Source organism: Nicotiana attenuata, chromosome 4 (genome assembly GCF_001879085.1).
Source record: "Nicotiana attenuata strain UT chromosome 4, NIATTr2, whole genome shotgun sequence".
NCBI classification, from domain to species: domain Eukaryota; kingdom Viridiplantae; phylum Streptophyta; class Magnoliopsida; order Solanales; family Solanaceae; genus Nicotiana; species Nicotiana attenuata.
Genome location: NC_031992.1, coordinates 10,115,736 through 10,187,824, shown reverse-complemented (window position 1 = coordinate 10,187,824; position 72,089 = coordinate 10,115,736). Strand labels below are relative to the sequence as shown.

Below are 72,089 nucleotides of genomic sequence, written 5' to 3'. Positions count from 1 at the left end.
AATATTATTGTGTTTGGGGCTAAATGTCGTGTTTGGGCCTTGTGCCGATTGTTTGGACCCTTAGGGGCTTTTACTACTATTTTTCCTCACTGTTTTGGTTTAATGTTTACACTCAGTCATGATATGTTCTTATTATTTTCATAACTCAGTTTTATTCACTCCTTTTGATTTCATAAATGATTTTGAGCCGAATACTTGTTTTGCTGTCAGCCCGAGGGGCTTGAGTGAGATCTGACTGAGTGAGGCAGAGGGCCTGTGTTGTGAGCATATCATGGGATCGGGCTGCGCGCCGCAGCATATGGTACTGATTTGTGATATATGAGAGGTCGAGGGCCCGATTTATTATGCCACGAGGTGGCTTGTGATTGATATGAGGCCGAGAGCCTGTTTGATTATGCCACAAGATGGCTTGTTATTGCATTTGGGCCGTAAGGGGCCCCTACTGGAGTCTGTACACCCCCAGTGAGCGCGGGTACCCAGTGTGAGTGATGTGTTGTAGCCCGAGGGGCTGTTGTTGTTTCATATTGAAGCCCGAGGGGCTGTTCTTGATCTATGTTGCCCGAGGGGCGGTTCTTGATCCATGTTATGCCCGAGGGGCTGATTAAGAGTGATTGTGAGGTAGCCCGAGGGGCTGGTTCTGTTGATATTATGCCCGAGGGGCAGTTTATGGTACATGTTTTGCTCGAGGGGCTATTTACGTTTTCAATCATTTTCACTCACTGTTTTTATCACTCATTTGAAACTATTGGAAGATGTTTTAAGAAGGAAAGGGTTTTTACTGAAACTGAGTTTGATTTACGAAATAAATGATTTCTGTACTGTTTCAGAAATGTACTGTATTTGTTGTAGCGTTATGACGTGACTTACGTGTTTTCTTACTGCTCAGCTTTCATTTACTTTTCTTACTTACTGAGTTGGCGTACTCACATTACTCCCTGCACCTTATGTGCAGATTCAGGTATTTCTGAACCCGATAGTGGGTGTTGATTGCTCAGTGGCAGAGTCATTGAAGTTAGCAAGGTAGCTGCCCGACGTTCGCAGCACTGCTTTTCTCCCTCTTGTCTTCCTTAGACTATATTTAGTAGATTTTTAGACTCTTAGTTGCATTCAGACCTTAGTAGATGCTCGTGACTTGTGACACCCCGATGTCGGGCTTGTGTATTTATTCCGCACTGTTCATTTAGACTTACATTATGAGATATCTGATTAATTAAAGGCTTAAAATAATTGTTAGTAGTTAATTGGTTAATTCGAGAGTTGTGTCGGCTGGCCTAGTTTCACGATAGGCGCCATCACGACCGGGTCGATTTTAGGGTCGTGACAAACTACCTCCAGCTAAAACTTCTTTGTCAATTGTTGTTATGCATAAAGGATACATCCCGAATTCTCTGTTCACTTTTTTCAACTTTACATACACCTTGTAACCCATGTCGTTGTGTATTTCCATTGGCGTGCAATTTCCTTCTACTTTGTATTCATTTTTAATGGACTTTGATCTCAAATCTATGTCGAGTTGATTTGAAATTGAAGCAACCAAATCATTGTATGACGCATACTCCTTTATGAGTATCCCCTCAATCGATTAATCGACATAGTTACTCTCACTGTTCCACTTGTCATAATGACGCAATAGCACGGTCAAACTTGCCATATATGTAAAACCGAATTATATCGAATTTTTATATACAATTGTATGAATCTCGAATTTTATTAGTTGAAAATAGAACTTCCACGAACGACAAAAACAGAAAAATCGAAGGATTGAAAATCTAGAGATTGCTCTGTTTTGTGGTATTTTTCGGATGGAAAATCCTTTCTACAACGTGAAATACAGATTATGCGTGATATAATTGAGTTTGTTGAGTTATATTAGGAGTCTATTTCGTTAATTGATTCACTTACCATTTTAAAACAGCTTAAAAGACCATTTTTACGCAATTTTACGTTACTGTATTCACGAATACACGTCGCGAATACAGTCGAATACAATAATTGCTTAGCTGGACTTCCCATGTTTCACGCCGAGTTTTGCTACTGTATTAATGAATATAGTAGCTTAAATACATCGAATACACTCTATAACAACTGAAAACATAGCTATAGGAAGTAATATAGTAAATGGTAGCTACAAATAGCTAATAACCACTAAACAATAGTGGTTTGTGAAATTTTCTCTTTTTTATTCGGCACATAGTCATCATTTGTTTTTAGCCCGATTCCAAGTCCATTAATATTGTAGAATTGACACCACGTAGCTATTCTAGAAGGCTGCTATTTAGAAATTAGCTAGTGTGTCGTGAATTTTAGTTTTCTAGTTCAATTTTAAACTTTTCAGGACACAAATTTCTCAAGTTAAGCTTTTCAGGACAAAAGAAATACTGACTAATACCTAAATAACACCCCTAAAAATGGCTATTTGTGTACTTCCGCCATTAACATTGGAGAAGATTATTCAGTTCTCTTTCTTAATTAATTCTTTTAGATTTTAGTTCCTCAAGCAACTTTTACATTTTCACTATTTCTCTTTTGATTAATATTATAATCCCTTCACTTAAAGGCAAAATTGTAGTTACAAATGATTTAGTATATCATAGGATGCTAAAGTTATAACTTCGTCCAATAGTTTAATGTATTATCTTTCGTCAAGCATACAAAATATCCACTGAAAATTTCCCTCCGAAAATAATATTTACTATAGTTTAAAGGGCAAATTAGTCTCATGCCATTTTCTAGGCTTAAGTAGAAATTAAGGGATCGTTTGATTGGGAAACAAGTTATCCTATGATTAATTATTCCGTGATTAGTTATCTCACCATTCTATAAAGATAAAAAATACTATAATCACGGGATAACTAATCCCGATATTAGTTATGCCACGATTTTCCCAACCAAATATGAAATAAACTCATCTCAAATTTAATTCCAGAATTAATTATCTTTATCCCTCGTACCAAGCGAGCCTCGAGTGTAATGAATGGGTGTTGCTTTAGTAGTAGAACTTCTCACTTTCAAGGTATAATAATAATGTTCCAATCAATTTATGTGCACCTCGATTGTTTTGTTGAATATCTACTACCTTTCTCGACGAGAGAATGTTGAGAATATCAAAACATAATAAATAAAAAATAAGCCTGTGCACATTATTTTATCGAATACCTGCTATTTTGCTCGACTAAAAAAATATTGAAAATGTCAAATCACACAACACACACACAAAAATAAAAAAAAATAAAAAAAAATAAAGAGCATGTGTGAGTGTCGGCCTAATAAGTTTGGAATCCTAGATTTGGACAAATAGATTATGAGTATCTTTCATGTGGATCTAAAAAGCAAGTCTAGTTGTGGACTCGTGGCCTTATAGGTATGATTATATATATAGTCATCATCATATTCTCATAATGTATTCTAGTATAAATATATTACTCCTTCCGGTCCAAAATAAGTGGTTTTTTGGCCTTTTTCTTGTGGTCCAAAATAAGTGATTTTTCCAGATTTCAAGAATGAATTAATTATTTTTTTCCTATATTGTCCTTGGAGTAAATAGTGTTGGAATATGTGTTAGGAGTGTTTATGTGAGATAGTAAAGGTTAATATGGTCAATTCCATTGCTAATTAATGCTAAAAGGTGAATTTCTTAATTTGTGTGAAAACATCCAAAAAATCACTTATTTTGAACCGGAGGGAGTAATTGTTTGTGACATTTTTCTATATCTTACTATTGTACTAGCATTATTCCTGTTGATATTTTTTCAATAACTGCCGTCCCACCATTGAACACTAGACTCCCATGCATCATTGTCTTCTACTTTTCCTCATCATGCCATTGACTTTTGTGGGTAAAACTCATATCTAATTGCTTTCCCTTTAATTAATTAATTAATTAAGGAAAAGGAATTTTATCTTTGATTCACCAATTAATGTGTGCATTGATTCTTTTGACATCTCGAAGAAAGCATCTTCTTTTCGACAAGATAATGTGTTCGTTTTGCATAATTTAGGTCAAACATTTTCAAATTTTTGGGGCTTAAAGCGATAGTAATTACTAATAGATTAGTATATTCAAGAGATAAGCTTTTGGCTAATTTTCTTTCAACCAATCAATAGCGTTTAGAGGCGTCTAATTTTGTGGTATTATCAATTTTAGCCTGCCCCAAAAATTATTTATATTCGGTTGCCGAAAAAGTGTATAGCTTTTTATATAATATGCATAATGTATATATATATATATATACAAAACATATACATAATATATAATTTTTTCGACTATTACTTTGATAGCGGCTTATATAGTGTAATTTTCCCTCTGAATTTTCCAATGTAGTTAATCATTCAGTAATAACCCGTCCTTTGAGACTTACAAGTGGTGGTATCCCTTTTCTTTTATCATTTCATACGGATATTAGATCAAGTATACTTCGTACTACATAATTAAATCGATATTATATTGTAACATCAATTCTAAAATTAAATTAAAAAACAGATAATTTTAAAATTAGTGCGTACTTATCAACTTTGGAAGCTTTAATTTTGTTTTATACCTTTACTCATCGTTTATGCAATTATTGGATAATATCATATAATAGCACTTACCAAAAAAGTAATTATACTTTATTAATTATGCTAACTATAATGAAGTTAGGAACTATAAATCCGTACTCTTTTTTTATGATCGTTGACCAAATATAATGATTCAGCTTGCACTCAATTCTTTTCCAGTTATGCCTTAACATAGCTGCGATTGGAGAAGATAAATTTGAAAAACAATAAAAGAAACGCAACTTGTATAAGTGGTGCATCTTAATTCTTTTCCATTTAATTCCCTCCACTTTATTATCAATAATAATGAATATGATATTAATCTCTCTCTCGAAAAGTCACGCTAATGATAAGTCTCACACAAAATGTTCTCTTCGTTATCCACTCAAATTAGAATGAATAATAGGTACTCACATTCGGTGTTTACGTCAAAGTAAAGTAATTTATTATAGTTAGGTGATAAAATAAGATGAGAATATGGAATTTAAATTAATTATGATTAAGTGATAAAAGTTAATACGAAAATGTTATGCTGGTTTCTATAAAAACATCACATGCATATAATTTCTTATGTACACACTGTTATTGAAAAATCAGATTAAAATTTACCGAAATGATCATACAAATTATATGTCCTGGATTGGTTAAATTGATCGATTGTCATACAATAATGTGATGCAACTAAGGGTGTGTTTGGTATAAGAGAAAATGTTTTTCAAGAAAATATTTTTTTGGAAAACAAATAGTAATCTTATTTATTTTCCGGTGTCTGGTATGCAAATTAAAGAAAATAACATTTCAAGAGTATTCATAAATGTTAGATACAATAAACATGAAGCCATAAATTTTTGAACCAACAACCTTCCGAACCCACAAATTTCATGAACTTCCGAACCGCTAAACTTTCGAAGCCGCGAACTTTCAAACCTGCAAACTTTATAATTTCTAAACCAAACACATAAACCTCCGAACCCATAACTTTGGAACTTGTAAAATTTCGAACTTGTAAACCGAAAGGTAAAAAAACTAAAACTGAAAATATATAAAAAAATATTTTTTTTCGGGGTGGGGGGTGGGTGGTGGTGGGTGGGGTGGGGGCAAAAAAAACCTTTTTTTATGCGCGGGGGGAGGGGGGGTAGCAAGGTGGATGGCAAAAAAACTAAAATTTTTAAAAAAAAAAAAAAGAAAAAGCCTTTTTGGAGAGAGGGGGTGGGGTGGGTAGGTCGTGGGGTGGGGTTGGGTGGGTGGGTGCGGGGTGGGTTGATGAGGGTGGGGAATAGGGTCGGGAAGGTTGAGAAGGAATTTTGGAAAATCTTTTCCCTTCTCTTGATAAGGAAAATATTTTCCGGGAAATGTTCTCCTTCGTACCAAACACACCCTAAATTTCACGCTCTATAATCACTACATTATTTAGTTACTGTCTAGTTATTATAAGTTTATCATAATTTACTTGAGGTGGAACCAGTGGCGGATACACCTTTGAACATATGGGTGCTGAAGCACCCATTGGCTTGGCCAAATCATATAATATATTTATAAATAATACCTAAAAACTTCACTAATGGATCATGAGCACCCACTATGACTACACTTGGCCATCTAGAATTTAAATTAAAATCAGTGAAGCACCCACGACATATAAATTCTGGATCCGCCATTGGGTGGTGGAACTTAACTATTAGAATGTGAAACTAAAAACTTTGCATAAATTTTTTAACATGTACAAACTAACTAATTGTTGCAGACATATTTACGTATATATATGTAAACGAAGACTTTTAGCCTCCTAAAAGCTTGATTATACAGGCTATTAGTCTAACTCTATAGAGATTAATATTTGCAAGATTTTTTGTAATTGGACGTAGAATATCATTGCATTCACAATTTCTTTTAACAATTATACATTCACACTCTATACAAGAAATTGCAGCTGGTGACAAATTACTAGAGAACACATTCAAAAAAGGAAATAAAAAAGAAACTGAAGTTAATTTTCCTAAGGAAATTCAAGCAGAAATCATTTTAGGATTTTCGAATTGAAGATGCCCTTTGATGATATCTCCATTAACATCTTTTACGTCCCATAGTTCTGTCATGTAATATTCAAATTTCTTCACAACTCCTTCTGGTAAAGAAACCAATACTCGAACAGCATCAAATTCACCCACTGACGGTAAAAACAAGCAGTAAATATCACTGGTTAAAGGACCCATTTGAATTGGCTTCCCTTCTCCAAAATCTACTTCCTCCAAACTCAATCTTGACCACTGTGAAATAACCAAGCTCGCAGATAAATCAGTTTTTACTGTTTTATCTTCTAACAAGTCGACTACTGATTTTATTGAGCCGCTGGTTAATTCAGATTTAGCATTTTGCACCAATTTTACAGTGTCTTGGAAGTTACCATTTACCACATGCTTGACTGGTGCTTCAGCACAACCAAGCACAAATCCATTCCCATAATACCCTTCTGGTAATTCTGGTTTTACTGCCTTCCTAATATTCACAGAAAATAGGAGCTTCACGTTAATGGAGGATGGTAAATCTAAGGATTTAACCCAACAACGCCACGTGTGAGAAGCTAGAACCTCAAAGCTGGTGGATTTTACCGAGGGTGAACATTGTCTTTTTAGGTGAAGAATTTGGGACTGTGAAAATGTTATGGATGCAGGGGTGATTGGTTGGGATTGTAAATATTGGAAAAGGTTGAGGCTAAATTGGGATTTTTGGCTATCAAGGGGTATTTTCGTGAATGTTGGATGTATGGAGGTTATTTGTGGAGGATCACGGGGTTTTAACACGTGGCGTGAATGAAACGGGGTGATTGGTAAAATACCGGTGGGGTCCTTTGTAAAGTGGGCCCAGGCATGTAAGAATTGAGCAGTGCCAATGCCGTCGCAGAGACAATGGTTGATGGCGGTGCAGAGGATCATACCCCCGCAACGGAGATTTGTTACCTGTAATTGAAGCAAAGTGAGTGAGGAAGGGTATTTTCGTCTTTTACAAAAAAAAATGACGTTAAAAGAAAAAGCACCCAACCAAAACTAAGTGAAAGGAACAAAAGGGAGAAATTAGCCAATATGAAAGAGGCGTAGAGTGACTATCTTTTTTAAGTCGTTTTCTATGGTGGATCCAAAGATTTATCCATACAATTCCTTGCAATATTACTTTTGTAAGTATTTATTGGCTTCGTTTTCATGATACTACAGTTAGGAAAAAAATTAGAATTTTAAAGTTTTTAAAATTTGGTATATACACGTAAGATATGTCTCTTGTTACAGTTTATGTTGTGACTTACTATGATTTGTCCCCTTGGAACCCTAGCAATGCTACTTTCAAATATGAATGTATTGTTATACTGTATCTAATCACGTTCCATATGTGCCACATTTTGTTAAAAAACGAAAAAGGAAATTTGGTTTTAATTTCTTGACAGCGAAAGTAGTTAACTTCCCAATTCTAAACAATATGTACAATATTCTCGTTCAAATTATTAATTTAGAACACACATATCAACTTTTCATGCTAAACGCTCAGTGGTACGTATAAGAGGTACGTTTCACTATTCCTTGCAATTGGCAAGACAATATATAGAAGGAATTAATGTTAAAATTAAAATAAAGAAAACAATTAATTTTTGGTAAAAAACATTTATACTATCAAAGATAATAACTTGTTATAGCAACTAAGATGTCTCATTTTGTCTAAATTATTAATTTTATTTTTTATGAACGATTATTCATAGTCATCTTTAATAATAATCAGCCAACTTATAAAAGTTAAACTCAAAATTAGAAACTAACCTGCACAACTAGAGGGGGAATATCCAAGAAATTGGTAGCTTCAACCTTATACAATAATTTCCTCCAAGATTTATCAGGCTTATTAGAAACAACAAGAAGTTCATCAGCTGTTAAATCCAAGAATGCTTCAGCAAATATAGCACCTTCTCCATTACAATCCACTTGAAGTTTGTGATCTGGGCATGTTCTTACTCTCCCTGCTAAAGGATAATAATCCACTAAAACTCTTGAAAGAGAAGATTTAAGCCTGACCAAATTTATGGACTTAGTATAAAGATAAAGATATTTGATGGAAAATCTAAGGAACTTTTGATCATCAAGATTTGATAAATAAAGGGAGTGATTTGGTGTTGGGCTAATGGGAGTTATGAAAATAGGTTCTTTTGAATAAACACAATCTGGGAGCTCTATTGAGCCTAACATGGTTGTTTTTTTAGTAAAGGAGAGAAAATTAAAGAAGGTAATTTTAATGGAAGAATAAGGTTTTTGGAGAAGATCTAAGTAAAGGATGGTGCTTTATAAAATGGATTACAAGTTAAAGATCTATGGTTGGATATGGTTGCTGGGGGTGGGGGTGGGGGGAAAGTACTATAGGAGAGATTCCTCCCCAAAAGTAAGACTACAAAAAGTGAAGCTTTCATTATTCTTGCTATATGAGCTCACACTTTTGAATTTCTTCTACCATTATTTTACATGATTTTATGTGCAGCTACATGTGCTTCCCATATTCTCTCCCCCTTACCTTGTCTTTCTTCACATGTGGTAATTTTTTCTTAACTTCTTTACCTGAAAAGTATAATTTTTTAATGTTATTAATGTATTTTAATTAATTTGTTATAACAGTTAGGGGTCGTTTGCTAGGATATATAACAACAACAATAACATACCCAGTAGTATCACACACCGTGGGGTCTGGGGAGGGTAGCGTGTACGCAGACCTTACCCCTACCTTGTGAGGATAGAGAGGTTGTTTCCAATAGACCTTCGGCTGAGGAAAGCATAAGCACCCCATTAATGAAAATATAGACAAGAAGGGACAGTACCAAAAAGTCATATAAAAGCATAATAAAAACAACAAGATAGTAAGGTGATCAACAATGAAAGAAAACAACGGTTAGTCATAAAAATCTACTACCAACAGAAAGCGAGACTGCGTGTCAATACTACTGTTATGAACACTCTAGACTACCGACTCTACTACCCTAATCCTCAACCTCCATACCTTCTTATCAAGGGCCATGTCCCCAGTCAGCTGCGCCATGTCTTGCCTAATCACCTATCCCCACCTCTTCTTTGGCCTACCTCTACCTCTCCGTAGGCCCTCCAATGTCAACCTCACTCACTTGGGCGTATGTGCTCCTCCTCCTCACATGACTAAATCACCTAAGCCGCGCTTCCCGGATCTTGCTAGGATATATCAAGGAAAATAATACATATATTAGCTTTGATATTATTAATTCCTTGTTTGATAGTGTTTTTCAATCTATGTATAGCTAATACTTGTAACAGTTATACATGTGATTCAGTACAATTCTTATACGTAGCAAATCATAACATTATATGCTCTCTAAGGTGATCAAGAAACTTAATGGATGGCAAGCCAATATGATGTCCTCTGGAGGGAGAATGATTTTGATTAAATATGTCTTACAATCCTTCCCCACTTACATCTTATCTGCTATGAACCCTCCTAAAGGAATCACTAAGCTCATGGAGAAACACTTTGCAAACTTCTTGTGGGGTACAAATGAAGGTAAAAACAAATATCATTGGTCTTCATGGAACAACCTTTGTCTACCCAAAGATGAGGGAGGAGCTGGTGTCGGAAAAATGGAGGATATCATAGATACACTTAGCATTAAAAGATGGTGGATATTCAGAACTCATCCTTCCCTTTGGGCCAACTTTCTCAAGAATAAATATTGCAAAAGAGCACATCCAGTAAACAAAAAGCCAAATCCCACTGATTCTCATAATTGGAGAAACATGCTCAAAATCAGAGACAAAGTTGAGGAAAACTTTAGATGGGAAATACAGAAAGGAAATTGTAGCTTTTGGTGGGATAACTGGACAGGTAAAGGTGCATTAGCCAACATCCTACAAGGTAGAGGGAGATCTTCTAAAGTCCAGGTTAAAGACTTTATGGATAATGGAGAATGGAATATTGACAAACTCAACGACGTTCTCCCTGCGCATATTATGGATAATATTGTTCAACTGAAAATAGGAGACCCAAATGAGAATGAATTTTCTGTTTGGACTACTTCCAATGATGGGAGATATTCTTCTAACTCAGCATGGCATTCTATTAGATTCAAGAAACAGAAGAATGTCTTTATAAACAAAATCTGGCATAATTCTCTCCCCTTTAAAATGTCCTTTATATCTTGGAGAATTCTCAAAAATAGATTGCCATTTGATGATGTTATTTGTAGATTTGGTACTAACATTATTTCCAGATGTTCTTGTTGTTCCTCTGTGCTGGTAGAAACAGTTCATCATGTCTTTAATAGTAGTGAAGCTGCCATCTTCATATGGAACAACATAGGAAATGCATTTGGAATCAAACATCAACAGGAGCCTATTATTGCTACCTTCAAAAGATGGTGGAAGACAACGGCCAACAATAAAGTGCACAATCAAATGCTTCAAATAGCTCTAACAATCATATGCTGGGAACTTTGGAAACAAAGAAATGCATGCAGATACGGAAAACAAAAGAAGTTTCAACTGAACACTATGAGACACCAAATCACATGGACATTAAAAGTGGCTATCTCCAACATGGTACCTGGTGACTACACTCAGATGGAATGACCCTTATTATGTGATAAGATCGAGAGACTCAGACCATCTCAGAAATGGATACAAGTCACATTGGAGTTTCCTCTACCTGGCACTGTCAAAGTTAATACAGATGGAAGCTTCTACAAAAAAAGTGGTAAGGCAGACATTGGAGGGGTGATTAGGAATAGTCCAGGGGACCTTATTACGGCATTCTCTATTCCTATCAGCTGCGATGATAATACCATGGCAGAGGCCAAAACAACAGAGTTTGGAGGGAAATGGTGTAGTCAGAATGGGTACACTAATTTCTCTATCGAACTGGACTCAAAGATCATAGTGGATATGCTCACGGATGGAAACTCTAACAACATGAAGACTAAAAAGTTGATAGACAGAACTTCCCTCATCATTAAACAAAATCAAGCAACGGTTAGGCATTGTTTCAGAGAAGGGAATCAGGTAGCAGATTGTCTTGCTAAATTGGCTACCACCACAAATAAGAGAAGGGTGTATCGTTCATTTCAAGAATTGCCTAGCAATGCAAAAGGACCATTTCTCCTTGATAAATGACAACTTCCTAGTATAAGGGCAAAGTATGAAAAATTTAATTTCTTTGTCAGTTAATTTTGTTCATAGGTCTTAGGAAGGAGGGTGTACATATATGAACCTCCTGCCCTTTTGCATTACCGTTGTTGTATTTTGTGAGGTCAGGTCTAGCCCCCCTCTTGCGCTTTTTTGAATACAACACAACCTAGACGGCTGTCTGGGCAACTTTATATAAAAAAAAAAAAAATTATATCATTATTTTTAATACAAGGATAAGCATGTATAAAGACAGAACTGTCATTTCAAAACCTTTAATATACCAAAACAAATTGTCAATAAGAAATAATGCTAGCATAACTAATCACAACATTAATTACTAACACACCGTATTCAATACTATTCTTATACACCCGACCAAATGATCCATTAGGTTATTAATTTCACTTTATGGGAAAGATTGTCCGTGGTTTATCTTTTATGACTTGATAATGCAGAATCACTATGTAATGTCTAGTATAGAAGTTAAACGCAAGGTAAAAAAAGTATATAACTTTGATAGAATAATTGGTACTCCATAATTTTATCATAGGTACTTGTAAGTAATTCATTTTACCAACTTAGCTAGAATTTGCACGTTGTAGTTTTTATCTATAGAAATTTGTTCCTGTGTCCTTTAGTTAATATGTATATGTATTCTTGATTAATGAGCAGCCTATCCATAGTTGACTCGAGGTAATGAGTAAGCAATCTAGGATCTATATATATGATGGCTAGTGACTTTAATTTGCTGATGGAGTGCAAATCTAATGTGTAAACCACAAGTATATGTCACTCTTTAATTAGATAAAATAAATATATGTATATTCTCTAGCTTGTCATTAGTCTCTAGCCCCACATTTGTGAGCTCATGCGTGTGCATTTATTTATTTGACCTGCCCCTTTCGGTCCTTTCCTCGTTATTTTTTGCCAAGGAATTCAAAGAGAGTTTCTTTTTTCCATTCATTACATGATGTGGCAAAATAAATTCTATTATATATTCTAGTTTTAATTTTGTAGCACATATAATTAGTTTACATATGTCAGCTGCGGAGAGACATTTGGAGTATATATATTAAGTGTTCTAACACTAATTATATCATCCAAATATATATCGTATATCAACAAATTGTGATTTTGAGAATCGTAATAAAAGAGCTTCTTAATGAGTAGATACATGAAAATGTGAAACAAGATTAGATTATATTCCAATGTGTGAAGCTATTCTTCAAGCAGAGTAGCTGATCCATAAGTCATTAGAGTGTTTGTGTGAATAATGAAATTATTAACATAATTTGTTTAAATTACTGTATGGTGATATAATAATTTTTCAAGAAAATGATACGAGAACAGGCGGCGGTGAAGAAGTAAAGGTGATCCAAAAAAGTATAACAGGACTCAAGAAGCATCAAGAATGATGAGTAGACTACATGTTTTTATTCCTATTACATGTCCACTGCGAAAAATACAAACGTGAAAGTATTTCCACATAAGAACAAAGAAGAAAATATCCTGGCGCAAACGTAGGCGCAAATCTTTAATGATGTTGACCTTACAGTAGTCTCTACTTGATATATGTTATTTTTTTTAGTTTTTCATCGGCCGGTATCGTATTGGGGTCCGACTAAATTTGGATTCACATTAGAAAGTTCCATATTAGGGGAGTTAAAACACTCCATAATAAAGATGACTCCATATTCCGGACTCGAACTCAAGACATTTGATTAATGATGAATGAGTGCTTACTACTCCACCACGATTGTTGGTTGTTATTTTTGTTTCCTACAGAAATAATTTGATATGATTAGTGTTGTAAGATGCAAGAAGTAACTAGAAACCATATCGAAGTGATAAGTAATGAGCAAAAATTTAATAGGTTTGATTACGTTAGGGTAATACCAAAGTAGCTAAGTGCGTTGATAAAATAAGAAGGAATAGAATGGAAGGAGCACTCTAACTAAACTCCTTCTAAAGACATTCCACCAATTTATTTTTTATAATTCATGATATAATATAAACGCATCTTTAACGTTGTCAACGCATACTCATTCGATATTCGGTAAAAAAGAGTAAGAAAATAATTTCCTATTTCATATTAATTAATTTCGAGTGTTGACTCAACAAGTTTGTCTTGATGTCGAACTAGAAAAGGAATTATTATTGTATTGTACGCACTCTGTGTTTTTCACAAATTGATGTAACCAATTAGATTACTCTACCTTTTTCCTCATTCAGTTCCTATTAGTATTATTTAGAAAATATATATTACATGAATTATAATTGTTTCTTACGTAGAAAACAATAATAGAGAAAATCAAAGGATAAAATAAAAAAGTCATGAACTGCACTCTTATTTTTATCTTTAATCATAAGGTATTATTCTCGACAAGACAGTCTATCCATTAAGATGCGCAATTTTAATAACGGTGCACTAACTAATATGGAGCTAATGGCCTCCTTTTGACGCTAACCCACCTATTTCCCTATTCACTCTTTTAAAAAAAAAAATCAACTTACATATATTGATAGCGCAATTTTTTTACATCATTAATGAAATTTTAATTGTTATAATAACATACACCTTATTTTTTTAGATTGCTAATTTCACAACTCATGAATGATTACTTGTAATTATCTCCATATAAAAATTAAACTTAAAGAAGTATTCGCCACGAAGGAAAGCCTTGGAGCAACGGTAAAGTTGTCCATATGATCTATAAGTCACAAGTTCGAGCCGTGGAATCAACCTCTGATGCTTGTATTAGAGTAGGCTACCCATATCACACCCCGTTGGAATGTGACCCTTTCCTAAATTCTGCGTGAACGCGAGATGTTTCGTGTACCAAACTACGCTTCTAAAAAAAGTACTGGCCACGAGGACCAAGTCCACCGAAAAGAAAATGATGACAAGGAAGACTGCACAATATGCCAGTATATGAGCTCAAAATAATGGTCCTATAGTAAAAAAAAAAAAAAAACTACTTTTTGATAATAAATTATTAGCCAAAAAAAGGACAATAAATTAACCCTTCCAAAAGCAATGTTTTACTTTCAATGAAATTAAAGGAGGAAAGGAAGTTAAAAGAATAAACCTCTTTTCTAAGAGGGTGTTTGGCTAAGCTTATAAGCTGGTCAAACTGGCTTATAAGCACTTTTTGGCTTATCTACGCGTTTGGTAAAATTAAAAGTGCTTATAAGTTAAGTGCTTATAAGCCAAAAATAAGCCAAAAGCCATAAGTTGGTCTTCCCCAACTTATCAAATTTTAGCTTATAAGCTCTTTAAGTTTGACCAAAATATTTACTATTCTATCACTAAAATACTTCTTTTTAAAACAAAACTCTTCGTATACCCGGTTCTTCAGCTGCATATTATTAATTTCAGCACTTTTATCCAAACACGTAACTGCTTATTTTTTAAATCAATTTCAGCACTTAAAAGTACTTTTCAGCACCTAATACTTATCAACTACTCTAAATCAGCTAAGTCAAACGGGCTCTAAGTCCAGAGCTTGCGAATATCGCAGTAAGATATGATTTTGACTAAACTTTTATTAGGAATTAGATATTTTTTGAATGGGTTCACTCTTCTTTCTCCACAATATTCTAACTATAAAGAGAGGATCAATATGTCTAGTCAACTATTTCAAAATTCTAACTGTAGTTAGAAAAGTATCCAGCACCAAATCAATTAATATCCCATTCTGATATCCCCGCAATAGAGTTTTCTTAGCGAAATGTATTTTTTATAGTCTCTCTCACAAATAATAGCGAACAAAATATATATATATATATATATATATATATATATATATATATATATATATATAATATACATATTTTATAATTTTTGGCTAGCGAATGTAATCAATTTCCCCCGACTGGCCGATTTTATATTTTGCTCAATTTTATAGGGAAAATGACACTATATAGCCGCTCTGAAAATATACATTTGGTATGTTATACAAAAATAATATAAATTTTATTTACTTTTTTGGCTACTCAATGTAAATTAGGGGTGGGCATAGTTTGGGCAAACCCGAAATCCAAACCGAAACCCGAATTTTTTAGATTTTTGGTTTGGATTTTCGGATTACGGATTGGATTTGGGATTTAATTTTTAAATTTTTTGGATTTCGGATTGGATGTTGGATTTGGTACTTTGGATTTTGGATATCCGAAAATCCGAAAATCCGAAAATTTTATACTTTATATTTAGTCCATTATCTATATGTCAATAATAATAAGCTAAATACCCTATCCATTAGATATTATTTCGTATATGCAGTATTAATTATTAAGTTACTGTCAGAATACTTTCTATTTGGACATGGTTTTACTATTACTACTTCTCATCGGCCGTATTAATGTCTGTGTTGTATTTTCTTGATAGTAATTTCATTACTTGAATACTTTATTTGGATGATTGCGGTGAGAGTGAGTAACTTTTCATGCAATTTAATATGAGTATTTCATTTGGATATTCATTTTTGTAAAAAAAAGAAACATGTCAACTTATAAGCTCAAAACCGAAAATCCAAAATATCCAACCCGATTAATCCGAAACCGAACTTAAAAAATCCGATCCAATCCGAGCTTATTTGGATTGGATTTGGATTGTCATTTCTTCAATCCGAAAATCAAAAATTCAAATCAAAATTCTATATTTAATCCGAATTACCCGAACGCCCACCCCTAATGTAAATAGTTTTTCGAGTTAGGCTAAAAATGATAATACCCTATGCTAATTCCTCGTGCTAACTGCCACCAGACTTCAAATAACCAAAATATTGATTAGCCCGAGATTTGAATAGGCCTAGATAATTGGGCTTTGGCTGAGGGATCTACTATAGTTAAGACCAGGCCCATATTTCCTAATTGACGTGTCATCTTTCTGTGTTAGTGTGATAATCTGCATAGATGTTATACAAACATAAATATTATCCCTATCATGTGAACTCTTTGCAATCAAGTAATGTTTCGTTCAGAAGGGAAAAAGGAATAATTACACTACACTATTCATCTCTTTTTAGAATTAGGAAAAAGGCCATTAAAAACTCACGAGTTTGTTTTTACTTCCTAAGTACTCTCTTGTAATTTTCAGCTCTAAACCAAAAAACTAATAATTTCATTATATCAAGTAATTTTCTTTATGACAGTAAATAAATACGATACATGCTAATGGCACTTGAGAAAATCCAACTGATAAGAATTTGGCACTTTGTGGGTAAAGCCCATTATCAGTTTGACTAGTGGGCTTGGAGTAAGGGCACTCAGAGAGCTTAAGATATTGATAATGTTGAAAGATTAGTGTTGGTTCCCAAATACACGCAAGTATACGTGGCCGTCAAATAATAAAGTGATTCGAAAGTCGGATATCGAACCAATAGAGACTTAGATCAATCGTTACTAAGCAAACTAAAATCAATTAATGTCCAAGATAATCAAAAGTTTGGTTTTTATATTACAACTACTATTGCGAAATTTAAACACGTAACCAAGCGAGATATAGATTTCATGGTTGTGATCGGTTTATCAATCCTATTGAGTTCGTAATTACACCTGTTAATCCGAATTATCTATGGTTGCTAGTTGACCGGATCGTTTATATAAATAGCATGTTCCCACAATACTATCCGTCTATCCACACTATATCAACCCTATATTCCTATGGTATTGAGTCTATCATGAACGAATATAATACGTTTTTAACTAAGCAAGACTATTAGGTATATTCCTATCCTAATCGCAAAATCTTTCCCCGAGCCACGGGTTCAGAAACAAGCTCTCTCTAATTCTACTCTACTTTAAACACGGCCAAAGCATAGCATAGATAGTAAATAGAACTTAATTGATGGCCAAACAATTAAGTAATTATGCACAGAATTAGAGAAGCAACCAAAGATGATAACTCGAATTAACGGTAATATAATTAATGAATTTCAATATTCATGAAAACCACAACCCTAGAATGTGAAGTTTAGCTCTACATAGACATGGTAGCAAAAACAATAATTCATCCAAAGAAACGTAAAGATTACTAAGTTTGATAGAAGAAAGATGGAACCTGATGAATTCCAGCCTCCACGGCGGCTCCGTGCTCTCCTTAGGTCTAAAGTATGTTCAAAGTCCTCTAAAAAATGTTTTTACATGTATTTATACCAAGTAGGGTCGGGCCCAGACGAAAACACCTTTTCCTGCTTGAACTAGGATAAGAACTCTGTAAAAATTGCACAGACGCGCCGCATGGGACGACGTGCCAGGTGGTGCATTTGTGGGAACTTCAGAGAGCAAGCAAATTGAGGGCAGCAGCCTTTTACACAACCGCGGCGCGTGGCGCACCGCGGTTGTGTCTTTTTCTCCGAGTGATCTTTTTCGTTGATCTTTTAAGTCCAGACGTGATTCTCGACCCCCGAATGTGATCCCGACTTAATCCTTTGGGCTTTTACTCAGACTTCAAAGCTCCAAATAGCTCGAATTCATTTCATAACATCTATATTACCCGGAATTACTCCTACAAGGCATAAAACACGCAATTAGTGCAAAACACTAGCGATTAAAGCTCAAACTCAATTAAAGTGCAGTAAATTAGAGTGCGATAAGCAACTAAAATACGTAATTATAGCCTACCATCAACACCCCACACTTAAACAATTACTCGTCCTCGAGCAATCAAACTACACTTTATATGGACATGACCTTTTTAAACAATTCTCCTAACTCATCACACCAAGAATATTAAAATAGACTGAGCACAAGAGTGTAACATCTTCACCTCAAGATTTGACTCACAAGTACCACGCATTATTCACAACTCACCCACTTACTCTAACATAGAGGTCAATGACATTACCTTTCCTTCATGAAGCAAGTGCCCTCACACAACAAAAGAGAGTAGTTCCACACACAATAAACTTTAAGAACAATTAGGAACTCAAGATAGAAAGAATTCATTCACTCTCAGAAATAACATTTATATGCCAAAAAAGATGCACCATAGGCTTGCCCGTAGTGTACTACTCTACTAATCGAGCTCATTAATTCTAGGATCAAGTAGGACTTTAATTGATTGTAATGTGCGCTGCGGGTAGGGTAGGATATATTTGGATATAAGAGTGACTACACCTCCCTAAGCACTTTAATACATACACTTTAACATTTCAAACCCCACACTTCTGTCGAACCATAACTCCACCTTCACATAAATATACATTAACTCCCTACTTCTTTAAGAACAATTACATCAAGAGTACCACTATGAAGGAATATTTTTCACAACAATATAACTTTTTTCTTTCTTTTTCAATTCAAGTGGCTCTTACTTTTTCAAAATAGTGCACCTTTCTCCTTATTTTATTAGTTCTACTCAAAAGCCAAACCAACTATCCCACACTTTAACTTTTACAAAGTTCATTACACTTCAAGTGCTCATGAGAGGTAAAAAGGTTCAAATAGATGGTTAATTCAAACAAATGGGTAAGACTTGTAATGTGGTTGCCAAAGAAAAAGGATTACCGACTCAAAGGGGTTAACTACGATACATAATAATTAGGCGGGTAAAATATATATATATCCGGCTCAACAAAGAAATGCCTATATAACTCCCAGTATTGAACAAAACTGCTATTTCGCTTTGCAAACACACTGGGCAAGTTCTAGACATTAAATGCAGTGCACAGAATAACACACAAACCTCACACACACATGGCACATAACCCACTCAGGATTGGACTCATCAAGACACTCTAGTCAAAGCAGTTAAGCAAAATTAAGATCATACAATTTAAGGTACTTATACACGAGTCAAAAACTAAGCCAAAGCGTCACAACCAAAGTACTCACTATTCTCAAGGCAAAACAAAGGCAAGAGATATTGCTTCAATTCCAATCACATCACAATGGCTCCTACTCCTAAAAAAAAATAAAACTAACTACACCCGGTTCAAACAAAATACTTGAAAAAGAATCGCGGCACAAAGAAAAACCAAGGGGGAATTATTACACTACCTAACAAAAGAAAATCATTTGGTTCTTTTTCATTCGACTTAAATCCCTCAAGAAACTTGTGTAGGGAAAAGTGCAACTTTTCTACTTTTTTAGATTTTTTTCTGATTTTTCTTAGGAGTTACTAAAATACTACACACTACGAAAATAAAAATAAGAAGTTAATATTTTTCTAACAAACTACTACTAATTATCTAGAAAAATTCTCTCACCCCACACTTAAAAGAGTGTAGTGTCCCCAATGCACAAATAAAATAAAGCAATAACGAGGGTGAACAAGAAACTCCCTGAAAAGCCAAAGGCCGAAGAATAGTGGCTCATGAGTACTCAGACTCCCCTCAGGTATGGTCCTTTGTGCGGGCACCCCACACTTAGTTTTCACCATCTAACTTGCTTTTGCACTCTTCAAATAGATTTGCTTTCTATGCTTATAATCCTACAAAATAAAAGCAGACACTACAAAAATAATATAATAAAGATAAAAATAAAAGAATGCAGTAAAGCCGGGTTGCCTCCCAACAAGTGTCTGATTTAACGTCGAGGCACAATTTGAACAACTTTTTTGTCTCCATCTCGGACTTGTGAATTAAGCCCCTAATTTGGCTTTAAGCTTTTTGCTATGCTCTTGGAGTGGTGGGAGCAAATGTAATTGTGCCAAGTAACCAATTTTGCATTCTACATTTCTTGGCCTTCAGATGAGGTATGTAATTCTTTCTCTCTGGCACAATTGATCTCGTCCAAGTCACACCTCAATTCAAGGTTATGAAACGGTTGATTGCAATAGTAATACCCAACAAGGAGTCGAGGTCGAATTCCACAGGGAGCTATACGTGGGATTTAGGAGTATAGATTGTAGTGTATGAGTATGAACTATCTCAATGTACACTTCCACAAATTGGTGTTTGTTCTATGTCTATTTTAAACTAAGATTGCAAGATTAAGAAATGAAACTAGGAAATTGTTTTTGTTGTTTTTCAAGTTTTGTAAAAAGCCTAGGGCTTTGATCATCACCTAGGTGTTTGCCTATTGGGATATAAATCTTAATGATTGTTTTGTTGTTCGGGGTGTATTATGGCTATCAACAGTTAATTACCCACTCAATACCTCTGGTCAGAGAGTGACTTTACCCAATTTGGCTTTCTCAAGTCCAAATGAGTGTTGCACAAAACGGTTGATAAAAGCTCAAGTCGGGTTATTACTATCTCTAGGTTGAACCCTTTAATTGGGATTATCAATCTCTCAATTGACCCAATTTCTTGTTAGCCAAGTTTTCCTAGACTAAGTATCTCTTTCTCAAGTAGAGAATAAGTCAAATAGGCATGAACTAATGTTTGCAACCATTAATTCCACAAATTAAAGCATGAAACAAGGATAAATAATAAACACCTAATCATAAACAAGCACTAAATCAAACACCCATAAGGTTTACGCATTAGGGTTGGGTCACAACCCTAGTAAAAATCTAGCTACTCATGCTTGAAATTGAAGAAATAGAAGAAGAGATGCTAATTAAACTCATATTGCAAAATCAAAATAACAAAATCTATGTTAAAATTTTCCAAAATATGAGAAACTACTAAAATAAGTAAAGAGAAACGGCTACTGTAGCTGCTTATGTCAAAAGTTAACCTAAAAATGTGAAACTCGTATATTTATACAGGGCTAGAAATTTCGGACAAAAATGCCCTTTCGGAGGTTTTGCGGCCGCACAATTCCATGTGCAGTCTGCACTTTTCTTTAGTTTGAAAGATTGAAAATCTGCGGCTGCATAATTCTGGATTGCGGCCGCACTGCACTCTTTCTGCGGTCCGCATATTTGTAAATGTGGCCGCACCTTGCTCTTTTGCAGTTCGCACAATTGTAAATGTGGCCGCATAGCTCTTCTTCTGCGTCCGCACAATAATTGTGTGGTCCGCACTTTTGATGGTCTTGAAATGCAGAATCTCTAAACTTTGCTCCTGACCCAGCTTCTCCGGCCGCACAATTCATGTGCAGACCGCACTTTGCAACTTTTGCTGCTGGCATTTCCTTCATACTCTGCGGCCACAGATGATATTCTGCGGTCCGCACTTCTGAGCTTCTGTGCCTTTTGTGTCCTTGAGTTTAGATTACTCCTTCTTGAGTTGGATTTCTGATGTTTGGCTTAATGTATGCATATTTTGATGTATATTGCCTCACATTGTGCTCATGTCTTGTAGATTTCGGATGTATAATATAATGATTTGTGCTAATTTGTGGTATTTCTATGTGTAGGAACCATTCGGATGCGGTTTTGGACGAAAGCGCGCGAATTGGAGAGAAAATGGGAAGAAAAGGCAAAAGTTCACATTTAAGGGCCACATGCAACATGGGGCGCTACCTGTGGCGCTCAAAACAGAATGCTGAAAAGTTGAGCGCCAGGGCCAGCGCCCCACGCTGCCTTGGACGCTCAAAACATGAACATGTCCTATTTCGATCTGTACTCGGTTATTGCAACCCCAAGACATCCCCAACTTGTATAAAAGGGGTCGTAAACCTATTTTACGGGGGGGGGGGGGGGCATTTTTGAGAGGAAAACACAAGCACGGAGCCGCCGTGGAGGCCAGAATTCATCAAGTTCCATCTTTCTTCCACCAAACTTAGTATTTTTTATGTTTCTTTGCATGATTTGTTGTTTGGCTACCATGTCTATGTGGAGCTAAACTTCACGTTCTAGGGTTGTGGTTCTTTCTTCCACCAAACAATAGTCATGAAAGAACCATCTGCCATCTAGACCCGTATGCAGCCGACTAGACCCGTCAACACGTATGCAGCCGACTAGAACCGTCAACAGTCTAGGGAGGTTTGTTTCATTCTAGCACGGGTCTAATCGGCTGCATACAAAGGTCTGCCATCCCTTCGCCTCAAAGTTTAGGGTGTTCCGCTGAATAGGAACCCCTGGTGTGATCCATGGTGGTGGTGGCCCCGGGGCTGCAAGAATCTCAGCTAGCCATGGGCGGGCTGCATCTCCCATTGCTATCTTTTCCAAGAACTGCACAGGCTCAATGTCCTCAAACCCCAAGAAGGTGTTCAGTGTGTTCTGGTCAAATCTCACCTTTAGATTCCTCACTTTAGTCACTTTGGTCCCTTTCTTTATATGTGCCACATTGGCGTAGATTCACGAACCAGATACTCCTTGACGTCTACTACACTCTAGGTGAACCACATCCACCCCTTTTGCTCTCAGAACTGTCTCAAGACCGCTGGATTATACTTGTCAAGGTCTTTCAATTGGAACTGTCGCTCAAGAGTGAGCGATCTCACCGGCCACCACTCTTGGAAGCTAGTGAAGGCAGCTAGACTGACGAGCCGGTCCTCCCAAACCTCTTTTTTCTTCGACCTCTCAAGGCTGGCAACTACGGTATCACCCCCTTGCCCATCATCTGGAATATCATCAACTGAAGTTGATGGTGCCTTAGGGACAGGTGTAGAGGAAGGCTTTGAAGCCCGACAAGCACTCTCCGAACCTAGGTGCTTTGTGATGTGAAAGGCTCGTCCCGGAGTTGAAATCTCCCCGGTGGCTTTGATTGGACAGCCGGCTGATCTTCAACCGAGTTGCCCTCTAATGCTTCCCTAGACGGGACATAAGAACTGGATTCGGCGAGCTCTGCATTTCTACCTCGGCCGGCTGTAGCATTCTTGGTTATAATCTTTTGAAGGGGAGGGTAAGGAACTTTTGCCTCGGCCTCTGGAAGGTTCACCCCTCCCCTTTGAAGTATCTCCACGGCCTCGAGATCTAATCGTTTTCTATAACAAGCAGCAGTAGGATTCAGTTGTAATTCATGTGCAAACAGACATGTAATTCAAGTTCAAACAGACAGTGAACACCATTATAAAACATGCTTGTAGGTTGGGGAAGTGTGGTCCGCGTAATTACAAGTGCGGCCATATGCTGGGATATGCGGACCGCACAACTGGGACTTGCGGCCGCAAAACTGGAACTGCGGTCCGCACAATTTTTAGTGCGACCGCAGAATTGGAGTGCGGTCCGCACTTTTATCATTGCGGCCGCACATCAGATATCCCAAATTGTCAACTCTCTAAAGATAGAGACTGGGTTGTTTTGTGGCCACACTCACTCTTCTGCGGCTGCGGTGGAATTTATGTGGTCAGCACAATTTCAAGTGCGGTCCACAGATTCATGCTCGACCAGTTGCCCTAATCTCAACTTCTGCGGACCGCATAATTTATTGTGCGACCGGAGATTTCAAAATTTTAATGAACAGAGTTCTTAGGGTTTTCAATTTTTAGTACAAATTCGACATGGTATTAACAGTTAAGCATGAAAATCAAGTTACCCATCCCCCAGATAGAAATTAGGAGTTTACCCACATCATATTCACCCCCACAACATTGTTCAAATAGATTTAGACAATTGATTCAAAATTCTACTAAAAAACTAAAAATTTAAAGAAGTTAATCAAGATTATGATGCATACTAGAGATGAATGAATGCAGAAGATGAGTGATCAACAGTTGTTATGCTTGTGAGTAGCTACTTTAACAAGAAATTTCAATACTTAGAATTTTGAGAGCTTAGAAAGGGAAAAAGCTTGTACAGTGACCCTAGGTCCTCTATTTATACTAAGGGTCTGACTTGAGGAACAAAAGAGACGAGTGCAGCCGCAGAATTATTTTTGCGGTCCGCACTCTGATACCTTGGGCTCAAAAGCCTGTGTTGATCTGCGGTACTGCACAAATTGTGGTGCGGCTGCAGATTTCTGATGCGGACCGCAGATTTTGATGTGCGGCGCACTTTGGCCATTTCTCTGACAAACCAAACTTCAGAGGGTTTGCAATTTCCCTTTTCTATTTGTGCGGTCTGCACTAAAATTGTACGGTCGCAGTTCCTTTTTTGTTGTAGCAATCACAATTATGCGGTCCGCACAATAAACATGCGGTCTGCGCTTCTTTCCATACTTAACCAATTTTCTGAGCACAGTTCCTGTAAAGCACACTCATCCCTGCAACACACTTCAAATCCAGTTAGCACAAAAATAACACTTATCTACTAAATAAGAAAAGAAAAAGAAAAAGAAAAAGAAATATGGGTTGCCTCCCAAGAAGCGCCTGATGAAACGTCGCGACACGACGCAGATTACCATCACTTGAATCATTGCCACAACATGGCCATCACCAACTTTTCCCAAATAATGCTTCACCCGGTGACCATTGACTCAAAATATCTCATCATTTTTATTCTTCAAGTCCAATGCACCAAAGGGTGTCACACCCACAACTTCAAATAGGCCACTCCATTTAGACTTTAACTTCCCGAGAAACATCCTCAACCGTGAATTGAACAACAACACAAGATCACCCTCTTTGAACTCTTTGTTCCAAATGTACTTGTCATGAAAATATTTCATCTTCTCTTTGTATAAGGACGAACTTATGTATGCATGGTACCGGAACTCATCCAACTCATTCAAATGTGCCACTCTCAAGTTCGCGGTGACATCCCACTCAAGATTCAACTTCTTTAAAGCCCACATGGCTTTGTGCTCAAGTTCCACCGGAAGATGACAAGCTTTTATGAACACCAACCGATATGGAGACATTCTGATAGGTGTTTTGTAAGTTGTCCTATAAGCCCATAAAGCATCATCAAGTTTCTTCGACCAATCCGTCGGGTTGGCATTCACTGTTTTGGACAAAATACTCTTTATTTCCCGGTTGGAGACTTCCACTTGACCGCTTACTTGTGGATGATAGGGGGTCGTGACTTTATGAGTGACACCATAGTTGGTGAGTAAGGTGTCGAAGGCTTTGTTGCAAAAATGTGACCCCCCCCTCCCCATCGCTTATGATAGCCCATGAAGTACCAAGCCTTGTGAAAATATTCTTCTTCAAGAATGCCACACTTCTCGCCTCATTGTTGGGTAGAGAAACGGCCTTAACCCATTTGGACACATAATCAACCGCGACCAAAATGTAGGTGTTTCCAAAAGAACTCATAAAAGGACCCATGAAGTCAATACCACACACATCGAAAATATCAATTTCCAAAATAGTGGTGAGGGGCATTTCATTTTTCTTCGAGATTCCACTTGCCCTTTGACATTCATCACATCGTTTCACTAGATCACTTACATCCTTGTAAAGAGTGGTACAATAGAAACCGCAACTTAGCACTTTGGCCGTCATTCTTGCTCCACCATGGTGACCACCATATGGTGAAGAATGACAAGCCCCGAGAATTTCACATTGTTCCTCCTCTGGTACACATCTTCTAATCACTCCATCCGTACAAATCCAAAAAAGGTACGGTTCATCCCAATAAATAGTCTTGACAATCCCGTTTGAGCTTCTTCTTTTGGTTTGAAGATAACTCATCCAGGATAATACCACTCACGAGAAAATTTGCTAGATCAGCAAACCATGGCACCTCTTTCATTGAAATAGCCAAAATTTGCTCATCAGGGAAGAAATCATTGATTTCAAGGCCATCTTGCGACCTCCCCTCCTCCTCCAAACGAGACAAGTGGTCCGCCACTTGGTTTTTACTGTTTTGATCTTGGATGTCAATATCAAACTCTTGCAACAAAATCACCCATCTCATCAATCGGGCTTTGGAAAATTTCTTGCTCATAAGATAATGAAGTGCCGCATGACCCGTGTGGACAATTAATTTTTCACCCATCAAATACGGGCGGAACTTCTCAATAGCAAACACAATGGCAATGAGCTCTTTCTCTGTAACGGTATTGTTGACTTGGGCACTATTCATGATCTTACTAGCATAGTAGACCGTATGAAAAATCTTGTTGATGTGTTGCCCCAAAACAGCCCCAACCGCTACATCACTTGCATCGCACATGAGCTCAAAAGGAACACTCCAATTTGGAGCGGTAATAATTGGAGTAGTAGTCAACTTTAACTTTAGCAATTTGAAAGCTCTCATGCAATCATCATTGAAGTGTAACTTAGCATCTTTCTCCAAAAGCTTGCACAACAGGTTCACCACTTTAGAGAAATCCTTGATGAAACGATGGTAAAACCCGGCGTGGCCTCCGCATGCCCTTCACCGAAGTTGGAGGTGGAAGTTTAGAAATCACCTCAATATTTTCCTTGTGGATTTCAATGCCATTCTTTGAGATCTTATGGCCAGGGACAATGCCTTCCTTGACCATGAAATGACATTTCTCCCAATTGAGCACCAAATTTGTTTCTTCACATCTTGACAACACTATATCCAAGTTTGCGAGACAATCATAAAAAGAATTCCCGACCACCGAGAAGTCATCCATGAAGATTTCAATGTAATCCTCCACCATGTCCATTAAGATCGCCATCATACACCTTTAAAAAGTTATCGGTGCATTGCACAACCCAAATGGCATCCGCTTGAAGGCGAAAGTACCATAAGGACATGTAAAGGTAGTTTTCTCTTCATCCTCCGGAGCAATAAGAATTTGGTTGTAGCCGGAACACCCATCAAGGAAACTATAGAAAGCGCGGCCGGCCAATCTATCAAGCATTTGATCTAGGAAGGAAAGTGGAAAATGGTCCTTTCTTGTGACTTTGTTGAGCTTACGATAGTCCATACACACTCTCCACCCGGTCCCCGTTCTTGTAGGAATTAACTCATTCTTGTCATTGGTGACCACCGCCATGCCCCCTTTCTTTGGGACACATTGAACCAGAGAAGTCCACGAACTATCGAAAATGGGGTATACAATCCTGGAACCCAACCACTTGATGATCTCCTTTTTGACGACTTCTTGCATGGCTTCATTGAGTCTCTTTTGATGTTCAATAGATGGTTTGGTACCTTCCTCCAAATTAATCTTGTGCATGCAAAATGCGGGGCATATCCCCCGAATATCCGCCAATATCCATCCAATAGCCTTCTTCCTCTTTTTTAGCACCACCAATGTAGTGTCTACATACACGTTAGTTAAACAAGAGGAAAGAATAACCGGTAAAGTAGAAGAAGGGCCAAGAAATTCATACCGAAGATGTGGAGGCAATGGCTTCAACTCCAAGATAGGAGGCTCTTCAATTGAAAGCTTTGTCGGAGGAGTTGTCCTATTTTCAAGATCCAAGGACAATTTGCGGGGTTCATAAGTGTACGACCCCATTTCTTGCAAAGAGTTCACACATTCCACGAAGCCATCCATCTCATCATCATCAAAGTTGAGCAAGACGGCCTCCAGTATATCCTCAACATTCATCACAACACTTGTTTCATCCACAATCACATCGGTCACCAAGTCCAAGAAAGAGCACATCTCATTGTTATTGGGTTGCCTCATATACTTACACACATGGTAAACTACTTTTTCATCACCAACCTGGAAAGTAAGTTCTCCAGCTTCAACATCAACTAGAGCCTTCCTCGTAGCAAGGAAAGGTCTACCAAGAATAATCGACACCTCATAGTCAACCTCACAGTTAAAAATGATAAAATCCGCCAGAAGAATGACTTTATCAACACGAACCAACACATCTTGAATTACTCCCAATAGTCTCTTCATGGTACCATCGGCCATTTGTAATCTCATAGATGTGGGTCTTAGTTGCCCAATTCCCAAAGTCTTGAAAACCGAATAGGGCATCAATTGATACTTGCCCCAAGATCACAAAGAGCTTTAGCAAACTCGGCACTTCCAATGATACAAGGGATTGTGAAAGCATCGGGATCTTCCAATTTAGGCGCCATTGAATGCACAATTGCACTCACTTGATGAGTAATTTTTATAGTTTCACAATTTATCGACTGCTTCTTTGTCACCAAATCCTTCATAAACTTTGCATAACCGAGTATTTTCTCCAAAGCTTGTACCAGTGTCACATTGATCGATAGACTCTTCATCATGTTAATGAATTTTTTGAATTAATTCTCACCATTTAGCTTGGCAAGCCTTTAAGGGTATGGAGGAGGAGGCTTAGGCAATGGTGCCTTGCCTTTTGCACTACCGGTTCCGGTATGTCAACAATGTGATCCCTAGATGAATTCACTTCCTATTGAGTCTCTTCCACACTGTCATCAATATCAATCCGCACTTCATCATTTGCTTGCACCACATTGTTCGGGATCTCATCTTCTTGTACCACTTGCTCATCATCCACAAGATTCCATTGACTAGAGGTGGGTGCATTCCCACCTTTTCCACTCCTTGTAGTAATGGCCAGGGCATGTCCCGTGTTGTTCCCACCCTTTGGGTTCACCACCGTGTCACTTGGTAGTGCCCCCTTAGGACGAGTATTTAGAGCTTGAGAGATTTGCCCCATTTAAACTTCCAAATTATGGATTGATGTATTGTGGGAGGCTAGTTGGGCATCGAATCAGCATTCTTCTCCATCATTTTCTTGAACATATTTTCAATATGCCCCATTTCATTGTTGGAAGAACTTGGACCATGGGAAGGATAAGGAGGCGGGTTGCTCGGTTGTTGATACATTGGGGGCCTTTAAAAGCCCGACCCCCGATTGCATTGATTATTGTTCCATCCCCCTTGGTTTTTGCCTCCCCAATATCCTTGGTTGTTGCCTCTTTAATTGCCTTGGTTATTTCCACCACTCCAATTTCTCCGATTGTTGTTATTATGCCAATTCCCTTGATTGTTACCACCACTCCAATCACTTTGGTTGTTATAATTCCAATTACCTTGAGGTGCTCATTGTTGTTGATTAGGGCCTTGAGAGTTGTTTCTTTGCCCTTGAAAGTTGTTCACATATTGCACTTCCTCCTCCTGTTCATTGTAAGATTCATCTTGATCAAACCCACTATCTTCTTGCACATAATTCTCCATTCGGTTTTGCACTTGTGGACCCTTGGTCCTTTTTTTGTTCGCCATCATGCTTACTCCCTCCACAACATTGACTTGCTTAGGACTTTGCACTTGTTGAAGTTGAGCCTTTGCTAATTGATTCATTGTGGCGGTCAATTCGGCAATGGCTTGCCAAAGATCATGTAGCTCTTTATGGAAGTGAATCACATTCGGATCACCTTGAGGAATATTTGCCCGACTTTTCCATGCCGATGATGTGTCCGCCATTTCATCTTAAATCTCACAAGCTTCTGCATACGGCATTATCATGAAATTTCCACCGGCAAGTTGATTTACCACTCACTGATTGGTCGTATTGATTCCCCGATAGAAAGTTTGTTGAATCATAGCCTCCATCATGTCATTATTGGGGCACTCTTTGACCTTTGTCCTATACCGCTCGCATATCTCATGTAATGACTAATTGGGCTCTTGTTTGAATGCTAGAATCTCATCTCTAAGAGTAGCCATATGCTCGGTAGAAAAGAACTTGGAAATAAATTTCTTTGCCAACTCAACCCACGTATGGATGGAATGATTTGACAATCTTTCTAACTAATCCAAGGCTTTCCCCCGTAGAGAGAAGGGAAATAGCCTTAACCTTAAAGCATCCTCGGAGACATTTGTCTGTTTACTCCCCCAACAAGTATCCACAAACCCCTTCAAGTGTTTGTATGCATTTTGACTCGGAGCCCCAGTGAAGAATCACCGTTGCTCTAGCAATGTGAGCATTAATTTGTGATCTGAAAGTTTCCCGCCCTAATGCGGGGCGGGACTATGTCACTTACATACCCTTCATTCGGCAACACCCGATGTGGAGTCGCTCTTGTTGGAGGTGAGGGTGGAATCTTGAGGCGCACGACCTCTTCTATTTGCTTGAGGTTCAAGAGGAACCTCTTCAACTTGATCATCATCAATATCCACATCCCCCAAAGCCATATTTCCGAGTTGATCATTGTTGTTACCCATTGTTGCACCTACAATTGATTCACAAAAATAAGTAACACGGAAGGAAAAGAAGACAATTCACACACAAAACCAAATATATAGCTAAATCCATTTTTAGCTCCTCGGCAACGGCATCAAAAATTGAACTCGTCCAAGTCACACCTCAATTCAAGGTTTTGAAATGGTCGATTGCAATAGTAACCTAATAAGGAGTCGGGGTCGAATTCCACAGGGAGCTATACGTGGGATTTAGGAGTATATATTGTAGTGTATGAGTATGAACTATCTCAATTTACACTTCCACAAATTGGTGTTTGTTCTATGTCTATTTTAAACTAAGGTTGCAAGATAAAGAAATGAAACTAGGAAATTGTTTTTGTTGTTTTTCAAGTTTTGTGAATAACCTAGGGCTATGACCATCACCTAGGTGTTTGCCTAATGGGATATAAACCTTAATGCTTGTTTTGTTGGTCGGGGTGTATTATAGCTATCAACACTTAATTACCCACTCAATACCTCTCAGTCAGAGAGTGACTTTTGCCCAATTTAGCTTTCTCAAGTCCAAATGAGTATTGCACAAAACGGTTGATAAAAGCTCAAGTCGGGTTATTATTATCTCTAGGTTGAACCCTTTAACTGGGATTATCAATCTCTCGATTGACCCAATTTCTTGTTAGCCAAGTTTTTCTAGACTAAGTCTCTCTTTCTCAAGTAGAGAATAAGTCAAATAGGCATGAACTAATGTTTGCAACCATTAATTCTACAGATTAAAGCATGAACAAGGTTAAATAATAAACACCTAACCATAAACAAGCACTAAATCAAACACCCATAAGGTTTACACATTAGGGTTGGGTCACAACCCTAGTAAAAATCTAGCTACTCATGCTTGAAATTGAAGAAATAGAAGAAGAGATTCTAATTAAACTAAAATATCCCAAAATATGAAAAACTACTAAAAGAAGTAAAGAGAAACGGCTACTGTGGCTGCTTATCTCAAAAGTTAACCTAAAAATGTGAAACTCGTCTATTTATACATGGCTTAAAATTTTGGACATAAATGCCCTTTTGGAGGTTCTGCGGCCATACAATTCCATGTGCGGTCCGCACTTTTCTTCAGTTTGACAGGATTGGAAATCTATGGCCGCATAATTCTAGACTGCGACTACATTGCATTCTTTCTGCGATCTGCGAATTTTGTAACTGCAGCCGCACCTTGCTCTTCTGCGGTCAGCACAATTATAACTGTGGCCGCACAAAAATTATGTGGTCCGCACTTTTGATGGTCTTGAAATGCAGACTCTCTGAACTTTTCTCCTGACCCAGCTTCTGCGGTCGCACAATTCATGTGCGGACCGCATTTTGCAACTTTTTCTGCTAGCCTTTCCTTCATACTCTGCGGCCGCAGATGATATTCTGTGGCCCGCACTTTTGAGCTTCGGTGCCTTTTGTGTCCTTGAGTTCAGACTACTCCTTCTTGACTTGGATTTCATCTCGGGAGTTCACTTTTTAATATTCCTGCAATTAAGCACATTTCATCAGTTTTCGGGAACACAATTGAACACTTTTAGACTAAAACAAAAGCTAAAAGGTACTAATAAGTAGTCAACATCCCCACTTATCAACAATAAATTCCAGAGTGTAAGCATCTTGTTCCTCATCTATTGGCTCCTCCAAAGGCTTGAATGACTCAATTTTCATACCATCATCCAAACACAATGTCAAAAAATGCATGGAATGAGGACCAGTACGTCCCAACTCTAGGATTGCGTCATTATTTACATTCTCATATGTACACACACTAAAGTCTTCAAATATAATATTATCTACTTCCTCACATAACTCTAGAGTGCTTTCCTCAACATGGGCATCATCAATAAAAGTATGGTTGAATGATTGACTCTCCACTTTTAGCTCCTCAATTTGGCGTATAAGCTCATTTTCAGTTTTACACAACTCAGAACTATTTTGTTGGGCGGTAGACGCATCAACCTTTGCAATCAATTGATCTCCCAAGTCGTGAATAGCAATGCCAAATTTTTCGATCTCTTGTCCCAGTTCAGCTCTTCCTTCTATTAAGTCTTTTATCCCATCTGTACTTTTCTCACGTTGAGCCTCATATATTTCTAATCTTTCCACTTGTTCCATTTGCAATGACCCGATCGGTCGTTTTGAGCGCTAGCGCGTCGTTCGGCAGTTTGAGGCTATGAGTAGCTTCACTTCAGGTATTATGACTTGTACGTATGGTCGGAATTAAATTTCGGGAAGTTCGGAGTTGATTGGAAAGAAAATTCTAATTTCGGAAGCTTTAAGTTGGAGGAATTAACTAATGTTTGACTTTTGAGTAAACAACCTCGAAATCGGGATTTGAAGGTTCCAACAGATTCGCATGATGATTTTGGACTTGGGCGTATGTCCGGATCGGGTTTTGGATGACCCGAAAGCGTTTCGGCGCCTATTGTGGAAATTTGGCATTTTGGAAGAATTTCATGAATTTGGATTGAAGTGTATTTTTTTTCCATTTGGGATTCTGAGCCTAGGAATAGCTCCGTGTGGTGATTCTGGTCTTAGGAGCGCGTCCGGATGTGGTTTGGAGGTCCGTAGGTCATTTCGGGGTCTTTTGGCGAAAGTAGAAATTTGATGGTTTTTGGGAAGTTTCACCGGAAGTGGACTTTTTGATATTAGGGTCGGATTCTAATTCCAGAAGTTGGAGCATGTCCATGATGTCGAATGTTACTTATGTGCAAAATTTGAGGTCAATCCGACGTGATTTGATAGGTTTCTGCATCGAATGTAGAAGTTTGAAGTTCTAAAGTTCATTAAGCTTGAATTGAGGTGCGATTCATGGTTTTGACGTTGTTTGATGTGATTTGAGGCCTCGATAAAGTTCGTGTCATGTTTTGGGAAAGGTTGGTATGATTGGATGGGGTCCACTTCGGGTGTGTTTCGGGATGGTTTCGGCTCATTTCCCTTTGATTTGCTGCTGCTGGTTCTGGTTTTGTCCTTCGCAAACGCGAAGGGAGTCCCGCGTTCGTGAAGAGGAATTTTGGGGCTGCTGAGATTTGGCGAATGCGAGGCAGTGGACACGAGCGCGATGCAGAAGCTGGGAAAGCCTTCGCGAACGCGACACAGCGGTCACGAACGCGAAGAAGGAAGAGAAGTAAAGGACCGAGAGTCATTTAGCCTTCGCGAACGCGGAGCTCCAACTACGAATGCGGAGCTCCAACTGCGAACGCGGAGCTCCAACCGCGAAAGCAAAGCGGTAGGGCCTGAAGCCTTCACGGACGCGAGGCCTTGATCGCGAACGCGAAGAAGGGGGTGACTGTGCTGGGCAGAATGTTTTAAAGGCGGGATTTAGCCCATTTCACTTATTTCTCTCTTGGTTTGGGCGATTTTGGAGAGGCTTCAAGGGAATATTTTCATCATCTATGCCAAGGTAAGTGATTCCCACCTATTTCAAGTTAAATACATGAATTATATATGGATTTGAACATGAAAATTGGTAGAAATTTGGAATTTTGAAGAAAAACCTAGAAATTGGTAGTTTTGGATATTGACAACGGGACATAGAATTGAGAATAAATTATATATTTGAGATCGTAATGTTATAGGTAATGTTTATCTTCGAAATTTTTTGGAATCCGGGCACGTGGTCCTGAGGGTTGCTTTTTCGACTTTTCGAGCGGAGTTGGGAATTTGTCTAAATTGATTTCTTGTGAGTGATAGAGTATATTTTTATGGGTTTGCACATTGTTTGACTAGTTTTGGAGCGACGGACATCGGTTTGAGGTGTTAGAGTGGCGTTGGAGCCGGTTATGCAACTTTGAAGCGAGGTAAGTCTCATGTCTAACCCTGTGACGGGAAAACTACCCCTAGGTGTTGTAATTTATATTTGCTACTTGTTGCGGGGGCTATGTACGCACGAGGTGACGAGAGTCCGTACGTGACTAAGTTCATGTTATTTTTCGGGTAGGCTTAGGTTTACATCATGCTATAGCTGTACTATTTGAGCAGTTTCTTGCCTATTAAATTCCTCTATTTTACATTACTACTTGAGACTAGACTTGCTATTGTAGAGACTTCAGAAGTTCATGATTAGTCACGAAATAATTATACTCCTCTTACGAAATGTTTCCGCGATATATATGTTTCATTGAAAAGTTTTTGTTGAAGAAATTATAACTCACACGTTTATTCGTGAGTGGGGTCAAGGACCCGTTAAAGGTTCTTATTCTAATGGGATCGGGCCGTTCGCCTCGGCAAGATTTATGTATCACACTCTCATGGAAGCGGGCCGTTCGCCTTGGAGTTTAACAGATGCATCTATGGTTCGTACCGTTCGACCCTCGGCAGTGCACAAATTATGATGGGATTGGGCCGTACACCTCGACATTTCTATAAAATATCCTTATGGAAATCATTCGTAATATTTGGCAAGAAGCCAGTGTATCTATGAGTCTTTTTCCTAATTTGAATTATCATGGCACATTTGGTGAGGTCCATCATACATACATATATATATATATACATATATATACATACNCGTGCATAATATTTGGCAAGAAGCTAGTGTGTCTGTGAGTCTTTCTTTACTTGAATTATAACGATCCATTTAGTGAGGTCCACTATATTTATATATATGCTCCGGTTGAGGAGGAATTTGCTAATGGAGGGTTTAAGTTTATTGTAAAGAGGAGAATTGTACCTCGTATTTATACTTGTTATTTCATTTATTTACTCTGCCTCATATTTGTTCACCACTTTACTGTCCCTGATATTATTGGACCACTAGTAAGTGTCGATGTTGATCCCTCGTCACTACTCCTCCGGGATTAGGCTAGATACTTACTGGGTACACATTGATTTACGTACTCATACTACACTTGCTGCACATTTTTGTGCAGGTACATTTGGGTCTGGTGTTCCTTTGGGCGCGTAGGTGCGAATGATGCGGGGACTTACTGTGAGCTGCATTTCATGTTACGATCCGTAGCCAGCAGAGTCTCTTTTAGAGTTATTTATATTTTTCCTGTCTAATTTGTATTCCGGGCAGATGTTGTATTTTATTTTTCTTCATAGTTGATGCTCATGCACTTGTGACACCGGGTTTTGGGGGTGCTTATGAGTTGTTCAGGATTGTTGTGGTGAAGATATTATCATTTACTCTGTAAATTTTATTCTCTTATTAATTAATTGAGGGAAATTATGATTTTAAAAATACTAGAATGAGTAATCAAGTTAATCAATTTTGTTGGCTTGCCTGACAACGGTGTTAGGCGCCATCACGACCTTTAATGGATTTTGGGTCGTGACAATATGGTATCAGAGCACTAGGTTCACTTAGGTCTCACGAGTCATGAGCAATAGTAGAGCCTTGCGGATCGGTACAAAGACGTCTGTACTTATATTCGAGAGGCTACAGGGTTGTTAGGATCACTTCCCATCTTGATTCTTCATCGTGCGATTTGATTCCTTTGAGGCTTGTGCCTTTATTTCTTATCTATTCAATCATATGCGACATGAAGCGCTTGTTATCAATTGGGAGTCGAGGAATTGTAATGGTACTACAGATGTGGTGCAAGATGTTTCTCCCTGCGTAATTTTTGGGCTATTATCGCCGCCTTACGGAAGGTTGTTCTATCGTTTCAGCTCAGTATAAGTAATTCCTATGGTTTTGATGATTCATAAGTCGTTATCGCACGGTATTGATGTAATGTTAAGATGTTTATTTATGGATCGCGGTAGTAAATGACTTGATAGGAGGATTTCTCAGTTCGCGGCTTAGAGGTTCAACATTTAGTTCTGACGGAGGAAAGGCAATCGGGTTATGAATGCTCAGGTTTGGGTTGATGGAGTAACGAGACTTGGTATTTTCGAGTGTGGTGGAAATTTTCATCGGTGATGTGGTGTCGTTATCCTTGTTGAATGCGTTAAGTTTGCCAGTGTTATGGTCTTCTTCAATTTGCCTTTAGGGCAGAGTATTGTGAAATGGTGTCGGGGAAGCGGTCGTCAGAGGTCGCAGTATGTTGTGGATCAGAATCGAATCGATGTTCCTAATGTTGATGGCTCAAGGAAGATGATCTTCGGAGAGGTTTAGAGCTGGTAGCGATCTGTTAGTTCAAGTGTTACAGAGATGGATTTTGATTTAAGGTAACAACTAGGCATTTATGAGAAAGGACATGCAGGAGGTGTCCTACGGTGGTTAAATTTCTAGAAGGCCAAGTGTGAGAAGCAGAAGTTGAGTAGTTGCTTAAAGAAGAGGATTTTGACCAAAGTGGGAGAGTGGTAGAGTAGCATATGGGTTATGTGGTAGGATAGCCACACGCCTTGAGGAACGTTTAGAGTGATTTGGGATTCATGGTGGACAATGACTAGGTCTACAGACTTAATTTGGAATATTGGCTACTATATGGAGGAAGGTTGGATACGAGTGAAAGGAGTTGCTTGATATGAAGAAGGATACAACATGACTTCGGATTGGAATGTATTGTCACACCTTTAGTTGATGTCAATGAAGAGTGAACAAACTTGTAAAGCTGGTGAATGAGCACGGACTCAGGATGGTTTATTGATTTCGTAGTAATTGTACTCAGTGCAGCATCGTTAGAAGGTGTCGGAATGGAATTTTCACAGGTGAGTTATCTCCTGTGAGCAGGTTAGCGGTCGCGTGGTGTTGGCGAAGCTTCTACGAAGAATTCTAATGGCTATCTAGTAAGAGGTCGAATACGTGAATATGGTTGTGATTCAGAATGTTCACGAAATGGTTAACAAGAAGATTTTGAGAAATTGGCGGGTCGATTGTGCGAGATCATATCAACGAGGAAGAAGGGATCTTGGTGGGTTCAAGGGCTATGCAATTGTAGCTTCAAGCTAAGTGAGAGAGCCCCACCGTCTACGACTGGATTGCATGGTTGTCTACTTGTGAGGTTTCTGGTCATCGGCATATTGGTGTGTTATTATGACTAAGGAAAGAAAACATCAGTGGTAATTCGAGCAAAGGATTTGGGGAATGTGTGCTATAATTGGCCGTATCAATTCATGTTCAGGTTTTGGGAAGACTCAAAGTTTATGCTCCGTGTGGATATGATGTACAAGGAAAGGAATTCAACCGATTGCTCCTTTGAGAGAGTGTTCATATGCTAGCAGGGCCTTGTAGTTGATTATCTTCGAAAACAAGTCAGAGTGGGGGACTCTCAACAACGTCCTAGTGGGTTCAAAAATTTAAGTGTGGTGCCTAAGGATTTTGAGTCCGTAGTATGGTTAAGTATCGAGCTTTTGCAGCGGATTATGAAAGGGGCTTAGAGTGTTCTATGCTATCTTTGGTCTGCGGTGTAGCATTGGAGGAATGAGAGAAAATAACTTCGTATTCATAGAGGAATTATTAGAATGGGTGTACCAGTTGAAAATGTGAATAGGCGCATAAGGAGGGTATGAGATGGTTCATGGATTTTGAGACAACGTGGTCTCGTGAAATAAGGTCACTCAGGATGAGTGTGGATTTGGTTCGTTATGTCTTGAATGGAGCTATTAATATTCCTAAGGCAAGTCCAGAGTAAATTAGAAGACGTCGGATCAGTTAGAAATGGTTGAATTGGCATAATGGCGGCAATGATTAGTTCCTTCGGCGTGTTAAGTTATACATGTGATTTGTGGTGGTATGTGCGAGGCTTGACGGCCACCGTAGTTGATTCTATTTGGAGGAATTTGAGTATTATGGCCTGTTATGTGTAGATGGATCCCGGAAGGGTTATGGTGGTTTAGACCACTACTTGAGGATTGTATTTTCTACGGTCATAAGAATTCAGTCGCGTGTTGCAATGGTTCTCTTGAAATGAGTTAAGCGAAAGGTTGTTATATGATGGAGTGTTTATTCTATTAGTGGATCAGGAGTTATGATGGAATTCTTGTACTCTCATGTATTGGTATGTTAGATGCTGTGAGCGGCATGAGAATTTGAAGTTGATGATCAAGGTTGCAGTTTGGTGTCGACAAGAATGTCAAGAGCTCAGATGAGCAGGGAAGAATTCAGATGTTTAGAGTAAGCTGGTATTATTTTTAGCGTCACCTGAGATCGGTGTCATGTGTAAGAGGCTTGGTGTACCGATTTGCGGATTCTCGATTCGCTTTACAATGTTAGTATGGCCGGTGGTATGGATGTTTTCGACCCGCTTATATATGATCCGACCTGTCCATTTGCCACCCCTACATGAGGGAGTTGGTCACTTACTTCTTCACATGATTCACTTATAATTATTTTCAAGACAAAAATTAAAAATAGTCCCTTATCTTTATAAGGTACAAATGAAGCACTTATAGTTCCAAAAGTATGCCAAACAGAGCACATTTTTGACAATAGAAAAGATATTTGTGAGAAAAAAGTTAGAAAAGATGAACAATATTCTTAATTTTTTATAAAGCTTTTATTTGATTTGGCTGATACTGATATAGTAATATTAATGGAGAGATACAGCTAAAAATAGATAGCAAGCAAAATTTGAAAAAGTGAAGGAAAAGAGGAGAGTGTGCTAATAATGATAAAGTTAATGGGAAATATAAATATGAAAAATATAATATCCAATTTTAGAACTAAGTTAAGTGAATGTGTCCTCAACTTCATCACTGGGTGATCCACTTTTCAGACAATTACACTCTGATCGCGACAAGATAACGGATCAACAGTTACTGTGTGTGTGCGTGTGAGAGAGAGAAAGGGAATATCCCAAAATCTTTTGGATATTTATATATATTATCCCCTTTCTAAATTATGAAGAAAACAAAGAATGTGAGGCTAATTAATCTGGATCTTTTCTGATCTGATTCTTGTTGGATATTTTTTGGATAGCCGTTTTCTAGGTGAGCTAATTAGGGTTTGTTTCTTTTGAGCCACAGAATTGGGAAATGCGAAATCAACTCTACTTTAATGTAAATGGGTTTTCTCGAAAAGGTTTTTTTTTGTTATCTGAAGCTGAATTGAACAGAAATTGTTTCAAAAGTTTGAATTTTGACATATGGGGTTGAAGAAGATGGGCTTTTTGCAGTGAAGTTATAGGGGTATAAGCTGAGTATACGCTAAAGGTGAGTTCTTTTTAGTTTCTTTGGTTTCAATTTCATTTGTTTTGTGAGACCAGTGAAACTATGCATCATTAATTAGCAAATTTTATCTGTTAAAGCTTCTTTCTTTCTTTGTTTTTTTGACTACTTTCCTAAATATGGATAATTTGACATGGTCCGTGAGCAACATTAACTTTCTTGTTTATATTTATAAAAGAAGCTTCTGCCTTTAGCCGAGGGTCTGTCGGGAACAGCCCAAACCCCACTTGTGGGATTTTACTTTGTTTTTGTTGTTGTAAGCTTCTGCCTTTGCCATGATTTATCCAATTTGATTAAGCGGAAAAATAAGTACTTTACTAAATTAATTGTTAATAGAAGTCCCAAATTAGTAAAAATGGTTCTTCTTGTAATCTCCACATTTTCATATAGATTTAGAAGATATTAATGGTTGGATATGGTTGGAATATTATGGCATTAATCAAGAAGTTATCGTTCGGGAGAGAGCTTTTATGATCTTACTGGTATTGAATTGTGTGAACTGCTTCATTTAAAAGCTGGAGATATTAAAGAGGAGACACTTTTATTAGTTTATTTAGGTCTGCAATAGGTTGTGCTCTGCTGTGAGGGAAAGCTGGAAGACCATTCCTCATTTACTCAGGAATGGTTTTAAGACGTCTTACTGCAAGTTGTTTACTCCAAGCATTTAGATCATAAGCAGTGCTTCGGCTGAATTTCAAACTATTGTGAACAAATGAGTTGCCAATTATGAAAGTCAGGCTCGCAAAGAGTGTTAGGCATCAGAATTAGGGAGGTAAACTAATGTGATTTAGTTCTTTGCATTTTTGGGTGGTTGTTCTGTATGTTCAGTTTGCTCATAAATTTTTGTGATCAGGTTACAAGCACTTTCCTTTCCTTTCCTTTTTTAGCTGGTTTTGGAGTTTATTAATGGTTATATTTTTGTAAACGAGCAACTTATGTCTCATGTTTCCTAAGTTATTACGCGTAGAAAAAAGTTTTTATAATATTTTTCCTAACTTATTATGCCTGGTTTGCCACAATTTCAGGAATATGGCAACTCCAGTTGAGCCTCCTAATGGGATTAGGACCCCAGGGAAGCATTACTACTCTATGTGGCAATCCCTCTTTGAAATTGACACGAAATATGTACCTATTAAGCCTATTGGTCGAGGGGCCTATGGAATTGTTTGTTCTTCCGTTAACAGGGAAACCAATGAAAAGGTTGCAATCAAGAAAATAAACAATGCTTTTGAGAACCGTATTGATGCTCTGAGAACTTTGCGTGAGCTAAAGCTCCTTCGCCACCTTAGACATGAAAATGTGATTGCTCTGAAAGATGTGATGATGCCAATCCACAGGCGAAGTTTCAAAGATGTTTACTTGGTTTACGAACTAATGGATACTGATTTACATCAGATAATCAAATCCTCTCAAACACTTTCAAATGATCATTGCCAATATTTCCTATTCCAGGTACTTTTGTCCCAGGGAGAGCGCTATCTATGTTACATACTTACATGCAACAGTCTTGATAGGATAGTTAGAAGCTTCATGCTTGTGTAGCTGTCTTTTAGTTTCTCTTTGAACTCATTCGACTATTTGTTCTTTCTTGTATTGGTCTCTCTCTCTCTCTCTCTCTCTCTCTCTCTCTCTCTCTCTCTCTCTTAAATGTGAATTCCAATGGTTGTGGTGTGGATGCTTGGAGGGAATCTATGTTGCTTGGACTCTCCGAAAATGTGGCCGGATATGTGTCGGATCCTCCAAAAGTAGTGCATTTTTGAAGGATCCGACACGGGTGCGGCTACATTTTGGAGAGTCCGCGCAACATAGGAGGGAATATTCTTGCTTCAATCCTCATCATGATTGTCTTGTTCCTACGATTAAACTGTGGTATACCATATTTGAGGGTGAGTTGATAGACCTTGACGTTCGTGTTCTAACTGGGACAATTGCTTATGTTCTTCGACGCGTCAGTCATCCAAGTGATGCTAGCTTTAGAAGGAGTATAGTAATTTGGATACTGATGTGAGCCTAAATCTACTCAATTGTTGCTAGTTGTTGGCCTCTTGATCTTCTTTATTTCTCAATCTTTTATGATTTTCTTTACTTATAGTACTGCCATTAAAGGTTAGTTGAACAAATAACCAAGTGGCCTTTGGATTAGTAGAAGAGAGTAGAAGCATACTTTCTGTTTATCAAGTGAACGTTGTGCATTTTAACGGCCTAAATTATTTAACAGTCATGTAACTGAATGTTGTCCAAGCAGATAAAATCATAGAGGTGCATTCCTTTCTGCCTGGGAATCTAAAGTCAATATCGTAGTAATTTGTATTTTCTCTTAAATAAGATTTTCATTTCCCACAAGGCTCTCCGTTGAAAGGGGAGAAAAAGGGTTCTCTACGTTCATAAATATGCATCTATCTAGTTTTTAACTAAGGTGAGTGTTGTGCATCTATGTACATGATCTGTGTGCTATTATCTGGTTGTTTTGTTTCATTGTCAGTCTTCAAGCATAGTAGAAGCTATAGATTTACATAACATCTATATATTCCTAAGCATGCATATCTCCTAATCTTATTCAACCACCACTAGAGCAGCGGTAAAAAATAATTTTAGTATGGATAACTTATATGCACTGAAACTGTCATGATTTTTTCATACTATTACTATAATTTAACCTATTACAACAGGTTACTTACCATTTGTTCTAGATTATCGATCAATCCTATTAAATAGAGTTACATGCAATTATCTTTTAAGTGACCTTATTGTGTAAATATTATTTTACACCATCGGTGCATAAAAAAGTTTGCAGTATTAACCCACTTAAGTTTATAATAGAAATTTTGGAGAAAACTATGTCAATTGATAAAGTGAAAACTTGAAATAAGTAGGTTAACTTTTCAACCATAAAATGATCTATAGCAATAAAGATATGAAGGAGGTTAAAGCTCGAACTGAATTGAGCTTTAATTCCCTTCCGTTGGTCTTTATCGCTATAAATCATTTTATAGTTGAATCAATTGAGGAAAGTAGCCTACTTTGCGTTATTTCAACTTTATCACTTGACAAAGTTTTTTTTTCTATAATTGCTATTATAAATAGAAGTGGTTATACTCAAAAAGGTTGACTTCTACGCACTGACAGTGTAAAGAAATATTTACAAAATAGGTTGCTAAAAAGGTAACTGCATGTAATTCTTTTTAATAGCATTGATTGGTAACCTAGAATAAATGGTAGGTAACCTCCTATAGGCTATAGTAGGTTAAATTAGAGTGAGTGTGTGAAAAAATCCCACGCTTAAGTATTTTTTTACAGCTACTTCAATAGTGAAATAACAGTAGGAAAGTTGCACGCTTAGGAATATATAGATGCTATGTAAATCTAGAGCTTCTACTATGCTTGAAGACATACGACTAGTCGTTCCGTATCAAATTGTTACTATCTGGATAAGATCTCTCCGGTAGGAGACACAACATGGCCGCTCACCCTCCCAGCCAAACTCTTCCTATTCTGTAATTCCACTCAACCCCCTGCCTGTCGCCTGTCCTTCAACATGCCTACTTTTCTCCGATCAGACATCTGTCCTTCCAATTCTCACCTTCCACTCCACGCTGATGCTAGATTCACAAGAATTTGTATATTTGGAAGATCACTTCTTCCATTCTTATGCAGATGAATCCACTGCAGAACTTATTCTTATAAAAGTATATTGAAGCGTAATTTATTGTGGGAATTTAGCTTTCTTTTTTCTTCTTATTTTGTTTGCCTGAAAGATTATTCTACTTGTTGTGGACGATTAAAAAATAAAGGAAAAAAAAACATTCTACAATTTATCTCAAGTGTTATGTATCTTGCAGGATCTTTTTCCAGTACCAGAAAGCTGTAGTTCCTTAATGACATGCCTATGGCGACAAATATGGTGAAATTATAAAAACAAATGTAAAAGTACCTCCTTTTCTTGTTTTAGGTGTAATTTTGTTTGAAATCTATTGCCAGCTTACTGCTTGGAACCATTCAACCTATAGTATCTCTCTGTTTTATGATATCCTAATAATATCTTCTTCCTTCAATAAAAGATTAGATTAAGCATGAATCGAAGCTCATCTATTTAAAAATATTCTAATTTTTCCATGGAATATTATCTAGATGAGATCCTATTCTCAGGTTGTGCTAGTTCTACAGATGCTCATATGCTCATCCAGATGCCAAAGTAGAGCATCACTTAATAATTGACACATTATACCTGTTTCCCTGTTTCGCTCTTCATGACAAGACTCTGCTAAAGTCTTGTGCAATTTTTTTTTGGAGTCTGCCTTCCGTGCATATCGTACATTACTCATCCATTTCTTGTTGGTTTGATGCATCAACTTATGCGAATTTCTCTAATCTATATTCCAGAATGTTGGTTTCCTGCCCCGCTTTCCAGAATCCACCATTAGCAAGCTTGGGCTTTGGTTTAGTTGGTTATGGTTTTATTCCGTTGGTTTCTGTTTGTAGAACACAATCTTGTTTGTAATCCAAGAGTGACACATGAAGATGGGAAATGGCTTTATCCGGTGAACTCTTCATCTCTTGCCCCCACCCGTAAACATGCCATGGATTAGCTTTGTTATCTGATGGCGATTTCTGGACTAAGGATGCTTTGTGTCCTTTTTCCTTTCTTTCTTTCCTTCCCTATTAGTTCTCTATCTTCTTCCCCTGTGGATAAATTGGAGAAAAGTCTGATAAAGTAGGCATTCTCAGGCTGCAATATATAAGAACTGAAAAACAAAGGAGTTAAAAGGATCTTAAAACTAAACAGGAATGAGATGTCCACTTGTGTGCATGCTACTGCTCAGTTCTGCTGATTTAACTGTTTTGACTGCTGAAACTAATGTGATTTGTATGCAGTTGCTTCGAGGTCTGAAATATCTCCATTCTGCAAATATTCTTCATCGTGACTTGAAACCTGGGAACTTGCTTATCAATGCTAACTGCGATCTGAAGATATGCGACTTCGGGCTGGCACGCACGAGCAGTGGCAAGGACCAGTTTATGACTGAATACGTTGTTACACGCTGGTATAGGGCCCCGGAACTCCTCCTTTGCTGTGACAATTATGGAACATCGATTGACGTATGGTCTGTTGGTTGCATTTTCGCGGAGCTCTTAGGGAGGAAACCCGTCTTTCCAGGTACTGAATGCCTTAACCAACTTAAACTGATTATCAACATCCTTGGCAGTCAGCGAGAAGAAGATATTGAATTTATCGATAACCCAAAGGCGAGGAAGTACATCAAATCACTTCCATACTCTCCCGGAACACCCTTTTCCCGTCTCTATCCCCATGCTCATCCTTTGGCCATCGATCTCCTGCAGAGAATGCTCGTGTTTGACCCTTCGAAAAGAATTAGTGTTATCGAAGCACTTCAACATCCATACATGTCTCCCTTGTATGATCCAAACACTGACCCCCCAGCGCAGGTTCCGATCAATCTTGACATAGATGAGGACTTAGGGGAAGAGACGATAAGGGAAATGATGTGGAATGAAATACTCGAATACCATCCTGAAGCGGCCTCAGCTGCAATGGAAGTTGTTCTATGAGCTGCTACTTGAAAAGTTGTTGAGGTAATGTTAGAGCTTTTTGTAACTTATCTCTAATAAGGTTTCCACGCTTTCAATAATATCAAGTCTTGATTCATCGACAGTTTGAGCTGTGATGCATATAAGAACTGCTTGTATAAGCTTGAACTTCTTGAGCATGTAACGTCTTAATCTGTATATATGTGTGGTTTTGTAAGTCTAAGCACCTTTTATGCTACATGAATGTAAGGCAGTTTTATTTGTTGTGCTGCCATGATTTTGATGTTGGCTCTTTTAACCTGCCTTTGAGATACTGACACAGACAAGTTTATAAGACAATTACATTTACAGTTATGTGCCTATAAATCAGTTCATATCTAGTGGTAACAGTGTATGCACATAGAAGAGAAGTTCTTAACAGCTTGTTTGGATGGTTGTTACCTATTGTATTTTATCGTATTGTTGCTTTAAATACATTGTTTGTTTTGATTGTTACTTAAATTTTATTGTATCGTATTGTTAAATCTGTCGTTACGTAACAACGAAAAGTGTCACTTTATGTAACGACAGATTTGGTGTGGTTGCGTCGTTACCTTACTTTTCTCTCTCATTTTGCCCTTCCTTATTATTAAATAATCATATTTTATCCGTGACCCTATTTTTTTTATATAATAATTCTACTCAATATCCTATTTTTTCTTACTAATATTGTAAGTTTATCCGTCTTATTGTTGGTGTGAGACATTATGAAACATCGGCAAACTTTACAATCTATCCAAACGTTGTACTTATCAAATAATGTATATACATTGCGGTATAATATAATATGATACATTATGAAAAGTCATGTGACAACCATCCAAACAAGCTGTAAGCATAGAGATTTTCACGGGAAACATGTTGAGCATCCTTTTTTTTTGTAATTATTAAGTATCCTGAAAAAAGAAGTTAAGTTAGAAAGCCGTATGACACGTGATAATTATACATTTCTGGGTAATCAGTGTACTCCGATCGACAAGGTAATCTTTGACTCTATCGAACGTACAGAATTGGAGATAGTATTCAAGTCATAATGATTATTGAACTCTGCTACTATTAAGAAGCGTCAAAATTAGGATTCATAGTCTGTATTGAGAACATATTACAATTATATTGATAATGTAATTATTTTGTACATTAACGTATATAACTTGGTTCCATTTTCCTTCTCAAATAATTGAAGACCCAACAGGTGTCTCTTTAATCATATACGATCATTAAGTACAGAAACCAAGAACTATATTTAAAAAAAAATTCCAAATCTACAGAAATGCCCCAAGTGATGATTTCTTAGTCTTAGGCCCATGTTAAATTAAGCAAAATGTCGATTCCATACCGCATAGGGAACCGAATGGTATAGAATTAATTATTAATGAAAAAATGATATTGTATAGCCGCTCTTAAAATAATAGCAGAAAAAATGTATATTTTTTTGTATGTACATACATTTCTTTATGTTACATAGAAAAAATATACGAATTTTATATACTTTTGCGGCTATCTAATGTAAATAGTTTATGTCGCGGGCTAAAAGTGATCGTTGCCCATTAATTAGGGAGAAATTTAAAAATAGCCAGATTTAGAAGTGGTCATTCAAAAATAACCACAGACTCAAAAGTAATCGAAATTTAACTTTTCATGTAAAGATAAATCTGAACGAAAACACTGTTCAAAATCCGAAAAAATACTCCAATATAATATACTGGAGTTCCAGTATAATATACCGGTCCAGCATAATATACTGGAGATTCGAGCCGGTGCTCCAATCTCCGGTATATTATACTAGAATTTTTCGCGTGTTGGAATTCCAGCATAACATGCTGGAAGTTCATACACAAGTGCACCGATCTCAAGTATATTATGCTGGAACTTTCCGTGTTGCAGCAAAATAGTGGCAATTTTTCAATGACTTTGCAAACGCTGGCTATTTTTGAATGACCAATCCGAAAACTGGCTAGTCCGTGCTATTTTTACCATTAATTAATTAATTATTGGGTCCATTTTGAATGATTTGCATTAATTGAGTGAATTATAGTTTAATATTGTGGATTCTGCCCCACATGTTCCCCATCAAACCGCGCCTATAACATGTAGCTGACTAAAAGTCTCCTAGTTTTTCGGTCAATCAAGCAAATTTTCTTTAACCTACTTTTCCCTCATGTGTCCATGTGCATATTAATCCCAGAAATTTATATTTGTATAGTTTTAGGTCTTTTGAATTCTTATTAAATTGAAGATAAGAGGTTGTACTTATGAAAGCTTATTAATTTCAGTTGAGTTTTTTCTTTTAATTTTGCGTTCAGTCTAATCCAATAATTTTGGTGGGTCGTGTTAGATTTCGAAGTGAAAATTCGGTGACATTGATGAAACATATTTAATAAATCCAACGCAATTTTATGAGGAAAAAAAAAATAACAATTGAATTCACAGCTCGTAACTTTTTATTGACAGACTGAGTTGACTGATCGTTTTAATCAACTTGCCCCTTAGAGGGTGTTTGGATGCTTTTAAGCTGTTCAAATCAATTTTTAAGCTCTTTTTAGTTTTTTTCAGTATTTGGGAATGTCAGAAAAGTGCTTAAAATAAGATAAAAACTGCTTAAAATAAGCCAAAAGCAATAAGCTAGACAACCCCAACTTATTACTTTTTGGCTTAAAAGTTATTTTTGCTGAAAAGCCACTTTTTTTAAGCCAATCCAAACGGTCTCTTAGTCTCGAATTCACGTGTATAAATGTTGCTATTTCAACATACTATTTTTCGAATGTATTGATAATCTATCTGAATTTCTAGGTCTGTTCAATGTTGAACATATAGAGCATTTTAATTCGACCTTAATTCGTTTTTGAGATATCTGATTTCCGATAATATGTTTTAGTTATTCCTAAGTTTGGAAGGCAGTATAGCAACAACAACAACAACAACAACAATAACAACAACAACAACAACAAACCCAGTATATTTTACAAGAGAGGTTATTTCTGATAGACTCTCAGCTCAAGAGACAGTCAAAGCGAAACAACAAACAATAACAACAACAAGGCAGTAAGATAAGACAAGTGAACTGACACAATAGATTGAAATAAAGGTCTAAGAATCAGAAAATACAAAATAGTACTAATACTACTAGTAAGAAGACTAAGACCAGGACAAACTCACAACTATATCTTCAACCTTCAACAATAATTCTCGACCTTCACGCCTTCCTATCGAGAATTCAGAAGGTAGTGGTGGAAAAAGAAAAATTCAAAATCGATGCTTAGCAGATTCCAAAAATATCAATTTGTGAGATTTCGAATAATTATAAGATATTGCCTGCTGTATATTCATTGAACTCGGTCATACTAAGACATGTCTTAATCTTATAATATCAATTTGTTCACCCACAATGACGGCTATAGACAGACCAGATTATCAAAAACAGTGTAAAGTAAAATCTGAATTTTAATTGTTGTTTCTCTTACCTAATTAAATAATTAATTCTACTGATTGAGAGGGAAGCATCCAAGTAGTTTAAGGGCTTGTAAAGGTTTTAACTCATAAAGTTGGAGTTACAAAGTTTACGTGGAAGATATTTTTCCATATAAGCTAACTACAATATTAAAGTTGAACAAATAAAGTTTATGTGGATTCTTTGTCAGCTTCTAGTTTGGAGGCGTTTTTTATTTATTTTATTACTGTTATGACACGTGCTTCGATTTTGCACTATTAGAATAAATCGCAATTTTTAAGCTATGAAATTAGATTTAATCACTTTGAGAAAGTTATTTTTATGGGCTGCGATCTTTTTCTTGAATGACATAAAGAACACAAGGTGAACGAACCAAATCCTTATTAGTCAACAAAGGATTAATTAATATGAATTAAGCATACATTTAGTCAATGTTTATCTTGTTTTCATGGGCAGTACAATATTGACGAAATTTCTGAAAAAATGAAAAAGGATTAGCAGTCATTTATTAGTCAACCTTTGTTATTCTCGTAAAAGCGAAATTATTTTATCTGCATGGATATAATCATATCGCATAAGAATAACTGAAGGATAATATTATTTGAAATTTGAAATAAAAGCGGCTAGCGCAATTAAGCTCTCTTCATTATTTTAATTCTCAATTTCTCCTCTATCCATTCTTTGACAAAATGTATGTCAAATGGATATATTATATACATCTCTATCTATACTTATAATTATAATTAAGAAATAAGGAAAAGATCAGTTTGCCAATTGATAGAACTGTGCTTATCGCAAGTACTAAAGTTCCTAAATAGTGAAGTATACTTTAATTTAGGTACATTAAAAAAGGAAAAAGACATTCCTTCTAAATGAAGATAATAACATGATTGGTTAAGAAACCTTGAAGCTGTACTGGACACGTACACCCCTCAAGGTTAGTGGTGGGATGAAAAAGATTCAACCATCCTTAATAAAAGGTTCCGCGTTAAAGTCTTAAGAATGAGAAAATCGAGATAGAAATTCTTTTTCTTTTTAATAAATCTTACGTGACACGAACTTAGATTAGTCGCGCCCCAATACAAACACTTTAATTGGATGTAAAAACAGATAAATGAAAACTTAGTCATTCTCACTTTAATTCTGCTAGGTTTTCATTTCCCATATTCTCTCCAAACATGCATACGTAATGCCTTACGTGCGTCTCAACTCTCGGACAATTAATTAATTACCTAATTCCCATTACCCTTTAGAAAATTTCGAAGGTATGAGATGTCTTTACGTACTTACCTTATTTAGGTGTGAGTTCCGGCAAAGAACTATTGCCCTATATTATTCTTGGTTAGACTGATCTATATTTGGCCTAGCTAGTTATTGATTAAAAGTGTAGGTATATGATCAGTTATAGAGGATATATTAGGTGCTTATCATTCAAGCAAAAGAAAAAAAAAACTCATATGTAACCCATCGTACTATGTGATAACAACTAAGAAATAGATGGTAACAATAATAATAAATTCAGTACAAGTAGGATCTAAGTTAGAGGAGGCTCAATCAATACGGTGGCCTAAAGCAAAACCTTAATAAGAGGCCTAAGAGATATTCAATAAAAAATTTTATATATTTTTATCGGAACTGAGAGTTTGAGAAAAACGTGAGGAAGAAAAAAAAAAGATTATGCTACTCAAATTATTCAATTCCCTTGTTATTTGGCAGATTAGATAGATGAGCTAGTATGAGGAGAGAAAAAAGGGAATTTGATTTTATAAAGAACAAGAACTGATTTAGCTGAAGATTGAAGAAAGAAAAAAAAAATACTGTCACTTGTAGACTCACTGCCTCCCAATTAAAACACGAGAGCCTAAAAACATATGATTTATATGAAGAAAATTAAATAAACTGGAATAGTTTTAATTATTAGATATACATGACTGAATTACTACATCTACAAATGATAAAAATTTAGTCATACAAAATTTATTTTTTGATATAGTGGCACTAATTTAATTTTGAGGCCTTAAAGTATTGGGGGCCTAAAGCAAGTGCTTGACTTGCTTTAGGCTTGAGCCGGCACTGATCTAAGTAGGGCCAGAGGCACAAGTCGAACAACGGGTTCGACCGAACTAGTAGCTTTTGCTTAAACAGTGTATTTATTACTCCCTCCGTTTCATATTAAATGAAGTACTTTCCTTTTTAGTCTGTTCCAAAATAAATGACACATTTCTAAATTTGAAAATAATTCAACTTTAAACTCCTTATAACCACACAAAAGTCATGGCCCCACAAATCTTTACCCACTAAGCTTTTAAGACCACAAATTTCAAAAGTCTTTCTTTTTTTTCCTTAAACTCCGTACCGAGTCAAACTACCTCATTTAATTTGAAACGGAGAGAGTATTTAGAATTCATTAAATATGTACAAATATTAAATTTAAAACCCAATCACTAACACTTGAAATCGTCGTTCTAAAATTCAGAACCCATAAGGTTAAAATCTTGGCTCGGCCTCTGGATCTAAGAGGGTAGTGAATACGCATTTTTACCCATACCTTATGCATATAAAGATGCTATTTTCAATAAACACTCGACTTCAAGCAAGTACGCAAAAACCACAACAGTATCATCATATCCATACCTCCCCGAAATAAATATTAATAAATTATAGATAACGTATGATATTGATAAATAAAACATAAAAAATTATGTAAAATTTTCTTTATTTATTCATATTATATTATAACTTATCATAAGAGATCATTTCTCCCATAGAATCATGAATGGAGAAAAAGAAAGAGTGATCAATCACTATTCACAAGTATGCAAAAATAGGGGAAAGACATAAAGCTGAATAGATGCTTCAAATTGCAAGGAGGAAGCAATTGAAAACATTCATTTTATATTATCTGAACTGAGAGGTAGTTAAAAGTTACTCATAATCTTTTAGGGCCCCCTATTTACTAGTAATTCTTTTCATGCCCATGTGAAATCTCTTGTATAATACTGTACTGAATACATACTCTCTTGAAGTTCAGGGTCCCATTTGTCAAAAAGTATTTAGAAATCAAAACCACCATCTGTTTTTCTCTTTGCAGGTAGGTCCTTTATGACCCCACAAACCGACCATCTATACTTGGTCTAGAAACAGCATTTTCCCCACCCCACCCTGTTTTTTTTCAGATTTAATTTTTTTTGGTTGAAAGAAACTAAAGTAATATTTAATCATGCTCGAAAAGAGAGAGGAAAAACAATATGGGAGCAATTATTTTATTGAGTTTAATTAACTTCTATCCATTAAAAAGAATTACTCAGTAAATTTCAAATGATTACTTTAAGAATATAGTAAAAAAGGATTTAAATTATATACGTACACAATATGCAAATATTTTTATAATATCAGTATAACTTAATTGAATGTATATCATTTATTATATTTTTAAGGTTGTCATGTTAGATATCTTATGAAAGTTATTTGGTACTGTTAGTCAATTTAGCCTTACCCCTACCATGGACGGACAGAAAGACTGTTTCCAATAGACCATCAGCTAAAGAAAAGATGAAGTGCATAAAACATATATTTTTGAGTAAAAATAACTTGCTGCATTAAGTTAAAATCACAAATTTTTACAAAAAAAGTTATACTATTATTAATAAAAAGGAGTATATATTCAGAAGCGGACCCAGGATTTAAGTCTTACGGGGGGCACCATTATTTTTAGTATGCCAATCACCAACAATAAAGTTCGGGTGTAACTCTTTGAAATGACTATGATAATTTATCATCAAAATAAAAACAACAATATTATCAAATACCATTAACTTGATACTAATATAACAAAAGTATATTGTCCACTCATAGTTGAACTCGACGCGTTTTCATATTCTGAAAACGGTCAATAATAGCATCATTGCTTATATTTACAAACACTTCCTTCTCAAACTAACAAACTAAACAATCATTTAAAAATGCATCACCAATACTACTACGCAATTCATCTTTGATGTACTTCATAGATGAGAATGCTCTTTCCACCGTTGCAGTTGCGACAGGTAAAATTAAAGTCAACTTCACAAGCAAATAAACAAGTGAATAAGTCTCCACATGATTTGTCTCAACCAATGCTTTCGCCAAATCACCAATATAATTCCTTTCAAATCAGAGAACCTAGGGTCACCATGTTGCATATGCCATATGAAAGTGTCAAGTTGGCGACTAAGATCTCGAAGCTTCAATTCACCAAACTCATCGGGATAATGCTTGGCCAATGTCATTATTCTTTCCTTATCAAAATTAGCAAATGAGTTAGCCGGATTCAAGCTAGCCATACCAAGAAGCAGGTTACTACTCACAACATCAAAACGACTATTAAGCTCCAGAAGTTGTAAATCAATCACGGCATAAAAAAGCTCAACACGTAAGTGATGTGAATAAGTAACACTAGAAGGCCTACGCTTTGACTTTCCAGGAATATAGAATTCTTCCATCTTGGGCACCAAAATATCATGTTTTGCACAAAATAAATATACTTCATCCATCAATGGTTCCCATCCTTTATCTCTCATTTCTTGCAACCTTTCCTTTGTGATACCAAGAAATACCATGGCATTGACAATATCTTGATCTTTCTTCTGTAGTGCTTTGCTCAACTCGTTTGATATTATCAACACTTTCAACATTAAGTGAAGCAAGAAAACAAATTCAAATGCTTTAATTTTACTCGAAAAAGCTTCTGCTTGCAACCTATCATTAATATCACCTTCACATTCAATCACCCCAAGCACATGAACAATAGAAGAAAATAAAATAACAAAGTCATCCAATGTTTTACAATGTGATCCCCAACGAGTGTCACCTGGCCTTTGAAGCCCCCGCTCTTGATTTAATCCTTTCCCACTTTGAACTTCACCACTCTCTAACAATTGCTCCAACAATTCTGCTTGATGATCCTGAAGTTGATCTCTACGCTTAAAAGAAACTCCAACTATATTCAACACGTTAGTAACAATAGCAAAGAAAGTCTCAACCTCCTAGTGTTTTTTAGCAACGGCTACAAGTGTCAATTGTAATTGATGTGCAAAAGAATGAACAGAATATGCCCATGGAGTTTCTTGCAAAATTAAGCTTTAAGGCCATTCATCTTTCCCTGCATATTACTAGCCCCATCATAGCCTTGTCCACGTATTTTGGATGGACTTAATGAGTGTTTCATTAGCAAAGAAAGTACTGCTTCTTTCAACGACTTTGTAGATGTATCACTAACACGAACAAGACTAATAAATGGCTCGTTCACTTGGCCTTTTTTGTCAACATACCGCAAAGCAAAGGCCATTTGTTCATGGTGTGAAATATCCTTGGACTCATCAGCTAATACGCCAAAATAATCTCCATCCAAGTCATCAATTATAGCTTTCACGATCTCTTGTGCACAAGCACTCACAATATCCTTTTGAATTTTTGGCGAAGTCATTATATCATTTTTTGGAGTATGTTTTGGGTTTAGAAGAAATAACCTGATGTCAAAGAGAGAGAAAAGGGAGTAGGCTTGTATTTTTAACCTATGAAATTTGTTTTAGGTTTAGAAGAAGTAACCTGATGTCAAAGAGAGAGAAAAGGGAGTAGTCGTGTATTTTTAAACTTTGAACGGAATTAAGATTCAATTAAAGGTCTGACCGAATGAGGCCCAATCAAAAAAAAAATTGAGTGTTGGACCTGAGTTTCAAACCTAGATCTTGAAGAAGACAGCTACTCCCACAAACCAACTCTTCTATCCAGTCTTTGTGACTGAGGGTGCCGCATAATATATTTATAGGGGTCCTCCCTGTATTAACTTATATATATAGAATATATATACAATATTTTTACCGAGTCAACGGGTGCCCGTGACCCCCCATCCCCTAGCGTAGGTCCGCCCCTGTATATATTAGATCCGTATTTATTTTAGGGGCTTCTTTTCTCTGCCTAAGCTTACATATTCGACTTATTTTTTGTCAGATAAGCAACTCTTATATTCTCCTAACATGGTATACGTACAATGAAAAGGAAGGGTAGAGTACTATTTTAAAAGGAGAAAGAGGAAAAGAAAAGGTAAATTAATAGGTCCAATATTGAATTAAAAAATCACCGCGTAACCAAGCACGAAAATCTGTCTTAGTGGTAGCTAATGTGAGGTTGTCATTTTGGAATATTTAAATCATCAATTAAAGCTAAGCAAAAAAGAAACGTAGGCTTGAAGCATATTCCTTTAAAAGCATAGGAATCTAATCTAGTACTTAAACCACAGATATGTCATTCTTCTCGAACTTGCAGGAATCTCAATGTCGGCCAGAGATTTGGAATTCTAATTCTTTTAAGTTTTAAATTTTAAATTAATAATTAATACATGTTCAATAAATTTTTTGAAACAAATATAAAATTTGAACCAAGAATAAACCGAAGTTTTAGCTCCGCCCTGATACCATACCATGCCAGCATGTTATGTTTCTTTTCCTCGTCAAAATCGACCTATGATTTTGTTTTTACAAAGTTGTATCGTGCAATTATTGATCAAGTCATGTGTAGATATGTTTACCCACATTTGCTTGTCTTAGCTATATATATGTACCACCACTATGTATTAACTTTTTCCATGTTTGTCCTTTAAAGTACTTTATCATTACCATATTTAAGCTCCTACACACACGACATTTTCACGAGGGTGGCACAAAACAAAGATCAACTATGAATATATTGTATAGGTCCGTGTATTACATATTTACAAGTTATGCGAGTAATGTACTTGCACACAGTGACGAAGCTAGAAATTTTTCCAAGGGTGTTTAAATTTAAAGAAGTGAAAAAAAATTCCGACTAAGGATGTTCAATATGTGTTATATATATCTAAAACGTAATATTTTACCTATGTACGCAGTGCAATTTTTTGACAACCCTTATCATCATGTGGCTTCTCCAATGCTTGCACATAATCATTTCATCGCGTAACTATCGTAAATTAATACTATAATTTATATAAACACGCGATTCAAATAAATTTTTACATTTTTTCCGCTGGATTTCTGTACCTTCTTCTAAATTTCTTTTCACACCTATTGGTCGTAGAAATGAGAAGCTGCATATGGGAAAGAATAGCTTCAGTTAAAGTTTTGATGAACTCTTAAAGAAATAAAAACCGTTAGTTTAACGAATTTGACACTTTTATACCATATATACTTAACCAGCAATTTGATTATTCGAACGAGTGATGGAGGACTATATATATTGGTGAAAGACATGTATTAAGTGAATCCAAAAATGTAATAAGGACAATTCAGCTTTGAAACCTTGTGAATGTACAAATTCTTATCAATAAATTTGAGGTCGTAAACTTGAAATATAATGGAGACAAAGAAACAACTATCTTAGACAATGAAATGCAATCATGAGGCATTAGTACTTCCAAAAATTAAGGTAAAATTAAAATATAAATAAATGAAAAAGGGTAAAATGGGAAGATCATTACAAACATTGACAGCCAACCACAAACTTTTAGGTCATAGTACCACTATATAGTGACTAGCAATAAAAGCGATAAATAGCGATTTGCTAACAAAAAAACTTGTTAAATGGAAGGTCCCACCCAAAGAAAAAAAAGGGAGAAAACTAGGACCTGTTTGTCATAAAAAAATTCCTTTTTTTCTATTTAAAAAAATATATATGTTTGTCTATGAAATTTTGCAAGTTGTTGGAAATTTTTCGAAAATGAGTTTTTCAAAAAGCAAAAAGTGGTTTTGACCATTTTTCCAAAATTTTCAAAAAGAAATTTTTTTTTCCCACTCACAAAACTACAATATTTTTCAAGTGAAATGCATGTTCAAACTAGGGGTGTACAAACAGAACCGGAAAACCGCACCAAACCAAGCCGATTAAAAAAACTTGACTAGGTTTGGTTTGCTTTGATTTGGTATTGAGTAAAAAAAATCGAACCAAATCGATATATAAATATATAATTTTTATATATACTTTTAAGATTTTATATAGACTTTTCTTTATGAACTATCTAAAAATATTTGGGATTCTCTTGCGAGATATAATGTTTAATAAAATATGAAGTGCTCCATATTTATTAACCTTAAATAATAGGTTATATGATCACTTTCTCATCAACTGTTATTGAAATACGTTAATCTCTTTGTTCTTTCATATTCATATCATATGTTTAGATCTATTAAATTTGTATTTCTTTTTCGAATGTGAAGTGATTATTATTATTTAGGTATCATATTGGTTTCTATGTTTAATTACAATTGAAATAATATTTAAGTAACAAAAAATCCGAAAACCCGACAAAACTGAACCAATCCAAACAGATCGGTCCATGTACACCCCTAGTCCAAATATCATTTCTAATTTCAAATACCATGTTTCAACTTAACTCCAAATACTACCTTTTTTTGCTTCAAAAATTACAATTTTTATGTCCAAACGCCTACTAGATCTCATGTTCAAATTTTAACGGAAGTAAAAATATTAGTATTAGGTAATTTCTACTTATAAGTTTTATGGATAAAGTTAATATATATTTACATTGGGAAAAAAACAACAAATATCTCGTAAAATTAATCAAAGAATGGACGGACTAATTCAGACACCACAACTATTAAACCAAAAGGAAGGTCCCCTACCCAAGCAAAAAAAAAAAAAGGAGATTTGCAAAGCAAAGCTAAAGCTACGACTTTCACATAAACATATCAAGTTATCAAAAAAACAAACAACGTGCTTAAAACTGACCTCTCACCAACATAGCTGAATGGTGGGACTCACACTTTTATTTCCTTGATCTTCATAAATCTTTCAACAGTTTTGGTCTCTAAAGGGGCACATTCCTCTTTTTCTTTTCTTTCGTTTATGTATTTGGTGATCTTTCTAAATTCTTGTCCTGATTCTACAATTATATTTTTTGTTTTTTCTCGGCATCAAATAATACCGACCTCCATTTTTGTTTCTTATTATTGGTATCGTTAAAAGATTGAAAACCAAAGGAAAACTAAAGAAATAAAAGAAAACAAAAAATATAAAGAAAGAAGAAGATGTGCACATTGGTTGTGCTTGGTGTGACATAAAGTCATTTTTGAGAAAATATTTTTTATAATGAGGTTATTTTTAGTGTTCGAATACAAGAAATGAGGAATTAATGAACTCTGACTTTACCATGCTCCAAAATGGTGCTAAAATTTAGGATCATGTTTCAAACTAGAGTCAATGTTTACATCTTCTTGACTACGTTTACTCTGGTATTTGGCATTTAATTAAAGCATGTACATTATAAGCAAAGTATTCCTAACTTTGAGTATCTAACAAAGATTAAACGGTATAGACTAAACAATACGAAAATGAAAAAGTCTAGCACGATCTTGAAATAAAATCAACAAACGCGGCACCTTCCTGAGATTCCTTGGAAGGGCGACGTAAAGCTAAGCAACCGATGTCAGTGCAGTTACTATCCACCAACTGAGATCCCCTCTGTATGCTAGACGAGATTGATGGTGCCGTATGGAAAAACTAATGTCAAAAGAAATTAAGAGAACATAAATGGGAATTGAGAATGAAAGAAAGCTTGATTGCATTAATGAAAGTTATTACAAAAAAGCAACATGGTGTCGAGGGGGAGAGATACCAGTACAGAGAATTGTTTGCTTGCTAGAAAGTTTGATTGCTTAATCCCCCTAATAGTGCTTAAAAAAAATAAATCAAAGTTACAGGACTTGACCTAACTAAGCTAGAGATACATAATGGAAATACATGAAATAAAACTACTCAATATTTACAATAAAAAGGACTTAGATTCCTATATAGTAGAAGGTGGTCCGTTGGCAACAACCTTGTTGTCTTTAGCATCAAGGCCTGCGCGCGCGGCACTGTCTGCGCGCGCGCGTTGTTGGCATCTGCCTGCGGCTGGGCACTGGCGAGGGCTATCAGTGGGACGACATAGGCACATGCGCGCTTGTCACTTGACGCGGCCAAGACCACGGGGCCGACCATGGAGCATGGTGTTGGGAGGCTTGCCAGGACGCCATGGGGCGTGTCCGAGGGTTCATGGGGCATGGATGGAAAGCCTCCCATGACATTCTCCACCACCTGAGTTGGCGACGTCCCCGGTGCCTTAATTGCAAGATAATCATCGATCAGGCTCTTATAGGCTTTGAGGTTTGTTCCCCTCTCCCAAATATTCTCTTCTGCATCACAACCTTTTCATTTCAACAAGAACTCTTGGTGATCTTTCCTTGTAGTATGAACCACTCGATCATCGAGAATAGTTTCTACATGCCTTTTTCCGGTTGAATTAGGGCCTCGAATACTGGGTATTGTGAGTTGGATCCGGGAAAGATCCTCCATGTCTTCTCGAAAAGATTTCAGAAGACTGACATGAAAAACTGGATGAATCTTCCACCAGCCTGGGTATCCACCCGGTATGCAATTTTCCCAATGCGCTTCTCAATGGACAAAGGTCCAATGCATTTTTCCAATAGACGAGGGTCATGGACCCCTGCGAACAAGTATCACTTTGGAAGTTTCATCATCATTTTGTTTCCTACTTGGTATTCAAGAAAAGTGATGATTTTGATCAACATGCTTCTTCATCCGCTTTTGGGCTTTGACGAGATAGCTCCGCACTATCTCCAAATTTCGCTTCCATTCCATCGAGAAGTTAGCAGCTCGAGGAGATTTCGACATGTTTGGGGCATTCACAGTGTGTAGGACTATCAATTTCTGTCCGGTAACAATTTCAAAAGCGCTTTTATTTGTACTAGAGCTCTTTTGTGAATTAAAACACAGTTGAGCAGCATCCAGAAGCTTCACCCAATTCTTCTGCGATCCGGTAACAAAATGGCGGAGATATTCCTCCAGCATGCCATTGAACCTCTCCGTCTAGCCATCAGATTACAGATGAAAACTTGAACTATGGCTCAATTTGGACCCAAGGCACTTAAAGAGCTGAGTCCAAAAGTTTCTAATGAAACGAGAGTCGTGATCACTAACGATGTCTTTAGGAAGACCCCAATATTGATAAAATGAGAGAACAAAAGTTGAGTTGTATCTTCTGCTGATATATATTGTGGGGCGGCTATAAATGTAGCATACTTGGAAAACCAATCTACCACAACTATGATAGTTGTGAGATCTCCGACCTTGGGCAGCCCCGTTATGAAATCCAGTGAAACGCTTTCCCATGGTCTCTTTGGAATAGGCAATGGCTCTAAAAGGCCCGCTTGTGTCAAGCGGTCTGACTTGTCTTTCTGGCATACTAAGCAATCTTCACATACTAAGCAACATCATTAGCCATTTGAGGATAACAATAAGCACGACGCAACAACGCCATGGGGCACTCTTTACCTGGATGGCCGGCCCACAAAGTATCATAGCATTCCATCAGAAGAGTCCTTCGCAGATCTCCTTCTTTAGGAATATAAAGTCGGTTCCCTTTCATCTTCAAGAACCCATCTTCCATGTAGAACTAGCGAGTCTTGCCTTGTCCTACCAAATCGACCAAATACTGTGCAGCAGGATCCTTTTAGAGTAGATTTTGTATTTGGTCTCTTATAGTGGTGGCCACTTCGCTCCCCCTTAGGGTGGCGAGTAGGCACACCGATGCTAAGTCGGCCCTTCGACTGAGTGCATCAGCAACTTGGTTGGTCTTCCCGCTTCGGTACTACAGGTTGAAGTGAAATTCCGCTAGGCGTTCCTACCACCTGGTCTGTCGGCCATTTAGCTTTGGCAGGGTTATGAAATGGCTAATAGTCGTGTTGTCTGTCTTGACCACGAACGGGGTTCCCAGCAGATAGTGCCTCCAAAGGCGTAAGCAATGGACGACAACCAATAATACTTTTTTGTGGGCGGCATAGCGTTGTTCTGCATCCTTCAACTTTCGGCTCTCGTACGCCACTAGATGCCCTTCTTGTAGCAAGACCCCGCCTAGACCATAGTCAGAGGCATCTGTCTGTACTTCGAATGGCTTGGCCAAATCAGGAAGGGCCAAGATGGTGCTACTAGACATAGCCGCTTTCAATGTGTTGAAGGCCTCCGCTCGTCTGGGACCCCAATCCCAAGGCGTGACCTTCTTCAGGAGTTCTGTCAACAACAATGCAACGAGAGAGTAATACTTCACAAATCATCGATAAAAGTTGCATAGGCCAAGGAACGCCCTCAAGGTGTAGATATCCTTCGGAGGCGGCCAATCTGTGATAGCCTGATTCTTATGTTGGTCCATCTTTATCCGCCCTTCCTCGATGAAATGTTTAAGGAAGTTTATCTGCTTTTGGGCAAATGTGCACTTGGACAGCTTCGCATATAGTTCGTGTTCCCGCCGTCGAGCTAGGACCTTACGTAGGTGCTCCAGGTATTCCTCCAATGTTTTGCTATATATGACAATGTCGTCCAAGTAGACTACTACGAACTCGTCAATGTACTCTCGGAAGACTTGGTTCATCAATGTGCAAAATGTGGCTGGAGCACTAGTCAAGCCGAATGGCATGACCAGGAAGTCATACGACCCATATCTTGTCACACAGGTCGTCTTGTGTTCATCTTCTTCAGCAATTCGGACTTGCTAGTAACCTGTCTTTAGGTCTATTTGGTGAAAACTGTGGCACCACCCAACCCATCGAACACGTTTGCCATGAGCGGGATAGGGTACTTGTTTTTCACGGTGATTTTGTTTAGCGCCCGATAATCTACACAGAGTCTTAGGGTGCCATCCTGTTTCTTTTGGAATAACACGGGGGACCCATAAGGGGACTTGGAGGGCACAATGATCCCTGTGTCTAGCATTTTTGTCAACTATCTCCGAAGCTCGGTGAGCTTGAGTTGTGACATTCTGTAAGGCTCCCAGGTGTGAGGCTTCGCACCCGGCACCAACTCAATCTCATGGTCCACAGTGTGCCTAGGCAGGAGTCGTTTTGGCATGTCCTGTGGCATGACGTCTTCAAAATCTAGTAGAGACACCTTCACGGGTGCAGGAATGGGACCCGAGAAGCATTCTATATCTTCAATACAGAGGGTTGCCAGGAACGTGGGTTCATGTCTTTTGACTCTCTTCTTCAACTGCAAGGCTGGGATGTTCTCAGCGGCCATCTTTATGGTTGTGCATGGAATGACACTAGGCTTGGCCCCATTTGCTCTCATCATCAGTAGCATGTCGGCATAAGGTACTGGAATGGTGGTTGTTTGCCTCATGAATTCCAGCCCAACTATTAGCTTGAAGTCATCTATGATCACTACGTGCAAGTTGACTTTTCCTTCATAAGGTCCAAGTTTCACTGTAAATTTATAGCCTTGACACGACCTCTGCCATTTCCCACAACTAGACCAAGACATTCTACCTGAGTTAAGGCTAAGTAGTTGTGAGTAGCACTCGTGTCTATCATCGCCCGAATAGGCTTGCCATTAATTTTCATCTTGACGAACATTAAGGTCTTCCCTTGGTTAAGAGGAGTCCCTTCATCCGCCTTCTTTTTCCCTTTCTTGTTCGTTGGGCATGGGTCTTTTTTTTACAGATACCAGCACTGGTTCCCGCTAAGGCCTCAGAAATAGAACAAACACGTGCGCAGAAGGCACTTATTGGTTCGGTCTAGTCAGCATCATTTGTGTCGTCATTCATTCTATCATCAAAATTTTGAAGGGCGTTCATCTATGCATGTGGGCATTCATTGTTCCAATGTGGCCCGCCGCAATGACAACATCCTAAAGGGGGTTTTCTCCCTCGATCGTTGTTGTTTCATGCATCACTATTGCTGCTTGAGGAAGGAGCCTTAGATTTGGTTGCACTCCGATCTCCTCCACTTCTGCTAGGGCCACCATTGCTAGGCTGGCCCCCTTTGTATCCCGCTCGAACGGGCGGTTGAGGCCTATCCTTCCGAGCTTCCACTTGATAGTCCCCAAGGCATTCTGCTGCTTGGATCACCTTGGGTAAGGTGTCTACCCTTTGTCTTTGCATCTCCATGCGGGCATAAGGTTTCAAACCTTCAAGGTATGTGAAGAGTTCGTCATTCTCCCCTATATCCTGTATGTTCAGCATAAGCGCGGAGAATTCCCGCACGTAATCCCGCACTGACTTGGTCTGGCGGAGCTCCCGTAGCTTTTCTCCGCGCATTGTACTCAACATTTTTGGGGAAGAACTGTAGGCATATGGCTGCCTTTAGTTCTGCCCATGTCTCGAGTGCATCTTCACCAGCCCCGATGGCTTCGTATTTCACCCGCCACCAGAGTTTAGCATCACCCTGAAGATACATGGCAGCAATTGCTACCTTTTTTGCTTCTTCTAACTCCCCACGGCATCAAAGTACTCTTCGATGTCGAAGATGAAGTTCTCCATTTCTTTGGCATTCCTAGATCCATTGTGTGGTTTTGGCTCAAGAATCTTCAGCTTTTGTGGCACAGGGGCAAGGTTCACAGCAACCTCGATATGGTTTTTGTTTCCTCGAAGTAGGCCTTGTAGTGCAGCATTGACAACATTGAGCTGGCCTGTCAAGTTGTCTATAGTTTGCTGCATGACAGTCACTATGTCTGCCTCTTGTGCCCTGTAGGCTAAATCCTTGGTATGCTCCTGTTGGAGGCCCTCGAATTTACCAAAAATTTCGGCTGCCTCTGTGGTTGCTGTTTGTCGGTCTCCCTCAAAGTCGCGACTGATGTTCGTAATGTCACCTTCGGCCTGCCGCATACTGCGGTCCAGGTCGTTCAACCTTTGCACTAGGTTGGTTCTTAGATTAGGCACCGTATCCACGATGGGTCGTAATTCGTCAACCGTCTCTTCAAGGGCCGCAATGCGGTCCCCATGATTCACCATGGTCAGAAATAGTGTTAATGGCAATGTGTTCTCTCGTCCGATGTCGAGCCTAGGCTTCTGATACCAACTGTTATGCGGCGCCTTCCTGAGATTCCTTGAAAGGGCGACGTAAGGCTAAGCAACCGATGTCAGTGTAGTTACTATCTGCCAACTGAGGTCCCCTCCGTACGCTAGACGAGATTGTCAGTGCCGTGCGGAAAAACTAATGTCAAGAGATATTGAGAGAACAGAAATGAGAATTGAGAATGAAAGAGAGCTTGATTGCATTAATGAAAGCTATTACAGAAAAGCAACACGGTGTTGAGGTGGAGAGACACCAGTACAGAGAATTATTTGCTTGCTAGAAAGTTTGATTGCTTGATCCCCCCTAATAGTGCTTAAAAAAAATAAATCAAAGTTACAGGACTTGACATAACTAAGCTAGAGAGACATAATGGAAATACATGAAATAAAACTACTCTATTTACAATGAAAAGGACTTAGATTCCTACAAAGTAGAAGCCGGTCCGTTGGCAACACCTTGTCTTTAGCATCAGGGTCTGCGCGCGCAGTGTTGTTGGCATCTGCCTGCGGCTGGGCGCTGGCGAGGGCTATTGATGGGGCAACATAGGCACAAGCGCACTTATCACTCGGCGTAGCCAAGACCACGGGGCCGACCATAGTGCTAGGCGTTGGGAGGCTTGCCAGGAAGCCATGAGGTGCGTCCAAGGGGTCATGGGGCATGGATGGAAAGTTGCCCATGACAGTACTCATGATCTTTAAATGACAAAAAAAGAAATAACTATATACTTGGTCCAAAATAAGTGGTGTTTCACATAATCAAGATGGTATTAGTTTTAAAATTTCCAAATTTACCCTTGATTGTTTATGCTTCCAACGTGACAAATAGAAATTCCTATGCTCTTTATACTTATCAATTTAGAAAGATGCAAATTTAATTAAGGTAGTTTAGTCAAAATCCTTTTTAATTTATAGGAGTAAGTAGTTTCTTAGGAGTTGTGCCAAAGGCAAAAACACCAAATAATATGGGCTGATTGAAGTTTTTTTTCTTTCTGGTGCTTATGGATATTCATTAATTGAGTGGAGTATGGAGTTAATGATATTTACACACAAAAAAAAAAAAAAAAATTACACCAGTTGCCCACTGATTTACGTTTAAATCTTTATGCATGTAAAAATAATTTTATTTTTGCAGGAATCTAACTATTGGATGGTCTCTAAAAGCATTGGATTAGGCCTCTATGCCTCTCTTTCTGCAAATGTACACAACATGTTGAATGCACTTGATTCTCTCAGTTAAAAATATTTACAAAATGCATAAGCATAGTATTATTAGATCTTTATCTTTTGGCATCTTCTAGACATATGTACATAATACTCTTTAAAAAAAACATCTTGAACGAATCCAAACGTAAATAAAATTTAGGTTACCAAACTTCAAAGTCTTTTTGTTTGAGTTCACTGATTCCAAACCAGGCAACAGTCAGTGAAGCATACTTACTTCATCAAGAGGTCGTTTGGTACGCAGATTAAATTATCTCGAGATTATAGTCCTGAAATTATAATCCCGGACTAATTTACCCTCACTTGGGAGGTGAGATAAAATAATCCCAAGCTTAATGGAATAAGAGGATATCCAGGATTAAGTCTGAGTTTAAAGTTATACTATATTTGATTGACGGTATAAATTTCAACAAATATAGTACTATAAATTTAATCTCGTACCTTATTCCGTCTTATTCCACGTACCAAACTTTCACTTAAAAGTTTAAATTGCATGGTCTTCACGCAATTTAACATTTCTATGGACACTCATAAGTACTTTAACGTGAAACAAGTGGAAAATTTCTTTTAAATTTTCGTGCCTAAGATGATTGTCTTTAATTTTCTTCCTCAGAAATATTCGCCATTTTTAAACAATAATTAATGCTTCATTTGGAAATAACTGGGACTTAACTGTGCAATTAAAAATTATAAACATGTACTCGAAAATACAATAAACATGTAAAAAGGAAATTTCTTATTATTTCTTCCTTTTCCTCGTTATTTATGGCACATTTCACCAAGAAAAGGAAAATTCTGGCAGTGTTACCTTGTTGTGAAAATGAATACTCCCTCTTTTTCAATTTATGTAAATTTATTTGACTGGGTATGAAATTTAAAAAAATGAACATTTTTAAATTTATAGTGTAAAATAAGATACATATATTGTGTGTGGCTATAAATCATTAAATGAAGGTAAATTATTTATTAATATAAAAAAATCATAATTTTTTATATGAATTAAAAAAAAAATCACATAAATTAATGTATTACCTTCCGTTCCTAGAGATTCCCTTGCGGCATTCAGTTAACCATTGAAGCAGTTAAAGTAAAAGATATTCCAACGGTGAAATCATAAGGAGACAAAGTTGTGTGGGTGGTGAAAACAAAGTAAATATTAAACGTCTGATTCTGCAGTACTTCTCCCCTTCATTGATTTCATAAATAGACAACAGACACAGCTGTATTTGTACTCTTGTGTGATCTTTCATCTCCACCCCACAAATTCCCCCATGTGGTGTTAAAAAGTTTAAGATTTTGTCAGGTCATAATATTTGCGTTGTTATAAAAATTTTTACATTAAAGGAAATTAACTAAAAAACTCTTCTAGTTTCAATTTATATAATTTTTTTTTAGTTCGTGCAAAAAAGAATGACCGTTTCATATTTAGAAATAATTTATCTTTATACAATAATTTATAGCTACATAAAATATATAAGTCTTATTTTACATCACAAGTTTAAAACTCTTTTTTTCTTACCCTACGTGTCTAATCAAATAAGCTCACACAAATTAAAACGGAAAGAGTAATAAGTTTAACGTTGAACTATTTCTAAATAAAAAATATATTATCTTTTTGTTGAATAGGTTATTAAAATGTGCTATATAAATTGTGACGAAGAGAATATATACATTGATAAAAAGAAATACACATGGATTGAAAGAACTATCCTTATAAAATAAATTACGTAAACTGAAAAATAATACGTTAATTATCATATTTATCAAATTATTCATTTAAAATTTATCATAAAAATTACCTATAATTACTTTATTTGTGATTTAATTATCTAAATAATTTTTTATAGGGTAAAGTACATACAATTTAAACTACCAAGAAATACTACCATCAACTGTCCTTGAAGATTCCTCGCCCTTTCACTTTTTCCCACCCACCACCTATTTTTTCCCACTTGTTTAATTATTTCTTTAATAATTTTATTTCCTTTTGCCTACCTTTTTCTGCCTTTAAATTAACCTACAACCTCAAAGACCATTCCTTCCTCTTCTTCTCCTCCTCTCCTTTGCTTACATTTTCAGTTTCTTCAGCTATTTTTGCCTCTGTTTTCTGATATCTTCTTCTTCGGTTTTCTTGTTTTCTCCGCTATTCTGCTCTAATTAGGCTATTTAATATCTGGGTTTTAGTCTTTTAGGCTGAAACCCATTAAAAATCCAATCTTTTTACAGATTTGTAAAAGAACTCTCTGTTTCTGTGGTATGAAAAATTAATGCTAAATATTGATCTGTTATTCATGAACCAAATTCATGTCTCCTGTTCTTAGTGAAATCCTTCGTTCCGGTTATATAATCAGTTCTTCCCTTAGACGCAGAACTCATCTTGTTCAATCTTTCTCTGTTTGTTTCCTCTACTGGTTCTACGTTTTCTCAGAAATCATCACTTCCCCATAATTATCTATATAGTTAATTATATCTAGTTTTACCATTTATTAGTACTACTTTTATTTGCTTGGTCCTGTGTTTTTTCTTGGTACTAATATTTGTTCAACAGCCCAAGAAAATAAAACAGAGGGTAAAATTTTTAAAGGTGTATATATATAAAATATTGTGATGGCTACATCTAGTGGAAATTCAACTGGATCTACTCAGATTTTGAACTCAGGTTCTGAAGAAGATTTGCAGGTTTCAATGTTAGATGAAAGGAAAAGAAAGAGAATGCAATCAAATCGTGAATCAGCAAGAAGATCAAGGATGAGAAAACAGAAACATCTTGATGATTTAATTGGCCAAGTTGCGCAACTGAAAAAGGAAAACAACAACATCCTTAGCAACATCAACTTGACAAGTCAACAGTACGCTAATGTTGAAGCAGAGAACTCTGTTTTAAGAGCTCAGATGATTGAACTTAGTCAAAGGTTGCAATCTCTTAATGAAATCCTCAGTTACATCAATTCCAACAACAACAATAATAATAATGACGGAGTTTTTGAAACTCATCATCATTATCAGGAGGATATGATGAATAATCCATGGAATTTGATGTATGTTAATCAGCCAATTATGGCTTCTGCTGATATGCTTTATCAGTATTAATTTAAAAAAAAATATTAGGAATAATTATCACCATTAACTGTTTTAATGGTGGTAATGTGAAATTAATGGTGGTTGTGATGATGAGTGGAAGGAAGAATGGAAGGGTTATTTTATTACTAGTATCTTTATTATTATTTGGTTTTATTGTTACTTTATTTTAAGCAATATGAGCAGTAGATCTGAGTAATATTATGAGTTATGAGGATTATTAGAATGATTTAAGATGAGTTGACTGGTCTTTTGTGCATGTAAAAAGGGTCAGGTGTTGATATATTGGAATGAATGGTTGTGAATGCACTATGTTTCTCTTTTTAATAAATGCAAGTTGTTTCTATGTACTAAATTCCTTTTTTATTTTCTTTTATTTATTTTATTTTTGATGCGATCCCTTATATTTCTCCAATTTTTCTTAGCTCTCCAAATTGCTTCTGTTGTTCATAATATGTTTCATCGAGTCTGTGTTATGTTGCTAATAAGTTGCCTAATTTCTTAATACTTTGAGATCCAAGAATTTTCCGAATTTCTTAATTACTTTAAGATCCAAACAAATACGGTTACTGTCCTCTTTCATTATGGCTCTGGAAAAAAGGTACAAAGATGAAGATCTCATAAGAATTTACACAGAGTTGGATATTTTTGCACCAAATCAATGATAATTTGGCAAATGGCTTCTACATATACTCTTTATCACTTATGAATAGTTAATTAATACGTGTTTCACTTAACAATAAGCATTGAGTGTGATTAAATTTTTCGATATAGAATTCCAAAGGTGTATACAACAATAACAATATACCTAGTATAATCTCACAAGTGAGATCTCGGAGAGGGTAGTGTGTATGCAACTTTACCTCTATCTTGTACAGATAGAGAAGTTGTGTCCGATAGACCATCTGCTCAAAGCAAGCATGCATTGAGTTTTAAACATAATATATACAAGTTGATTTTAATTTGAAGGTTTAGTGGTGTACTTTCTTTAGTCAATAAATTAAGTTATAATTTAATACTCCTGGACAGGCATAATGTACCAAAACCATGTGGTATAATATATGAAAGACATATACTAATTTTATAAATCTTGCAGCTACATACACATCAAGTAGTCCTTTGTCCTTCACTAAGAGTTAGAGACCATACTATTGAAGTGAAATGGCTTAAGGATGCATACAAGAAACTAGAAGGGAGTGAACTGTAAATAAAAGAAAATAATATAGTAAAAATATTGTTAAATAGAAGAAAAGAGAGATACGGAAGTTGTTGTACAAAAAACAGATTCAATTGTAAAAATCTAGAAGCTTCTTCTTCTTCCTCTGATCTTCTCTCTCGCTAGCTACTGTTCCATTGCTATGGCTAGTTGCATGTCTGAATTGCTGCTGTCTTTGGTATAATCTAGATCGATTAACATGGTATCAGAGCCTCGATCTCAAATCTAGGGCTCGGATTTGAATTTCGAATGAACGAAGTAAAATTTTCTAAAATTAGGGATTCATAGTTCTTCGATCGGAGCAAAAATGGCCAGAAATGAAGTGACTTTACTTGAGCACAACCATCCGCTGTTTCTCCAACCCTCCGACGCTCCAGGTCTAGTTTTAGTCCCAATTAAGCTCACAGGGCCAGAAAATTATTCCCTATGGAGCAGGGCGATGAAGCTAGCATTGAGAGGAAAAGGAAAGCTTGGATTTGTGGATGGAACATGCGTCAAAAGCACATACAGAGGAGAACTTGCAGAACAATGGGAAAAGTGTAATGCAATTGTGTTATCGTGGATCGGAAGCACGGTTGCAGGTGAGTTAATGCCTAGCATTGTATTTGCTTCAAATGCGAAGAAAGTATGGAGTGATTTCAAAGAAAAATTCGATAGATGTAGCTTAACAAGGATATATCACCTATGGATAGAAATTGCTAGTTTGAAACAGGGTATGGACTCTGTTACCAGCTACTATATGAAAATGAGTGATTTGTGGAGTGAGTTAGATGTATCGGTCCCAACTTCTGCTTGTGATTTTGAGGAGTCTAAACCATCCTTAGAACATTTGGCTCAACAGAGGTTATTACAATTCCTAATGGGGCTGAATGAGACTTAGAGTAATATAAGGAGCAATCTATTGCTAAGAAGGTCTGTCATTACTGGGAATGAGGCCTATGCTATTGTAACACAAGAAGAAAGCCAAAGGTCATTAGGAGTTGTCGACACAAACAGGGATCCTTTATCAATGATGGCAGGAAGAGGTCAAATTTTAAAACCAAAGAAGTTTGGGCTGATTTGTGATCATTGTGGATACAAGGGCCAGTTGAAGGAAAACTGTTATAAGATCATTGGTTATCCGGTAGATCTTAAGAGCAAAAAGAAATTTCAAGGTGGAGGAGCTAGACCGTATGTGAATGATGCAAGTGTTGAAGCAAGAGAAGGCTCAGGGAATCCATTTCAGGGTCATGTATTGACAGAGGAGCAATACAAGCAATTGGTAGGTCTTCTGAACAAGCCAACAATAGGAGATTGCTCTTCAAACATGGAAGGTATAGCCTCTCTATTATGTAGTGCATAAGTAGAAGAATGGATAGTGGATTCAGGAGCCACGCATCATATTACACATAATAAGGAAATCTTAAGCAATGTTAGAGAAATGACAGAACATAGTGGAGTTCAGCTGCCAATAGGGAATAAAGCAGACATAAAACATATAGGAAGTACAGTGGTCCTAGGAAACAAAAGCGTAGACAATGTTCTACATGTGCCTGACTACAAGTTCAATTTATTGTCAGTATCAAAACTCACCAAACAACTCAGATGTTCAGTCAACTTTTATCCTGATTTATGTCTGTTTCAGAAACTTTACAGTGGCAAGGTACTGGGGATTGGTAGAGAATCAGGTGACCTGTATTTGTTGAAAGGAAGAGCAATAATGTTGGCAGGTACAACTCTAAGTAAAGACTGACAATACTCTATGCCTTACATATTAGGACATGCTTCCTTGAAGACTATACAACATCTCCCAACTTTACAAAATAAGATCAGTAGTAGTGATATTGAAGATTGTGACATTCGTCCTCTAGCTAAGCAGTGTAGACTACAATTTCCCGTTAGCAATTCAAGGTCAAGTAATGTTTTTCAGCTTGTGCATTTAGATGTTTGGGGACCTTATAAGGTGCTCACTTATGACAGAAAATAATATTTTGTTACTATCGTAGATGACTTTAGTAGATATACATGGGTGTGTTTGATAAATACCAAATGTGAAGTTGTAGTGTGCTGAGGAACTTTATATCAATAATAAAGAACCAATTTGGTATCACTGTGAAATGTCTGAGATCTGACAATGGGAGTGAATTATTTAACTCCAATTGTAATGAACTACTTGCTTCTCTGGGTATAGTGCATCAAAGTAGTTGCGCCTATACTCCACAACAAAATGGATTTGTGGAGAGGAAACTAGGCACATTCTTGAAATGGCTAGAGCATTGAAATTTCAAAGTGGGATTCCTGTTAAATTTTGGGGAGATTGTGTGAGAACTGCAGTGTATTTGATAAATAGACTGCCAACATCTGTATTAGCAGGTAAGACTCCATATGAACTGCTTTACAAGAAATAAGCTAACATAGAACATTTGAGGGTATTTGGTTGCCTATGCTATACAAGTAGCTTGCCAAGGGGTGGTAAGTTTTCTCCTAGAGCAAGAAGGACTGTATTCATTGGTTATTCTGATACCCAAAAAGGTTATAAGGTTTATGACTTAGAAAGTAAATCCTTCCTTGTTAGTAGAGATGTAGTTCTTAAAGAGCACATATTTCCTTTCAAGAATCTTCCCAGCAATACAGAAGATATGTTTGTACAAGATGTGATTGCTCTACCTCCAGTTCTTCAGGACAGTGTTATGCAGAGTTCTTCCTCTACACAGCATATAGCCACATTGCAGGGTGAACCACATTCTGGTACTTCTGGAGCAGATATGGATGACATACATCTTCAAAATAACTACATGAATCCTGATAGTGTCACACCACAAGGGGAGTTGAATGATACATCTCCTGTTGATCCAGCAATTGCTGAAGTAGTTCCTGCAAGTACAACACTAGCAGCTTCTGAATAAGATACTATTCTAACTGAAGGACCTCCATTAATGCATGCCAGGCCACAAAGATCTCATGCTCCTCCTCTATGGATGAAAAATTATGTTTCCACCTCCGTGACAAGCAAGTACCCCATATAATCTCACATAGCATATCGTCACCTTTATCCAGATTACCAATCCTATCTTGGGGTATTTTCTGTATTGACTGAACCTAGAACCTTCAAAGAGGCAGCTCAAAATCAGCAGTGGGTAGACGC

The 72,089-nt window shown here is 37.0% G+C and overlaps 4 protein-coding genes across 4 annotated transcripts; 2 read left to right on the top strand and 2 right to left on the bottom strand.

Annotated features, from left to right (window-relative positions):
* On the bottom strand, positions 6,392-8,962 carry LOC109224968 (omega-hydroxypalmitate O-feruloyl transferase). Its single transcript, XM_019389549.1, has 2 exons — positions 8,340-8,962; positions 6,392-7,493 (listed from the first exon to the last, which is right to left on the bottom strand). The coding sequence occupies exons 1-2, from the start codon at positions 8,760-8,762 to the stop codon at positions 6,543-6,545; spliced, it is 1,374 nt and encodes a 457-aa protein (XP_019245094.1). The 5' UTR covers positions 8,763-8,962; the 3' UTR covers positions 6,392-6,542.
* On the top strand, positions 38,952-45,442 carry LOC109224967 (mitogen-activated protein kinase homolog NTF3). Its single transcript, XM_019389547.1, has 3 exons — positions 38,952-39,526; positions 40,567-40,993; positions 44,414-45,442. The coding sequence occupies exons 2-3, from the start codon at positions 40,571-40,573 to the stop codon at positions 45,107-45,109; spliced, it is 1,119 nt and encodes a 372-aa protein (XP_019245092.1). The 5' UTR covers positions 38,952-39,526; positions 40,567-40,570; the 3' UTR covers positions 45,110-45,442.
* On the bottom strand, positions 52,640-54,039 carry LOC109225093. The gene is made up of 2 exons (XM_019389687.1): positions 53,727-54,039; positions 52,640-53,553 (listed from the first exon to the last, which is right to left on the bottom strand). Exons 1-2 carry the CDS (start codon positions 54,037-54,039, stop codon positions 52,640-52,642), a joined length of 1,227 nt encoding a protein of 408 aa, XP_019245232.1.
* Positions 66,680-68,099, top strand: LOC109224966 (bZIP transcription factor 11-like). Its single transcript, XM_019389546.1, has one exon. The coding sequence runs from the start codon at positions 67,279-67,281 to the stop codon at positions 67,759-67,761; it is 483 nt and encodes a 160-aa protein (XP_019245091.1). The 5' UTR covers positions 66,680-67,278; the 3' UTR covers positions 67,762-68,099.

Coding starts and splice junctions, on each gene's coding strand:
- LOC109224968 (XM_019389549.1), bottom strand. CDS start 8,762: ATGTTAGGCTCAATAGAGCTCCCAGATTGTGTTTATTCAAAAGAACCT. Junction 7,494..8,339: donor TTCCCCCTCTAGTTGTGCAG/GTTAGTTTCTAA, acceptor CTTCAATTACAG/GTAACAAATCTCCGTTGCGG.
- LOC109224967 (XM_019389547.1), top strand. CDS start 40,571: ATGGCAACTCCAGTTGAGCCTCCTAATGGGATTAGGACCCCAGGGAAG. Junction 40,994..44,413: donor GCCAATATTTCCTATTCCAG/GTACTTTTGTCC, acceptor ATTTGTATGCAG/TTGCTTCGAGGTCTGAAATA.
- LOC109225093 (XM_019389687.1), bottom strand. CDS start 54,039: ATGACTTCGCCAAAAATTCAAAAGGATATTGTGAGTGCTTGTGCACAA. Junction 53,554..53,726: donor ACAAGGCTATGATGGGGCTA/GTAATATGCAGG, acceptor TGTTGAATATAG/TTGGAGTTTCTTTTAAGCGT.
- LOC109224966 (XM_019389546.1), top strand. CDS start 67,279: ATGGCTACATCTAGTGGAAATTCAACTGGATCTACTCAGATTTTGAAC.